Source organism: Ursus maritimus, unplaced genomic scaffold (assembly GCF_017311325.1).
Source record: "Ursus maritimus isolate PB19 unplaced genomic scaffold, ASM1731132v1 scaffold_10, whole genome shotgun sequence".
In the NCBI taxonomy this organism is placed as follows: domain Eukaryota; kingdom Metazoa; phylum Chordata; class Mammalia; order Carnivora; family Ursidae; genus Ursus; species Ursus maritimus.
The window spans coordinates 79152722-79220936 of NW_024423344.1; the positions used below are offsets into that span (position 1 = coordinate 79152722).

Consider the following 68215-nt stretch of genomic DNA (forward strand, 5'->3'; position numbering starts at 1 on the left):
TCCCAAGAAATTTGACCAGAAATGTTCAAAATGAATCATGACGTAAGGAAGAGTAAGGATATCTCCACGTGTCTCGGTGGTGGGGTGGGGACTGCAGAATTTCTCTGTCAATGGGGCTTGAAGCGGTGACCTCCCTGGAGAGGGCTAGAGGATTTATCCTGAGGTTGAGCAAACATACTGATTTACTGATATTTTATGATACCCACACATAAGCAGGACAAAGTTTTCCAAAAATGGCTGTATATTTTAGCAAAGAATGAGAAAATGTCCCTTGTCCACATTAGGAACATTCCCCTATATAACTTCCACAAGCCCCTGTCCTCATCCCTGTCTTCCCACATCTTGATGTCACCATATTATGACCCAAGAAGGTGGAAAAAAGAAAGGCTGGACAGGACCAGTGTCGTCAAGGAGGGAACCAAATCGGATATTTAACACACACTTAGAATTTCAATTTTCAAGGGATTAGAACACGTTCTCTTTAAAGGACAGTTTAATGGGGTGATGATGTTGGGGGACCCCCTGAGACTCAACAGAGCAGGCCAACAAAGAAAGAGGGAGCTTTTGGGAGATGCGGACTTTCCCCGGGAAGGGTCTGATCACTTTATTCTAATCAACACAGAACAGTACCGTGGATGATGACACAGGATTGAATGCCAGCCACGGAGATGGGGACAGGTCAACACCCGAACGAAAGCATCACCAAAAGTCATGCTTCCCGAGCCCATGCTGCAGACAGAGTGGATACTGGAGGGTCAGGTGGACGCAGGCACCTGCAGGCTCATTACTCTTCAAGAAGGTTGCATGTCTGTGATCCAGTCTAGAGACTTCAAGGCAGGGCAGCGGCCGAAAATATTTGGATCTTCAACCAAAACTTTTAGAAATTCTGATACCTTTTAACACAGAAATGGGGGTTCTGTGGTATATTTGACTATGGAGTCAAAAAATAAAAACCCCAACCAACTTTTTGCCCTTTTCCCAAGTAAACCAGAGCCTCTTGAGCGGTCCCTGCTGTGGTAGCTCTTGCGAGATCGGCGTATTTCACTACAGTGATTTCTGTGCAGACATTACGGAGAATATTAGGGGTCGTTATCCTGTGGGAATGTTGTTGAATTACTGGAATCTTGAGTTCGCGGGGAGAGGTTTAAGATTCTGTACTCCGATCCCCTTTCTTCCTGAGCCCCCGGCTCTTACTGAGAAGCTTGCTGTCCTGTGTACTTGGGTCTGAGGGCTCGGAGTGGAGCATCCAGCTGCTGCCTGGGGGGCGCATGTTCAAATACAGTCAAAAATAAAGAGATACTGTGCAAGAAAAAGGGAGCTAGGACACATGACCCTAGAGGGACAACATGGAGGCTGCAGGTTCCGACACCCCGGGGGACCTGCTAAGGGGCCAAGAGCGGTATAAACTGCACCAGCAGAGAATTAAGACCATTCTGCAGGCAGGAATATGCAGGACTTTGCCTCTGCCCCATCACCCTCACCATCCACCTATCTTTGGTGCCCATCTGTGCTAATCTGCACAAAGAAGGTGCATATTTCTGCTGTCTTCAAGAAACCAGTGCTGCGCCCAGTGTTAGCAGAAGCGGCCTGTTGGCAGGGAAGCAGGAGTGGACATGAAACGTGTTGGGGTGTAATGGAATAGCAGCTGCCCCCACAGTGGAGAGAGGCCTTTGCTCTGCTCCTCACTGCACAGAGCCATGCAGCCCTGAACTTTGGACTCGAGCCCGGCCTCTGCTGGGTCTCTAGCCTGGGGGGTGGGGGGATATCGGGTGGGGTGGGCAATGCCGCCCTGCAGGTGGTGGGCTCCAAGGAGGACCAGTCTCCAGGGCTCAGGGTCCACCGGGCCTACCTGGTGCTGGGGGAGCAAACAGGCTGCCTGATTTCCCTCCTGAGCACCACACCAGGATGCGGGAATCGGGTGTAGGCTGGGTTTAGGCATGGAGACCGCTCGCCCTGCAGGTGCACAGGGCCTGCTGCACTGTGTGCACGCACACGCTATCTTCCCCGTGCACCTACACTTGCACACGGGCACATATGCATACTAAACAAACCCAGCCTGCCCTTCTCTTCCACAAGTACACTTGGACACATGTGCACATACACTCATCACCTCTTCTCCACGTGTGCACACACCGGCCTTTCTTCCTCCGTGTGTACAGCCACACATGCATGCAGCTGGCCTCTATCCAAGCGCGCACACACCTCTGCCCTCTCCTCCAAAGATACCACGCCTGCCTGTGCGCACCCCCAACCCCCTCTCCGCATAAGCGCCTGTGCGCGCGAGATCTACCCTCCTTCCGCCTGCATGAACACACACCCAGAAATACACTCATGTGCACATGCACACACCTGGCCTCCTCTCTCCCTTGCATACATCCGTGCACACACACTTGCCCCCCTCTGCACCTCTGCACACACCTGGCCCCTCTCCCGGCAGCACAAGCACACTCCCGGCCCTTCTCCAGGTGCGCGCACACCTCCGGTCCCTCTCCGAGTGCGCGCACACACACCAACACGTACACACCGCCTGCCCTTCTCCAAGTGTGCGCGCACATTGGCACGTTGCACACCTGCGGCTCCTTTCCAGGTATGCGCACACCTCCGGGCCCTCTCCAAGTGCGCGCGCACCACGGCTTCTCGGCACCAGACTTTTTCGTCTCTGTCCCCGCCCGGCGCGCACGCGCACATGCACCCGCACCCGCGCGCGCGCAGCCCATCCCCCTCGGAGCGCGCGGGCCGCACCGGCGGGAGGAGGAGGAGGGAGGCGAAGGCGCGAAAAGGCGCGCAGGCGCGCTGCGGGAGCCGGCCCGCCGCCCACGTCACGTCGCCGCGCCGCGCACGTCACGCCGCCCGACGCCCGCTCGCAGGGTGAGCCCCGCGCGCCGGCGCCTCGCAGGGCAGGGACCCCGGGGCCGAGCGCGCCGCCGGGACCCCGCCCGTGCCCGCGCGCCGGAGCGAGCCAGGTGCGGCGGGCGTCCCGCGGGGCGCGGACGCGCGGGCGCCGCCCCGGTCCCGCCGCGTGCGCGCCGGCTCCGCGGCTCCCGCGCCCTGGGCCCGGGCCCCCGCGTCCTCGCCGCCGTCGGGGGCGCCCGGGGGCCCGGCCCGGCGGGGTCGCGGGCGGGTCGGGCGCCGGGGCCCAGGGCGCGCGGGGCCCTGCGGGCGGGCTCCGCGGAGCAGCGGCGCTCGCGCCGGCGGAGGCCGCGGGCGCCGGGGTCGGCCCGAGCGCGGGGTTCTGGGGGCCCCCGCGGGCGCCGCGCGGGGTGGGGGCGGCGCTGACCTGACTGCCGGTTCCGGCGCGGGAGGCGCGCGCGCGGCGGCGGCGGAGGCCGGGTGACAGGCCCGCCGGGCCGGAAGCCCACCTGTCACGGTGGCCGCGGGTGGCTGCAGGCGGCCGGGTCTTTGTGTGGGCCGGTGGGCTGTACCCGCTGTCGGGGGGGGGGGCGGGCGCCGGTGGGCAGCTGCCCCCAGGCCGGGCCGCGGGTCTGGAGAGGAGGGAGGGCCGCTCCGGGGGAGGGGGGTGCCGGGGCCGCCGGGGTTTTCATTCTTACTCATTTCTTGTCTTTCCGTCTTTCTTACCAGAAAAATCAGTTTTCTTCTCTGGAGGGTGAACCTTATAGCATCGATTTCACGGATCTGGTAACATGGCAAAAGATGTAAGTATATCTGCTCCGTCCGCGGACACGTCCTCGCTCTCCGTCCGTGGCTCGGCCGCGGCGGTGCGCGGGGGGCCCGCGGGTGCCCGCGCCGCCCGTCCTGCAGGCTGGGTCGCCCTCCCGTTCTGGATATTTGGGTTAAGTGAGGCCAAGCGCTGCGGCTGCGGCCGGTCATGCGCGCAGGGACCCCGAGCACCTGCGTGTGGACGGCAGGCCTAAGCACTTGCTTTGGCTACGTTGTCGTGGGGTGGTTTTTTTTTTTTTTTTTTTTTGCCTCAGAAAAATGAAATTTGGTGACTAATGAAATGTGAAAAATCCTACTTTAGCTTTTTCCGTGTTTGTCACGAAACTATAGAATACGTTGAATACTTTTTTAAACTTTGTTCCAGGAAACAGGCCTTTAGGTCTCGCAGCAGTGCGTTCCCCGGGCCGTGTGCTTTGCTGCGCCCTGTGGGGGTCAGTGCAGCCGGCCGCCCAGTAGTTGTTGCGCAGAGCTGGAGACCCGGCCCAGAGCGCGGCATGTGCCGGACCGCAGCCTCGCTGAAGGCATGCGGCGCTCGGTCGCCTCTGGGCACGCACCGCTGTTAGGCTCCCGCCCTGCAGCGCGGGGCTTAGTGTGGCAGAGAGTGAGAATCCGCGCTCGCACCTGCGTGGTGTGGTGTAAGCTGAAGTCGCCTCTGCGCGCTATGTCAGCTTGCGGTTATCACCTCCAGGTGCGTTTGTGGATGGCCATGCCCGGTTCCCTGGTGTTTACCCCCCAGAGCTGCCCGACAGGTGGTGTGAGCGCAGTAGCAAAGGAGGGGTCTCAGGGAGCCTGTGTGCTCCAGCGAGCCACGTTTGTTGACTTTACTGTGTTCGGAGGCTGAATGACTGCGTGTCGGGAGGCCCTCTTGGAGCCCATCGTGGCCTCTGCCATCTCCTGCAATGGGCAGCTCCACAGAAGCAGCCTCCGCAAAGTGCAGGGCAGCCTCGGGCTCCCCCTGGCTGGGTGTCCCTGGAGCTGACGGTGGGTGACCCTCTGGAGGGTAGAGTGGGGTAGTGGAGGCTGATAGGCAGCCTGAGGAGAAGCAGAGGTGAGTGCCTTCATGTCCTGAGAGCTGGGGACGTCGGGTGTGGCTGGAACCAGGTGTCACCAGGGCTGGTGGATGGGCTGGGATGGGCTGTGTGGTCCCCAGGAAGGCGTTCGGCTATTTCTCTAGCTGCCTTGCTGTTTTGAAGTAGGGGTGTGACATCTGAGTCTGGGGTGGTGACTCCGGCAGCCGGTGTTGGAAGCAGCAAGGGTTAATTGAGGCAGTAGCGCTGCAGTTTGAGCTAACGTAAGATCAGAGCACAGGGGGTGGGCTGGGACCCCAGCTTTACAGAGCTCCAGGGTCTCTGTGGAGGGCTGGAGGGGGCTGGAGTTGGGTGCTGGGGGTCACAGTGAAAGAGGACAAATTTAGGGGACAGGTAAGGGTCAGCCAGGCAGATTTTAGCGAAGAGGGTACAGGAAAATGGCATGGCAGGTTTTGGGAACTCTAGACAGCTGAGCGCGTTGACTGAGGGGTGATGGAGTGGTGGGGCATGGGCAGGTTTTAAAGGGTAGGAGCCACCCCTTGAAGGAGAGGGGCGCCAGCTGGAGGGGGCCTAGGGAGGGGCAGCAGGCTCGGGGCCGTGTTGGCCATCCTGACCGGTTATCTGTGGGCCACACTGGCCCTGGCGGGCATCTAGGCACGCAGACCACTGTCGTAGGCTAACCCCCCGAACTGTGTGTCTGGTGGAGGGGCCTGATGTCATCTTCCGGGAAGACCTGTATCTTTTCACTCATCCTCTGGTGGGCGTGTCTCAGTTTAGAATTGACACGAGCCAGGCCCTTGGCTCCTGTGTGCGGTGTGTCTACCTCAGTTCTCAGCATGTGGGGACGAGGGGGAAATGCCCGAGTCGAGGGCGACCTGCCTGTTTTGTTCATGTGTCCATCCTGTCCATCATTTGCTGTTTGACGAGTGCCCGTGCCTGGCAGAGAGAGCAAGGTGTACCATTTGCCTGCTCCCATGAAGCTTGCAGGGGCTGGGGGGGCCTAGAGCAGTGGGGGTGTTGGGGCAGGAGGGGAGCCGGGGCATGGAGGGGCTGCACGGTATGAGGGGGCCCTGGAGCAGGGAGCTGGAGGGGGGGCAGGGGTAATGGGGAGGCTGGGACGTGGAGGGACCAGGGGTTGGGGGGTAGAGGGTGGATGGAGAAATGGGGTTTGCCCCAGGGGCAGGAGGGCATGGGGGGGAACCCGGAGGTATGGGAAGGCAGGGCTGGGGTGGCTGGGGGTGGAGGCCCCCGAGGAAGCAGTGCTGTTTTCACAGGAATGGGGGGACAGGAAGAGTGTGGAGGTGGGTGTGTGGGGCCTGCAAGAGGCTAGACCGAGAGCCCAGCTGCTCTGGCGCTCACTGCACCTCGTGTTTTCTGTTTCTAGAACACAAATAAATATTTCTGTGTTTTTAAAAAGGGTATCTAGACAAAACACTGTAATTCCTTTGCTTGAAAAAACCCTTGCATTTTCTAGCAACGTGTGAAAATAAGCCCGATTCCTTGGTGATTTGTTGCAAGCGTTGCATTTTGCAGGCGTGTGTCTTCACCTGGAGGTGTGCGTGACAGGAGCGAGTGGGCTGCCGTCAGGTGTCCTGGGGGCAGGACCCTGTGCCCTCCTGCTTCTCTGTCTTTACTCCGGCCTGACACAGACGGCCATGTGGCCTGGGGCAGCGTGTCAGGATGGAGGCCTGCGGGTGCCTGTCTCTAGGAAGCTGGCTGGGCAGCGGGGGCTGAGTGGGCCATAGGCCTTCGACATTCTTTTACTGAAAGTATGTTGGTGTAAGCTGGCGATGAAAAATTCAAATGGTAAAAATCCAAATTCCGTATTCATACCTGGCGTGGAGGGGAGAAAGCTCAGGTGGCACAAAGCACAATGTGAAAGTGACCGAGACCCCACCTCCGTCATTCCCAGAAGTGGCCGACCCTGAGCAGCAGTTTTGGGGTTCACTTCCGGAATTTAATATAAGAATATCGGCAGGTACTGGTGTCTGGGGCGGGAGTTCTCTGGCTGTAGAGACAGGCCACACAGTTCCAGCGGTCCCTCCTGCAGTCTGGAACACTTTTGGAAGCCAACACCTGGGGGTCAGTGCAGCCAGCAGAGAACTGCCTCAGGGCCTCCCACCAGCGCCCACATGGGACCCTCTGGCCGCGTGCGGGCTGCCTCTCCATGCTCAGCTGGAAGCTTGGGGCCCTCCTTAGTTGAGCACCGTGGCCAGTGTTTCTACAGTCCTGTGGAGAGCGTCTCAGCTGGGCAAGGCACACGGTGACATTTCAGTTGCCACCCTCGGACCTTGTGGGTACAGCCATGGACCTGTCCCTCTGTCATGGGGTCTCATCACCCTCGGAGGTGAAAAATGGAGATTATGTACTGATTAATGAAGCTAGGGATCTGTGATTTTGGTTTTGTGCCAATCGAGGCTCCCGTGGACATAGATCACAACTGGGGAGGTTTGCCAGGCTGAGAAGACAGTCACATTTTCAGCACTGAGAAGGGCCCCAGAGGTAAACGTCGACCTCAGAGAAAATACAGAAATTGTAATTGCTTAAATGTGCTCATTGTGTTAGAAATTGCCCTTGGGTGAAGTAGGAAGGGGAAGGCATCTGACGTGATAGTGTGCCCACATGCGAGCTGTGTGCATTGCTGTGTGTGTGTGCACGTGTGTGTGTGCGCGCGTGCGCGCGCGGTGCGGCCCCACAGGGCTTTGCGGATTTCGTCAAGGTCACAAGCAGAGCCCACGCCCGAGCCCCTCGTGAGCCCCGGTGGGAAGTCTGTGTTCTTGTCCTCGTCTAGTGCTGTGAAGGTTTGTAAAGAACAGAGAGGTAGCTGGCTGGCTGTAAAATTACAGAGATGCTTTTGCGGGGGGATGTCACTAGGCGGCTGTGGCCCTTCCTGGGGCCTTCCCTGCCCCTGCAGGCTGCAGGCGTGGGAGCCAGAAGGCCGGCCTGCCTGCGGGGAGCCTGGTCCACGGTTGAGGGCAGTGCCGCGGCAGCTCCTGCTGGAGGAGGTGGTCTGTAAGTCCTTGTGCAGCGTGTATGGCCTCTGGCTTGAAAGCGGGTCTGGGACTCCACTTTGTGTTCTGTGAGTTTATGGAAAATTCTCTGAATGGTGTTATCGAGAGCTGGAGACCAAGGAAGAATGCACCCCATCTAAGCTTTGGAGGGCTGATATAATGAGGCCTGCTTTAATACCACTAGGAGACTAATGAGCTTATCTAAAAATACACGTACTGAGTATCATTTTTCAGACCCAGACCTCGATGGCGAAATGAGGGCTGAAGAAATAAACGCGGTAAAGCAGTGGCATGCGGTTTCCTTCGGTCTCGGCCGGAGTGAGTGGTGGGATCCGATGCTAACTTGTGCCGCAGAGACGTCACGTTGGACGTGGAGAGGGGCGTCGGTGGCTCGCACGCAGGTTACCAAGTGAGGAGGGCTGTGGTGGTGGGCTTGCTCTTACCCGGGCTTCTCATGGTTCAGAATTCACGTTTTTCTGTGTGGGATGCACTGGGGAAACTCTGGGATGGGGTCCCAAGCAGAAATCTGCAGCTCAATTGAGAGTGTCAACCCGGAGCATCTCGGTGTCAAACAGTGTTGGACGAATGAATTCCTGGTATAAAACTCGAAAGATAAAAGGCTGTCCTTCTCCTAGAATCAGTTCCGTGCTTTTGGTTTGTCTCGGACCATTGGGCAATGGGCCTGTGGTGTTTCTGCACACCGTGGCTGATGGTGTGACTTCTAGGGGACACTTTCCTCCCAGAGCACAGAGCCACCTTTCTGAAAAGCTCTTCCCTTTAAATGTTTAAAACACCTTATTACTTTTCAGCGTAGAACAGTTAGGAAATTCTCATTCGGAATCCATACCTGGCTTCTCCTGCGTTGAACTTCGCACTGTCTGTGGGCAGGGAGGGGTCACCCAGCAGGTGCTTGCTGAGGGCGTATTGTCTGGGCTGTGGGGTGTCGGCACTGGCCGAACGAGAGGTGGGACCCCCAGACACCTTCCGACTTAGTGTCGTGTGACACGCGAGAGGGCGTGTGTGCTGCCCGTCCCAGACGTGGTCCAGCGTGGGTTTAGCAGCTGTACGTTTATTCGGCACGTTGGGGAGTTGTAGATGGTCGGTTGTTGAAAAATCAAAATGGATACAAACCTCAACACGTCATTTTATTTTATTTTATTTTATTTTATTTTATTTTATTTTATTTTATTTTTTTTAAGATTTTTTATTTATTTATTCGACAGAGATAGAGACAGCCAGCGAGAGAGAGAACACAAGCAGGGGGAGTGGGAGAGGAAGAAGCAGGCTCCCAGCGGAGGAGCCTGATGTGGGACTCGATCCCATAACGCCGGGATCACGCCCTGAGCTGAAGGCAGACGCCTAACTGCTGTGCCACCCAGGCGCCCCCCAACACGTCATTTTAAATTCAAGTATTTATTCACTCCCCAGTCCTTGCTTTAGAGTGAAAGCCCTTTCTTAGCCCACATGTTTGAGAGTCTTGCCTAAGCTGACATGTGATGTCGGTGTGTCGTTTAAAGACATCACACGCAGCCTTCTAGGTTGTCTCAGGTTTTCCAGGGTTTTAATAACAGGTGAAGCAAAGCAGGGAGGCGTTTAGGAATGCACATGGCGAGCATCCCACAGCACTTGACCGAGCTCCCGGGAGTGCAGCCGTGCAGGTTGCCTGAGATTCCCCAGGAAGGGCCGAATGCCCACTGGTTTGACAAATGGCGTCCCACCGTATGGACGCGCCCTAGGTCCCCCGTCTCCAGCGCTGGGGGTTCTCATGCTCTCTGGCCAGCTCTTCTCAACCTTGTGCCGACTGCGATGGCGTCCAGGGGTAAGTCCTCGGGCGTGGAACTGTGTGGACGCAGACGCGCACTGTCTTTGAGAACAATTGTGCCGGTGTGTGGTTTCATCGGGTTGTAGCAGAGAACTCATTGTAACGGCGTTCAGTTTGAAATTCAGTTTAAAAGCCCAGAAAACTTGCTCCCTTTGGTAGGTAAAATTTTAAGTTGTGTTTTGTGTTAGTTATGTCTTGACACAGAAGTTGAATATTTTCCTTTTAAAACGTGTTTCTCTGAATTGATGGCGTGCCCTGTGCTCATTTTCCTAGTCTAGTGTCAGATTCCTGTTGGTTTGCACTCACTCTTTATAAATTGAGGTTGTTAACCCTTTATTCATCATTTCGTAGCAAAATGTTAACATTAGGTTTGCCTTTGTCATTCTGGCAAGCGTTGTAAATGTAAAATGATTTCATTGAAAACCTGTGGTTTATACCTTGAATTCATACCCTGAGTTTTCATGTTAAATACAGGTAGTTTTAGGTAGTTTAAATGTTTGTGTTGGGTTTGATGGGTTAGTAGGTATTTGTTCATCTTCATTTAGCGGGACCCTTAGGACTCCGAGGCCCACGTTCAGGACAGTGGCCAGTGTTCGCGTAACTTCCTGAGTAATGACAGTGCAGCAGAAGCAAAGCCCATCGGGTCTGCTCAGCCTTGTGCAATGTCTTCCTTCCTCCGCTTGGAAGTAATAATGACTTGGACTCTACCTTGAAGGGGTCTTATGTTTCTCATTTTATTTGCTTTTCTGAAAAATGAGGGTTTGAGTGACAGTTTTTTACCCTCCTGTATTGACACAACCTAAGTCCTAGTTTGCAGGGAAGGAGGAGGAAGAGGGAGGTGTTTAGGTGGGAGTTCAACCTGCAAACTTGTCCCGAGGCTGAGTGTGGGGGTCAGTTATGAAGTCGTACGCGGCTTTGATGCAGAGCACTTTGCAGAAGTTGCTCACTCCTGGGGGTCGCCAGCACTTCTGCACTGCTGAAGCCCTTTGCTTTGTTAAATTTAGGTACCTCACGTGTAATGAAACACAGCATAAAAGACGAATGTTTGCTTTAATATGGTCTAAGTAAGTGGCTCACAGTAGGACGGCTTGGGTTATGAGGTGACCTGTCCTTGTTTTAGGGTGCCCTGGTGTGCCCTCCCCCAGCACAAGCACCAGCTTGGGCAGGAGGGAAGTGGCAAAATTAAACAATCTCGTGGGGGTTTTGCAACTGCAGAGAGCTTTGAAACCAGGCCTGTAGACCTGGGTGCTGGAGCACTTCCCAGCAGGACAGGGGCTCCCGGGGCACCTTCCTCCTGTGGACGTAGCTCCTCTTTCCTTAACAAACTGAGCAGTGGCCCCACGGAGCTGCACGGCCACGTCTCACTTTGGGGGCGGGAGGGGTGAGGAGGTGGTCAGTGTGCAGGTCAGTTTGTCTGATGCCCGAGGCCCCGCCGTCTCGTGCGTCCTAGGTCGTCGTTGCAGTGACGTCTGGCTAGACACTGTGCTCATTCTGCATTTTGGAGCAGTCCTTCCCCTGGGCAGGGAGAGGGCCCACTGGGCCCCAGGGAGCTGCCCTGGAGGTTGTGAAGGACTGTGGTCCTCGTGCAAGCTCCTGGCCTTGGCGACTTGGTTTTTGTTGAAAGGGAAGTCAGGGTCTTTCTGAAAGGGAGAAAGTGCTCTGCAGTAACTTTTCCAGAATAGAAGTCAGAGTCGCGTGTTTTTAAATTAGCCAGTAAAATAAAGACACTGCTTGAGCAGAAACATCTCCACCTTTGGCTCTGTTACTCCCAGGAGAGGCCTATAGGCCTGGACCCCACCACCCTCCACTTGAAGCCACGGGACCATGGGCATTTCCTGGAAAGGATTTCTATGTCAGGACAGACGCAGTGATTCCGAGTGGACCCACACTGTGGGCTTGAGTTCAGCTGTCCCTCTTGCTGAGTTTTCTCTGGGGCTTGGTGACTCGTTGGGAGAATGAAGGTGACAACTGTCCTGTCCCTTCCTCTCGGGGCAGTGATGATTAAAGGGCCAGGCGCATCATCACATGTCCCGCCTAGCCTGGCAACCCTTGGGTGGATTCTGAGAGCAAGGCGTACGGCTTTGAAGAACTTAGGAGCTCATCGCAGGCCCGGGCCTTGTAGACATGCTTCGAGGCTGTGAGTGGTTGGTCTAATCAGAGCTCTGGGGGAGGACTCCACTCCTGGTGAGGGAATCGGCTCCTTGTTAGGGCCTGAGCTCGGGAACCGAGTTGGGGTGCAAGGGGCAGCAGGCTCCTGGAGACAGGGTGTAGGGAGGATGCTGCTTCTCTGTCAGGAGTCCAGGGTCCCCAGGCCCATTTTAGCCCCGTTCCTCACCTCAACCCCAGTCTCTCTGCAGACAGCTCTCTGCCCTGCCTCCTCCAGCTTGCCCTGACTGTAGTTTGGACAAGTTGCGTGGAGGTGGGCCCCAGGAACTTGTCCTGGGTGGATGGAGCCTCTGAACCCTGGGGGTCCCCCTTTAGGGGTTGAGGCTGGGGCTTGGCCGTCAGGAGGGTAGGTGTGGGGCAGTTAAATAGCATGGACTTTGGTTAAGGAGAAATGCACTCGGTGTGGCCATCTGGTAGGTTCAGGCTTTGTCATTATAAAGAAGGTGGACTCCTGTCTATGGGGGAATGACTTCCTGATAAATCACATCCTAGTCTGTTGCTCTATGTCCCGCCTTACGAGTCCCCGCCAGGTCCCATGAGCCGTCTCCCTCCACTGCTCAGCAGCTGTGAAAATGCAGGACTCAGCATACAGAGCCACTTCAGCGTACATTGGCCGTAGAAACGCCAGAAAGTGAGACGCGGGCAAATACTTAAACAGTGTTTTGGAGCCCTGTTATATTTTCTTCCAGGCAGTTTTGCATTTCTACGTGCTCTAGAATAAATCTGATATTTTTCTGGCAAAAAGGCAAAGGTTGAAGTGCAGAGCACAGTCAGATATGGAAGAAAAGCAGATGCTGTGGTTCAGGCTGCGTCTGTCTAGGAAGGGCGGTAACTCTGGGGCACGAGGGAAACCGATCCAAGGAGAAACACAGAACCTTGTGCTTGGTGTGAGTAGGAGGCTGCTGCTGCCTGTGCTTGTTGAAGTGGGCTGGGGGATAGTAGTGTAATGATTCTGCGTTTGGTGGACATTTAGGTCCAGCCTGGTAGGTGGAGTCAGGCAGAGGCAGATGGAGACGCTGATTTATACCGAATGTCTGGTGGCGGTCGCGGGAGCCAAGGGCTGCGGGCATTTCTGCGCCGGGAGAGACTGCACGTCGTGGAGTGTGAGGAGAGGAGAGTGCTGGAGAGGTTGGCCTAGGCTCTGCGTCGTTTTGCTGACCATTGGTGGGGGAGGGGATGGCAGGAACAACTGTACCTGTTTGTAGCTGCTGGTGTCGTGGCCCCTGGCAGAGAACCCAGGTTCTCACCTAAATTTCAGAAACCCTGGTGGCAGTACCGCCCGCTCCCCTGACCCTGTGCCTCACCTCCTCCCCCTTTCTCCTCAACTCGTTGGGATTTGCGAATTTGACTCCTACCTCCCAGGTCTCCCCTCACCGATGGACTTGAGGCTCTCTCCCGAGGATGTGGATTTCTTATGGTTGCTGGCTGGAGTGCGCTCGTGGCGTGAGCCTGTGCGTTTCCTTTCCAGACTTGCCCTTCTGCTCTTCAGCCACCACTGCCCTGCCTGTGGCTCAGAGCCAGCTCTCCATGACCTTCCGTCCTGCTCTGTCTGGTCTGTGGACATGGGCCTCTGCTCCATTGGCTCTTGCCGCTACCTTGGTCTGTTTCCTGTGGTTGCCCCTCCGATCCACAGCCTCTAGCCTGCATCCTGACCCGTCCCCCATCATCACTAGATTTTGTTATCCTTGGGACCCTATATCCTTTGTTTTATCCAGGCTATGCTTTATCCAGTTACAAAGCACAGCGTTTTAGTAAGAATTCAAAGGATATCAGAAAGCTAACAGTTATTGAAAATCATAGTCCAGGGTGATTCTATTATTAATGTGCTGGTGATGATTTTGGGGATAACTCCCCAGCTGTGAGTGTTTAACATACAGCGCTATCGTACAGCTTTACATAAACGGACTTCCACGTTCTCTTCCTGCTGTTTAACTCCACAGCTTGTAGGTACATTGGTAACTATAAACATAAATACCTGAAAAGTCACTTTTATGGAACATTTGAGTTCTGTGCAAGTGCAGAGAGAACATGGTGCTGACACCCTGCACCCCGTCACCGTCCTGAGCAGCCCTGCTCGCGGCTGTTTGTCCACACTTCTCCGTCTGCCGGGTGATCGTAGAGCTGGTTACAAACACGTTGTCCTCCCATTAAATATTCTAGCGTGTATCTCCTGAAATGCCCAAAATAACGAACGAGAGTTTGTTAGTATCATCTGAGAGCTGGTGTCTGGGAATTTGATCGGTTTGCGTCAGGGTAGAGCTGGTGTTTTGTTTGGTTGTGTCCTCGTGTATTTGGTCCTGCTGATGGGCATTTAGGTTGTTTCCGGGAGCTTCCTTCCCTGTAAGCGGAATTGGGACACGCACCCTTGCTCGCGGGCTCTTGCAGTGGCCGGTGGCCCAGAGTGCCCTCCCTGCCTTGGGAGTGCGCCGGTCCCGCAGGGCGGGCGGGTTGGGGAGAGGCAGGAGCGCTCGCTCACTGTGTGCTGTTTAGGGCACGGGCTCAGTCCGAAGCCCGCCGCTGAAAGTAGCGCTCCTGCCATATTGTTTCCACTTTGTTCTTTTGTCCACTTGGAACCTGTTTTTTGCGTGATGAAACTGAACTCTGCCTTAGACTTTTTCGCATAATGCGCCACATCCGATTGCTTTGTGAGGTCACTGTGGTGCCGTTTCTGTGCAAGGACAGAATAGGCGGCAGGCGGGGAAGGCAGGAAAGTGCCCAGTGCGGGCTTCGGTGCGTCCTCAGGTGCCCTGTCAGTGTTGTCACGGCTTGCGGTGACATTGTTACCCTGTGGTTTCCTGGGGTCCAGAGTTCGGCTGCAGCTGTGCTGGCTCCCAGTCCAGCACCCGGAGGCAGCCTGACAGCTCCGGGTCCCTGTGGGCAGTACCATGCCTGAGCTCACTCACCTGGTCCACGGGACGCGTTCACTTCTGGGCTGTTGGTTGGGAGGCGGCCCTCAGTTTCTGGCCTTGTGGGTCCTCTGCAGGGTAGCTAATGTGGCCAGAGTGAGGCAGCAGCCAGGGAGGGGAGGGAGGGGATGGAGCGAGGTACACACACACACACACACACACACACACACACACACACGGAGCGAGAGACGCGTCAGCAGGACAGGCCTCCTGAAACCTAACCTGGCCTTGGCAGATCTTGTCACTAGGTCAGGCCACACTCAAGGGGAGGGGGTTGGGCAGGGCCACGAAGTTCTGGGGTGGGAGGACCCCTCCCGCATTGGACACATGCGGGGTGCCCCCAGGCTGTCTGCTGGACCTGGCCGGTCCTCAAGGGGTGTCTGCGGCTGGGAGGATGGTGGTGCGGGAGGCTCTGGTCCTGTGTGCTCTGAAGTCAAGGGAGGGTCTGCATGGGACCCACAGGGTGAAGTGAGGGGCGGGTCCCACTGCGGGTCCCCAGGCCGTCCAGATAGCTCTGGATGCAGCTGCTTCCTTAGATCGTCGCCCCTAGAGCTTGTGGCGTTCAGGAGAGTCCGGCGTACTGCGGTGTGATGCGCAGTGTGGACGTTTCCGCTCAGTGCCGTGCCGTGTATCCCTCAGGGAAGCTCAGGATCTCCTCTGTGGCGCTGCGTGCTTCTGTAGTGGGGTCGGCCCTGGGTACTTGGTGTCTTTGTTGCCTCTGTGAGAGGACTGGGTGGATCTTCTCATTCTTGCCGTCACCCTGTCGGCCTCATGCAGGTGCCCCCAGCAGCACCCATGCCCTCTGTGCTCCCTCAGGCACACGCGTGCTTCTGATGCTGTGGTTGGGTGCCGGCCGCCACTGTGTGCCGCGTGTGCGGACTTGGAAGGGGCCTTCTGGAAGGAGCAGAGTCGGGAGCGTCGCTGAGGGCGAGGTCCGCAGAGGAGGGAGGGTCCTCTCCCCAGGTCCTCGTGGACTCTTTCGAGGCGCCCGGATGACGGCACCTGCTGGTGTTCTGTGTGGGTATCAGTAAGGACGTGGGTGTGTAGGTTTCTCTTTCTGTGCTGGCTTTCCCAGGTTTCCCCATCCTCATGACGCGGTTGAAACCTCGACTCCTCATGCTCTCATTGGCCTGTCTTGGTGGTTTCGTCCTCCTGTCTTGGAATTATGTCTGCATTCCACTGGCAAACTGCTGGGCCCACTGCCTCCTCTGGGAAGTACAGTTCTGTTGGAGCGGTCTTGCTGTTTGTGTCAGACCTCCCGTGGCCTTCGGTGCCGCTCAGCACTTCCAGCCTCCCCGGGCTGGTGCCCTGCCTCACAGGGCCTCTGTCCAGTGGGGGGCCAGGGGCAGCAGGAAGTCACTGGTACGGGAGTAGAAAGTGCTCAGAGAGGCAGCCCGAAGCATGGGGCCTGCCCGTCCATGGAGGAGGGCAGCGAGGCTGCACCCCGCAGCCGGTCACCGGCTTCATCTCTGACGTGCCCCGTGGTCCCTCAGCTCCAGGGCTCTGTCTGCTGAGGGGTCTGCACTTCATCCTGCGGGCCCCCAGAGGAAGTCTTGTCTTGGCGGGGTTGTTTTAGAGAAGGGGTGGAGGGGACTCAGGGTGGGTGGCAGGCGGAGGCAGGGCCTGGCCACGGCCCTCGTGGCCTGTGGAGGCTGGAGGGCCCTGGGATGAAGCCTGGAGCTTGGTGACTCCCAGCTGGTTCTGCTGAATTCCCTAAAGCATCCCAATGCCATTTCAGTCGGGGCTCCACAGCTCAGCTTGCCGTGCGCGCTGAGCTCTGGGCTGTGAGCAGGGTCCTTGGAGCTACCGCGAGAGCAGAGCACCCAGCTGTGTTTCCATTAAGTACAAATGCGACAGGAGGAATCATGTTTGTGAGAAACACTAGGGGAGTTGTGGCAAACGGTGCTTCTGCTTCTGGTTTACGTGTTAACACAAATTTAGCGTTTTGGTGTTTACTGGAGGGTAGGTTTGCACCTTAAGTGTAAAGATTTTGCAGAAAAATACATCCTATGCACTTACCTTAAAATTAGCTGAAGTTTCAGGAATAGCTTTTACAGTACAAAACACAGCCTGTGTTCTGATGTTTGTCGCGTCCGCGCGGGTCTCGTCTCTGGGCAGAAGATGGGAGGGATGTAGGCCGTGTGGCCGCGGTATTTTCCTGGGTCCGTGTCTGTGGTTGTGTAACTGAGGCTCTGTCATATTTACTAACTAAACCTGTAACAACGGGTTCGTGTTGGAACATCTCTGGGAGGCTGTCACGGACGCGTTAGCACTTCCTTCTGTGGAAGGCGAGGGGCGGGGGCTTCGCTCGCGGCTCCGGGGCTGGAGCTGAGCACCTGGGCATGGCGCGGGTGTCCAGGTGTGCCGTCCCCCGGCAGGAGTCGCAGGAAGGCCCGTGTTCCTCCTCACAGACAGAAGGCAAGCGTGAGATCACGGAGCAGTCATGAAGGAACTCCGCGAGGGGAACCTTTTCCGAGCCCCACTGCACATATTGAACACAGACGTCAGTGTTGACTTTGTCGAGTATGGTCTGAGCCCGCGTTACCCACGTCCTCGGAGAGGGAGTCTCGCTACGTGTCTGCTGTGCACCCCTAGTAGACCTCGTCCACCAGCACCATCGGTAGCGGGCAGCGCTTTGGGGTGCTGCTGACGACCACTCACAGGGACCACGTTGCACTGGCCTTCCCGTGTGGAGCCCTGGCGGTCCTGTGCTCGGAACCCCATAGTCGCGGGCAGATGGAGACGCCACGTCCCCCAGGTGCAGATTTTAAAGGTTTGCACCTCATGCTGTGATTGTGAGGCCGTGAGGGAGGTGGGCTTGCACTGCTCTCCTCGTCCTGCAGGTGGGGACTTGCCTGGGGTCCCCCCGCAGGAGAGCCCAGGGTGGGCGTCTGGGAAGGGAGCAGAGCGCAGCGCAGGGTGGGCGGCCGCTCCACGGGGGCACGGCAGCACCGCCGCGAGGGAGGAGTGCCAGGTGTCAGCCCCTAAGCCGGGGGCGGGGCGGGGTGTGTCTTACAGCTGACGCAGGGATCAGATCCACAGTAGTGAGCTCTTTTCTGGGGAGGTGATAGTAATTTCCTGTTGTACTAGGTCCACGGTCAGCCACAGAGGTCTTTATCAGATGTTCTGTGTCTTTTTCGACTCACACCCCGTGAAGGGGGAGGTGTTTCAGAAAAGCACCATTAGAGGAAGGCTGAGACTGGGACCCAGGGGTGGAGGGGGGGGGTCTGGGTGAGATGCTGGTGACCTTTCCATTCGTTCCTGAATTAGTCTGTGTGGTTCAGAGAGACCTGCTTCTCTCCTGAAGTCCACTCCGTCCTCAGCTTCTGCCGTGTGACGCCTGGTGCCCCCGTGGTCCGCTGTACCAGCTGCTGCGCGGGAGGGGAGCAGCCCTGGGGGGCTGTGCCCCCGCAGACGAGGTAGACACACAGCCTGGAGCCGGTGAGTGTGTCCCCTGAGTTGGTCATCAAGCCCAGAAGTGATTTCTGTCATCTTCACAGACAGCAGAATCAGGGGGACGAGCTGGGCGGGGCCTGGATTCTGGCTTCATTTGGGAACGGGGTTGTGTGGAGGGTGTGTGGGCAGTCGGCTGGGTGAGCCAGCACCAGGGCCGGTTTAGGTCGTCCCTGCGTGGACGCTGGTTGACCTCGAGAGTCTGTCCGGCCGTGGTGTCACCGGCTGCCAGCTTTTGCTGGCTGGGCCGTCGGGGGCGATCCAGCCTGGCCGGGCGCCACAGGGCCCGCTTGCTGCTAGACTGCCGCTCCGTACAGATGGACTTGTGAAGTGCTGCTGTCTGTCTTTGTCTGAGGTCAGGAAACCTAGATATGTTAATTTGGTTATGGCTTTTGTCTTTGATAATTGGCAGTTAGTCATGTTACACCAGGAAATTTGGGCCAAATCTGCGTGCAACTGTTAGAGTCTGCTTCAAAAATACATTCAGTGACTTCCCTGTTGAATAAAAGAAGCACTTTCTCTTATGTTCTAGAGAAAAATCATTGACCACTGTCCTCTGTTGCTGTGAAACCCCAGAGCTCAGTGGTTAAAGTAACAGTAAACGTTTCTTCTCCCGCACGGTTTCTGGGGCTCAGAATTTGGGACTGGCTGGGTCGCGGTGGATACGCTGCCCGATCTGCAGCAGCCAGCAGGCGTGCGCCCAGAGCGTTTGCACGGTGGCTGCCCCACGTGCCTCTCACCTCCCACCGTCCCGCCGTCTCTGCTGCCACCACAGCCCCAGGACAGGGCTGCCGGGCGGCGTGGACCCTCCCAGAGCCTGACTTCCCTCCCCAGCTGGAGCACGTGGGGCCTTTGGGCTCCCACATCTGCACCGTGACAAGGTCACTGTCCTCCAGGCTTGGTCTGTAGGCGTTCAGCTTTGTGTTCTCCACATCACCTGTGAGCAGGAGCATTGAAAGTAGTATTGTTTCCTGATTTCCTTAGTGAGAAGCAAGCTTGCGCCTCTTGTGATTCTGACACGTTGTGTCACAAAACAGATCATTTCTGTGCCTGGAAGACTTGCCTTGGGGTAACTGGTCGCTATCTCGAGTGCGGACAGCACAGGCGTCCACAGGAGCCAGTGGCCAGCTGCTCGACTTCTTCCTAGGTCAGATTTACTGGCTTGGGAATAAGGCAGGTGTGTATTTACTGACCTGGCAGCTTCTCTGGGAAGATGGTCCCGTCGGAGGCGGCAGTTCCAGAAGCGGCCCCTGGGTCCGTAGCATCCAGGCGGTGTCGCCGCTGGGGGACTGCCAGCGTCTGCTGGTGTGGCCCGTGTGCTGCCGCCCTAGCGGGAACGGCAACCCCGTCGGACAGAGTCTTCCCAGCCCGGTGTCTGGACTCGTGCTGCTGGGACAGCCACTTTGTGCTGGACCACCGCGCATCACTGGGCTCTCACGGGACCAGACTGGGGGCCAGGCCTGCCTGCCGCACACATGGTGGGAGGGCTTTGCTGACCGCGGCTGCCCATTGTAGAAGTCCAGCCCCCCTCTTGCAGGAGCTCTTGTGGAGTGCAAGAGACAGAAACGTGTCTTACCGAACAGGGGTATGCGGATTCACGTTAGGGTTTTCCTGGTGTCGGTGAGCAGACATGATGCTTGCGGATGGACCTGTCTCTCGTCCAGCACTTGGGTGGCTCCCTTCATCCTTTTCGCTTGGCCAGCGTCTTCCTTTATGTTCCTGTCCCTGTTCTCCAGTGACATCTCAGCTCTGGCTCATGACATCGAGATGGTAGGGAGGGACCGGCCTCTTTGTTGGTTCCCAGACTTTGCCGGAAAGGACTGTGCTGGTCTGTTCCTGACCCAGGCTGCTCACTGAGTGGCTCCTGCAGGCAGTGTTTGGCGGGGAAAGATGAAGCCCTCTGCTCCAGGGAGGATGGGCTGCTTTGACTGATCGCGTGAGTCGGACGGGGTGTCTTCCAGGTCCACCAAGCCCGGTTTTGTTCCCAGTTTGGGTTGTGAGGTGTTGGTTGCCAGGGTTGTGCCCCTGCTGTGCTGACCGTGACCGCCATCTCTGTGGGAAGGGGATGGCAGCATTCTTGGCATTCCCGTGAGCGGCCAGGAGCGCCGTGACCAGTGACTGCCGCGTCTGAGTAGCGCATCCAGTGGCAGCAGGTCGGGGCAGATGCCGGGTCCCACCGGTCCCACCGAGGCAGACCCAGGCAGGCAGTGACAGGCCCTGCTCTCGTTGGGTCTTTGTGGCTTGCCGGCTCCGGCATCCACTCGTGCATCTGCTCTGGTGTGGGTGGATAGTGGACAAGGAGGTCAGGGCCACTGTCCGTGGGATTGAGGAGCCCTTGGCCATGGGAGGGAGGAGCTGGCAACACCAGTGATGTGCAGGGAGCCTGGGGCCGTCGACAGGTGCTGCTGTCAGTGTGCGGCCTGCGGGTCTCCTGCCACGGCCAGCCCCTTGCTCTGTGGCATTTGGTGTCCTGTGGCTCTGGGCACTTGGAGCCTGTTTGCTGGGACCAGCCTGGTGCAGGCTCCCTGGCCGGAGTGAGTCGCTCTGCTCCCCCAGCACGTGGAAGGTCCTCTTCACCCACCTCCTGGCCAGTGATCTTCTAGCCCAGCCAGGCCTCAGCCTATGATTGTCCTCGTGGGCGTGTGCTTGGCTCCCTCAGTTTCTGTGGGAAGGTGGGGTTTTGGAGAGTCCGGGGAATGTGGCCCATGGGGTGTTGCCCGGCTCTGAGGCCGTGCAGGTGGCCCCTCACTGTGCAGGCCTGACTTCCATCTCCGGCGGATTCAGCGGCTCGGATGTACGCTCTGAACTCTTGCGTGGATTGTGCATTTGGGTGTGTTTGGTTCGTTCACTGTGCACAAAGGGAGACAGCGAGCCCATGCCTGGAATGTGGTAGGGCCCGAGGTGGGCGGTCTCCCGTGCCAGGCTCAGGCGAGCTGTGCGTGTGTGCACTCCGGGCTTGTCGCTGCCCCAGGCGCGTTTGGGAGGTGTCCCTCTGGAGGTTGCAGACCTCAGGCTCCTCCCAGGATCGAGGCTCCGGCCTCCGCCGTGCCCCTGGGGACTGCATTGCTCAGGTGGGCAGTGGGGCTTCCTGGAGAAGCAGGACGGCGCCAGAAGCTGTGCTCGGATCCCTCCACGGCTGGCCCGTGCTCACGCATCCCATGAAGAAAGTCCCGGCACACAGACACGTGAGCTTCTGTGGGTGTGTGTGAGGTGACTGTGGACACAGGCGTGAGTCCCCGAACACCTGGGCCATGGAGTCTCCTGGACGTTCTCGGGGTTGCTCGCGCTAGGCCAGGAATTCCACTGCCCTGGTCGTTGGTGGTCAGAGGCCCCGGGCAGGAGGGAGGGGCTTGTCTGCTGGGATCGACTGACCTGTGTTATGGTCTGTGTGCATGTGTGTGTATTTATGCACATGCGTGTACATGTGTGGGTGCAGATGCCTGTGTCTGTGGATGCGTGTGCACATACATGTATGTGTGAGTGAATGAGTGTGTGTAAGCATGTGCCTGCAGCAGGGCCGGCGCCCAGAGGCTTGGTTTTCCAGGACCTGTGCTGGCCCCGTGTGGCCTGCAGACGCCCTCTGCTGGTGCCTGGGGACGAGGCGCGCTCTGGACACTGCCAGCACAGGGTGCCCACGACGCACTCCTTCTGGCGGAAAGTCCAGGCCAACGAAAGCAGAATGCAAGGCAGCAGTCATTCCTAGTGCTGGACATGACGGCTTGTGGCGTCCCGGGGGCCCTGCCGGCCCTTTCTGTGCATGTGCACACGTGTGTTGTGATGTTGCTTCCCTGGTGCCCCCTGCGTGCCTGTGCTGTCGGTGGGCACTGCTGTGCAGGCGCCCTGCTCATGACGCGGGGGTGCCGAGGACGTCAGGCACACCCTGTGGTTCCCATGTGCTGCCTGGCCCCAGGCCCACACTCCTCCTGCTACGCCCGGGGCTCTGACCAAGGCCTCTTCTCAGGCCCCGTTACTAGGCTGCTCTCAAGCTGGTCAGATGAGTTTTCACACCCACCCAAGGTGTGCCCCTGCTAATCTCAGGCTCGCCGGTTAGTGCATATGCTGACTTCGTCCACAAAAGCTGTGTTTCGTTACTATGTCAGGGGCTAAGCTTCGAAGGCAGAAATCTTCAAATCATCTTTTCTCTGCTGAGTGTGCAGCCAGAGAGCTCAGTGGCAGGAGGCCCTGCGCTCCCTGCATGGGGTCCTGCCCTTGTTTGCGTAATAGTGACCATTGTGTCTTTTTAGTGCTGTATTTTACACGTCCTTCAGACGGGCTGGCTATTTATTGTCCTTGTTGCTTTCTGCAGGCCGGTCTAATTGAAGCCAACGGGGAACTCAAGGTCTTCATAGACCAGAACCTTAGTCCTGGAAAAGGTAAGGCGCCTCTTTCTGAAATACAATACTGTTGGTAAGAGTGTTCGGTTTGGTGTGTTTGTGAATTTCTCTGGTGTGAGAGTCTGGTCAGCAGTGGGGACCCTGCTGCAGGAGTGCTCCGGCCTGGGGCCCCTAACAGAAGGGGTGGCACACTGTTCGGAGCTCAGCCGGACACGCCACCTGCAGGCACACAGCAGCGGAGTTCATCTTGGTTCGTAAGTCACGTACGGTTTGCGGAAGTTCGGGAATGTGAAGAAGTGTGGAGAACCCAGGTCGTGTGCTCAAGGCCGCTGTGAGCCCTCGGCGGTGGGGGGGGCGGTGGTGTCTGCTCTGGACACAGGCGCCGACTAGAACAGACTCGAATCCGAGGCTTGTGGTGCACACCTCGTGTGCAGACCCGTCCTCCTGGTCAGGAAGCCATGAGTGTGTTCAGGGGTGGGCGTGGATTGCCGGAGCCCCTCCTCCCCCCGAGGCCCCACGGTTCCCCTCGCAGAGTGACCGTGAGGAATGTCTGCCAGCATGTTTGAGCCCTCTGCTTGTTTCCTTGGGTAGACTTGCCGTGGAAGTGCCAGATCAGAGGAGACGATGGGCGACTGCCAGCTGCCCGTAGCACTGTGACCCTCTGGCGCTCATAGTGGCAGGGTCGCTTCTGCCACCTCTGCTCTGTCTGCATCAGCCAGACAGACGCCCGAACACGGGACCTCGTGGCTCCTGAAGCGGGTGCTGTGTCCCAGCCCCTTCCCGTCCGTCTGTTGCTGGCTGGTGGGATAGGAGCCCAGCCATCTCCTGCCCCGTGGGGCCCTTCCCTGTGTGGCTCAACAGGCCGGCGTGGCTTGGGGTGGCGGGCTCACGCCCCATCCCTCTGTTGCTTTGGGACGTCACCTTCAGTTACCCACGGAGGCTCTCGTGCCCTGCAGGGCCCCCTGCCTACATCCCATCCAGGCTCCGCCGGTCTTCCTTGTCCCACTGGCCGCTCTCCCCCAGGATGGGCTGTGGGCCCGCACGGGCTCTCCTGGTTTCTCTGTTTTTGGAAGGTCGTAGGCAGCATCCTGCTTTTCTGAGGATCCCTTGCTCTTTCGCTTTCTGTACAAGGATGGAGAGCGTGCTGAGGGGTTCGGCGTGTGCAGGTGGTTTATTTCTCTCGATGGCTTTCACCGTTCACAAACTGCTCGAGTGAGACGCTGTAGTGTAACTAACGAGACCCTTAGAATCTCAGGAGTTGTAGGCATGACGTGTTTTGTTAAACTGATGAAGCAGAAATAATCGTGAAGAAAATCTACAAACTTTGCTCCCTTGGAAATGATGGAAATCTTTCGTTCTGGTGTTTATCTTGAATACCTCTATTGTTTGGATACTCTGAGAGCCTCTCTTATTATCACGTGCTGCTTGTCTCCTTTTCCTTCTTATGAACAGCTTGAGTCCTATGGAGTTTGGTGGTGAGTCAGGGGGTTGGACTGGAGGGACCAGAAAACAGCTTCCTGAATTCAGTAGAATATTCTGGTGTTAGCTGCCTGCACTGTTCAAAGTGTTTCATGTCCTTGTTGGGTGTGGTTTGGCTGCTCTGCAGCCCCCTTCTCTTGCCTGGGCTGCTCCCCCAATGGGTTCCATGCTCCCACTCATGGCTGGATGCAGAAGAGCTGCCCCTTGAGGCTCTCCTGGCTTCTGCCTCTGCTTCTGCGCCTCTGCTGGGACCAGCGCGGCCTCCCAGGTGCTTGGACTCCTTGCCTTCTTCTGGGGCTCCTGCCCCTGCACTCGGGGATGTTCTGGGTACGAGAAGGCCCATGACCACATTTCTGCACCCTGCTCGCCAGCTCTGGCCCTGCCCGTGCAGGCTGAGTGCCGCCAGACTTCTCTGCACTTCAGAGAAGTTGTTTCTAATCAACAGAGACGTTTGTTGTTGGACAGGCAGCCCGGGGCTGTTCTGGCTGTGGACGGAGCAGGACCAGGCTGTTTGACGGCATAGGCTCTGACCCATCCCGTCTGCCCGTCGAGACCGTTTCCATCTCTTTGCTTCGGGCTCAGGAGTTTGAAGGATAATTTTGGGCAGTGTGGTGCTGACTCGAGCTCTTCACTTCGGGTTATTCACTGGTGTTTCATGAGGTTGAGGAGCTCGTGGGGGTCAGACTGTGTTGTCTGATTCAGCGGTCACTGTAGTCACTTCCCGAAGAGGTCTGGTAAAGGCTCAGCCAGGGTCGTGGTGAGTGAGGCCCAGAACCTGTGGCACAAGCTTGTCCAGGAGTCCAGGGATGTGGCCGGCAATGTGTGCCGGAGAGCCCTCTCTCTGGAGTGACCGTGAGGGTCAGGAGCTGGCGCTCACTGTGGGGGTTCAACAGTGGGGCAGAGGGCGGTCACAAGGAGGGCTGCGGCCCAGGCCCGGTGCAGGCTGGGCATTGAGGGGCAGGGGCTGGTCTCACTTTTTGCCCCCACCCCTGCACCACCTGCGTGCTGCACCTGCAGGGCCAGCTTGCCGCCAGTCCCAGTTCCACCCACCGAGAATTTGGGAATGGGCCAGCATCTGCATTGTGCTGGGCCTGGGCGCTCACGGGGACCCTGCTGCCCTCGGCTGGTGTCAGTGAGCCCCTCCTGAGATGAGGCCTCCCCCTTGTCTGCTCCTGCCCAAGCTCTGGCTATGATGCCCCATCACGTGAGGCTCCCGTGCACTCCCAGGCGGGCCTTGCTGCTCTTGCCCTGTTCCTCGGGTCCTGACCGCGACTCTGCTCTGCCTGCCTCTTCCTGCTGCTGATGGGCACGTTTCCAGATCCCAGTGTCTACAGGCTTCTCCAGAGGCAGAGCCTGTGGGGGGCATGTTGCAAGTGAGAGAGAGGCTCGTGTCGTGGAACTGGCCCATGTGACAAAGGGGTTGGCAGGTTTGAAATGTGCAGGGCAAGCTGGCAGGCTAGACGCAGGCAGCACTCCTTCCTCCTTGAGGAAACCCGGGTTCTGCTCTGCAAGCCTTTGTCTGGTTAGGTGGTTCCGGAGGGTGGTCTCCTTTACCTGACGTCTGTTCACTGGCTCCAGAGTGGCGTCCAGCTGGCCTGTGATTGGATAGCTGGGGATGGACACCTTGGCAAGTGGGCATATCAAGCCAGTCATCACAGCTGTCTGTACCCACCGGCCCTGAAGACAGAGCCCCCGACAGTCAGAGGCGGGAAAGTGTTACGTGTGCAGTCCTAGCTGTGATGGCGTTGGGTCGCTTCCAGTGTTTTGCCAATGGCTGTAATGGGTGTGAACCTTTGCACGTATGTTTGTTCCTGTGTTTTGGGCAGATGCTCAGGAGTGGGAACTGGATCACGTGGCACGTGTGCGTGGCTGCACCAAACACGTGAGCGCCCAGGCCCTGCACACCCGCAGCAGCGTCTCCCCTTGCCATGTTTTGGGTTCTGGTGGCCCCAGTGGATCTGAGCCCCTCCTGGGCCTGCCTTGCTAGTAGGGGTCTGTCCACATGCTTCTCTGGCCCAGTTTCTCTCTGCTGTTCCTACCTGGTTTTCCTCTTCCAGCCATCTGGCTGCTGCCTTGGGGCTCAGGCCGCCCTCCCCCGCCATGTGTGCACCCCCCCCATGCACCTGCTGCCTGCCTGCCCTTCGTGCACAGGCAGCCTGGGGCCACAGCTCGCGTGCGGCCTTCTTCCTCTCATCGGGTTATCTGTCTGCACTTTGTCCTCTCGCACCTTTTCAAAGAAGTTTTTCTTTATTAGACAAACAACACATGGTCTCTGAAGAAACCCCGAGTGTACCTCAGAGTAAAGTCAAAGTGTGTGTTCGCCGTTCTGTAAACACTTTCCTGACACGGTGTTTGGGCGTGTCATGTCTGTGGACCTGCTCGTCCTGTTCCTGCAGTCGTGCGAGCCAACACTTGGCTGTCGCTGGGCCATTCCTGGAGTTTCTAGTGCTGCCTTTTGTCGCCTGGCACCTTTCTGCTGGAGAGCTGTGATGCCTGTTGATTGTTGACAGAGACCTGTCTTCTCCCTGAAGAGCTCCAAGCCGGCATGTGCTCCGTGCGGGGGGTGACGTGCGGCGCTTTCCTTCTGTTTCAGGGTTGCTTCTCCCCGTAGAAGGGTTCTGAGGCAGGAGAGATGAAATTTGGGGCGTGCCGTGTGGCCAGAAACCTGGCATCACTGTGTCATTCTTGAGATGTGGTGACTGCGCCCTCCCACACGCACCTGTACGCACGGTGGGTCAGTTCAGGCTGGTGTTTGTGCGGCGGTTGGGAGGGGGGCCTGCTGCAGGAGGACATGGCAGGGCTCACTCAGCCCCTCAGAGGCTGCCCTCCCGGGGAACGTGGAGCAGAGGCATCGGCTTGTTCTCTCCTCCCAGCCCCGGGAACCCAGAGGATGCCTAGAGCGCGGAGGGATGTCCCAGCCTCCGAACCCTGCTGCTGGGCTTGCGATGATGACCGGCCACAGTGCCCAGAAGAGTGCACGCTGCGCAGACGGGGGGTGAGGGCGTCGTCAACGCGCCTCAGTCAGAGTGGGCATGCTGAGAGGGGGTGCACCTCCGCTCGGACCGGGGGAGCCCGTGCAGAGCCCGTTTCCCCTTTCAGGGTGCTTGGCTGGCGAACAGCAAGCACGTGGGGTGACGTGGCCGCCACAGTAGCCCCAGGAGCGAGCCTCTGCTGGAGCCGGAGAGCTGAGAAGGGCCACGTTGCTGCTTCTCCTGTGCCTGCTGAGTGGGGCAGCTTCTGCTGTTGCCTGGGCAGAGCCACGCGCACCGCGGCACAGTCCAGCGGCTCTCGGCCGTATCAGCACACAGTGTCTGTAGCGTGGTGGGCAAAGTATTCTCTCTTAGGGGTTAGGTTCTCAGAACTTAAAAGTGGCTAAAATTGTTGTCAAGAAAACATTAAACCTTATGATTTCATAATTTAAGATATCTTAAAACCTATGGATATTAATGGATTGTGTTGACTAATTACGACATTCTTACGTAATATTTTTAGAACCCTTTTTCTGTTAGTGGTTATAGCGATTCAGACCACATATATCCCTAACGCATTTTCTTGGGAGGTAAGGAATCCTCCATTTCATGATGTTTTATTTGAAAATATCGTGTTATATAGTTCCCTTAATAAAAGGCTGTAAGTACCTTTTACAGTTACAATAATACTGTTTCTAGTGAGTAGATTTCTGGGCTGTTATAATTTCGCCGTCTTGTAACGGAAGTGTTAGTTCCTGAGCCTGTAAGCACGTGTGTGTGTGTGACGGTCTTTCTCAGAAGGGGTATGTTGAACATTCTCATTTCTGTGGCCAGATTAAACCAGAAATGAAATTGCATCCTTGGGGCGCTTGGGTGGCGCAGCGGTTAAGCGTCTGCCTTCGGCTCAGGGCGTGATCCCGGCGTTCTGGGATCGAGCCCCACATCAGGCTCTTCCGCTGTGAGCCTGCTTCTTCCTCTCCCACTCCCCCTGCTTGTGTTCCCTCTCTCACTGGCTGTCTCTATCTCTGTCAAATAAATAAATAAAATCTTTAAAAAAAAAAAAAAATCACATCCTTGAGATTGACAAAAAGGGACATGTCTTCCTGAGTCAGCAGTTGGCGGGAACCTGGGAGAGGGACACTGGCTGCCGGGGCGTGCACCCGCGTGTGCGTGTGCATATGTGTGTGTGCGTCTGCCGGGGTGTGCGTCCATGTGTGCGTGTGCATATGTGTGTGTGTGTGTGTCTGCCGGGGCGTGCGCCCATGTGTGCGTGTGCATATGTGTGTGTGTGTCTGCCGGGGTGTGCACCCATGTGTGCGTGTGCATATGTGTGTGTGTGTCTGCCGGGGCGTGCGCCCATGTGTGCGTGTGCATATGTGTGTGTGTGTCTGCCGGGGCGTGCGCCCATGTGTGCGTGTGCATATGTGTGTGTGTGTCTGCCGGGGCGGGGGCCCAGGTGTGCGTGCACGTGCATGTGTGCATGTCTGCCGGGACGCGCACTCGTGTGTGTTTGCGTCTGTGCGTGTCTGCTGGAGCGTGAGGTGTGTGTGTGTCTGCCGGGGTGTGCGCCCATGTGTGCGTGTGCATATGTGTGTGTGTGTCTGCCGGGGCGTGCGTCCGCGTGTGCGTGTGCATATGTGTGTGTGTGTCTGCTGGGGTGTGCGCCCATGTGTGCGTGTGCATATGTGTGTGTGTGTCTGCCGGGGCGTGCGCCCATGTGTGCGTGCACGTGCATGTGTGCATGTCTGCCGGGACGCGCACTCGTGTGTGTTTGCGTCTGTGCGTGTCTGCTGGAGCGTGTTCCCATGCATGTGTGCACGTGTACGTGCATGAGTGTGTGTGTGCTCCTGCCCACGCATGTGTGTGTGGGTGCACGTGTTTGAGTACGCATGCGTCTGCTAGGTTGTGTGCTCATGATATGTGCACTTATGTGGACACGTGTGCGTGTGCGTCTGCCAGGGTGTGCGCCCATGCGTGCGTGTGTTTGCGTGCGTGTGTGCGTGTTCAGCCCATGACACAGATGGTCACCTCGACTCTGATGGAAGCTGACTGGACTCCCTGGACTCAGGGAGACTCAGCAGAAGGAGGCCCGCCCGACCTTAGTGCCGTGTTTCAGTAGGAGCGTCTGTGCATTCGCACAGTCAGCCTGTTATCAGGGAATCGCGGTACAGCATTAAAGGAACCAGCCAGGTCCTTCTGTGGAAAGTCCCAGCAACAGTGTAAGCATAGCTGCAGACTACCCTTTTCTAGATTTCAGAGGCCCACACAGGTCATACTTGTATTTTCTCGGAGTCGTGGATGAGCATGGAAAAGTATGAAACACGGGGCGCATCCGTCAAGCCCTGGTGGCTGTGGGCAGGGATGGGGTGGGTCTGTGGACGGCAGGGGTAGCTCTGCTCCTCGCATCTCCAGCAGATAGGGTAAACGGTCGTGGTTAATTCTAGGTTGTCCTGGAGCAAGATTGCCTGCAAAGTGATTCTTTGTATTGAAGAGTTTCTCACCCAGTAAAACAAGGCAGAGACCCTGGTGAGAAGGACAGGTGGTGTTGTCCAGGAAAGGGTCCCTGGACCCGATCCACTTCTGCCTCAGCCCTGCCCTTGCCCAAACTGTCCCTCTCCTCATTCCCCCAGCTGGGGGGGGGGGCTTGGGAATTCCAGATTGGGGCTCTAAGCTCGTTACTTATAGAAAGACGTTCCTGGGGTTCTGGGTGGTTTCTGTTCTCCTAATCTGCAGCTTAGCCCCAGAGACGAGCGCCCTGTCCTGTCGGCCCCTGTCTTTCGATGTCATTTATTTGACGTGCAAAATAAGCTTTCAGACACAGTGTCATAAGAACTGTAAGAACCGCCTGGAGTGCTGATGTTGACAGGGCGTCATTTGCAAAACAAAAAAAAATTTGTTTTTTAGTGAATCAGTTCAGTATTCCTAGAAACCTAATTACTAATCTATACATGAATCTGAAAAGTGGTATGTTTTAAATCTCTGTGAGAAATAGAATAACTTTATTTTTTGTCTTTTAAAACATCTTTTACGTATCTAAAAACGTTGTTAGAAATTTGCTTTTGCTAAGATACAGATCTCTATGTTTAGAGGAAAATAAAAACTCAAAGCAGATACATGTAGAAAATAAATATCTGTTGGTGTTGGTTGGTAAGAATACTAATATTTAGCCAGTTGGTTTGGTCGATTTGTGCTGTTAAGTTATTCAGTGCTTGTGTGCAGCAGTAAGGTTCACGGTTCTTCAGTTCTCAAGTCTCTTGCTTACAGTGCACGGGCTGTAAAGGGGTCGGAAATGAGCCTTTAGGCCAGGCTAGAGGAGGACAGTGTTGGACTGCTTATTGGGGAGGCCATCACGAGGCAGAGTCTGTGAAGCGAGGAAGATGCCATCTGTGTCCACTGAGCTCGAGTCCCGCCCCCCACCAACCTGGCAGGGTCCTGTGCTCGCCCAGGTGGCCGCAGGAGGCTGGTGTGCTCCAGGAGCCACGGGATGCGAGGCGTGGTGACCCGAGCAGGATTTCCCCACTCCCTGCGCGGCAGTGACTGGGAGACCGCGGGTGGGTCTGCTTCTTCCCCAGGGTGCTGAGGCCCTTCTCAGTAAGGCGTGGATGGGGCACACGCTGCTCGCCCTCCCGGGTCTCCGGGCACCACCATCACTCTACACTCTCCCTTTATTTTCTCTCTGCCTTTTGAGGGTTAGGGCAACGGCTTTGTTTCTATATTTTGAGTTTTTATCATTTGTACTTCATTTGATTTTATTTAATGTGTAAAATAAAATTGTTTTACCATTTTTATTTGTTGTTATATGCCTAGCACCAAGGACAGAGCCAGGCACATAGAACTCTTAGCAAACACTGAAGGAATGAGCACCTCTGTTCCACGTGTATCCTTCCCCTTTGTGTTGTGATAAGATCATCTGCGTGTGTTCAAAGAGGGGGCAGCTTCCTCACCAGGCATTTCTCCTCCTGGAAACAGAGATGTGATTCTACTTCTCAAGGAAGAAGAGTGTTAAATGTTTTTTTTTCCTGGAGAGAGTGTGAGCGTGCGTGGGGGTGGGGTTGGGGAGAGGCAGAGAGAGAGAGAGAGGATCTCAAGCCGACTCCACGCTGAGTGCAGAGCCTGCCGTGGGGCTCAGTCCCACCACCCTGAGATCTCAGCTGAAACCAAGAGTCAGATGCTTAGCCTGCTGAGCCGCAAGAGTGTTGGATTTCTAGTTTTGCAAACAGAGAAATGCTGGAGCATTCAGAAGACTCTAATTGTCACAGAATTGTAGGATTTCAAGAGCTGCTCTCCCCAGACCCTGTAGGTGGGCAGGCAGCCTCACAGGGGTTCGGGGCAGGTCGGTGGTGCACCTGGGGCGCCTGAGCCCCCACCCACCCGGACACGGAAGCACCCAGGAGGGGCTGACGGGTGGGAGAGCAGGCGGTTGTTCCACGTGGACGCCTTGAGATGAGAGTTGAACTTAGAAGTATTTGCAGCTGACCCACAAACCTAAGGTGGGTAAAGTAAGAGTCTCTAGTTAGAAGCATCGTCCTCCTGAAGCTGTCCCATTTAGCCTTAATCCAGAACGGAACTAACCTGTTACCTCCTTACGTTGCAGGCGTGGTGTCCTTGGTAGCTGTCCACCCCTCCACAGTGAACACGCTGGGGAAGCAGCTCTTGCCAAAAACATTCGGACAGTCCAATGTCAACATTGCACAGCAAGTGGTAAGGGGCCCTGGGCAGGTGGGCTTGCCGATTCTGGACGGTGGCCCGTAGCTCTGGTGCGGAGGTTGGGGTGTGAGGTCTGCCTTCTGCAGTGCCCTCTCGAATGCTTGCGGTGCTGGGACGAGTGTGCACTCCCTTGGCTCAGACCTGCCTGCAGGCTCAGGCCCGGCACCTTCCCCTCCTGCTACGTGTGTCCGCTGACCCTGAGTCTGCCCCAGAGCGTGGACTTGTGTGGGGGTGCAGCACCTGGCCTTGACCCTCCTCAGCGTGGGTGTTACTTGCCTGGGAAATGAGGGTGGTGCCCTTGCAAGGCACACAGTGGGCTTAGGGCTGTATAGGCCGTCAGGGTGCTGGGACAGGTGTGTCTGTGCTGTGGCCCACCCACTCGGAGGGGTCAGAGGTGGTGTGCTCCTGGGACCGTGCTGAGTGCCCCTGCTTCCTCATCACCTGTGGGGTTCAGTGGGCCCTTCCTGATGGAACTCTTGTCAGACTGAAACCGCCCCTACTCCTGGGCCATGCGTAGCATCGAGAGAAGGATGTTGGCTGCCCAGCTGTTCTTGTTCAGACCTGAGCTCCCACTTGTGGGTGAGCACCCTGGGCAACTGTGCATGTGCCCCGTCACCTTGTCCCCGTCAGGGGATGTGACTGCTTTTTCTAGCAGAGGGGCTGTGAATTTTTTCAAAGCAATGCTATGTCGAAGTCCTACACTGTATTTGGCTCATCACAGCTTTTTAGTAAATGTCTTTTTGATACAAGTTAAATATTCCATTTTATGTTTTATTCTGTAAGTCTTATTATTTTTAGCTACTATGTATCACAGCAGATTTAGCTTGGGAATACCTCCTTAATTATAGGAGTAGTTCTGTTTTTATGGTTATAAATAGTAGGGAGGAAAATTAACACGAAGATTTGTGTCAGTACCTTAAACTTTATCAGCCTGAAAGTTATGGCCCTGGTCTGACTCTGGTTGTTTCTGGGCAGCTAGTGATGGTAACTCACCCTTCGCAAACCTCGGCACTGTGACCTATAGCTTACATGTCGCGGGTGTCTCTCGACTTGTCCGCCAGAGGGTTGAGGACAGGAGGACTGGTGCATTGTGACCTGAGAGCCTTGTCTTTGTGGGATGTGAGCGTGGCTTGGGCTCTTGAGGGGCTCGAGCCCCGGTCCTGAGCCTGAGTCGGTTCCCATGGGCACGGTTTCCAGGAGGGCAGTTAAGACGGGGGAGGAGCAGAGAGAAAACAGCTCCCTGTCATCCAGTGAGCAGTTATTGAGCACCTGCTGTGTGCCTGGCCCTCTGACTTTCATTCTTGTTGTGGACCAGTTGTGCCAAGAGGTCCAGTTAAGGGAGAGGACAGGAGCGAGGGTGCTGGCCGTGGGGGCCCAGACCACATGTCAGGCAGCCCTCTGGTGACTCTCCTGCCCGTCGGCGTGGGTGCTAGCGTCCTAAACCCACTTTCCTGAGAACGGCACCAATCCAGTCCATGTAAAACATGTTCAGTAAATGCCGTGACTCCCAGGCCTCCGTGTGTCCCAGACAGTCAGCCCTGAGCCTTGGCTAAAGTGCGTTGTCCGCGTGAGCTGGGCCCCAAGAACGCACGTGCTCATTCAACAGAAACAAGGTTCCGGAGGCACGTCTCCTCTCTGGGGATTTGTTTTCTTTTCAGTCCTTTCTTTTTTTCGGAAAGCTTGCTATTTGATTTCATGGCTTTGAATGAGGGTGATCCACAGTTTGGAAAACTCTGTGATGAAACTTTGATCATTGGAAATGTGAATTTAAAGAATGAAATTGCGAGTGTTTTTTCTTTCTATGGTTTGTGGGTCATTAGCCCTGACAGGTAACCTGACCTAGAACAAAGTGCCCGGTCAGCTGTCCCCCGACCACAGCAGGCAGCACACTCATCCTGCTAAGAAGGGGCCCGCCCAGTGGGCACGGTCAGTCCCTGAGGCTGCCCCCCACCCCCGCCGCGAAGGGCTGCCCCAGCACCTGGCGCCCGACGGTGACTCGTCCCACAGCGTCGTCATGTCAGGCCACTTGGCTGTGCAGAACCTGGGAAGTCATGTTTCTGAACCGTCTCCTGGATTAGCTTTTTGGTGTGGGTGGAGTCACGTACAAGATCCTGAAAACTGGGATTTGACTTGACTGCACAGCCGTGTCTGTGTGACCCCCATGTAAACGTTTGCATATTAATCAGTGGGGCCAAATCCGAAGTCCTTGTCGAAGACAAACCGGGCTTTCCCTTCCTTCGGTGAAGAGATGGTGTGGGTTGCTCGGACTTAGCCACATGCGGGGTGGGTCGCACTGCCGTCCCCGGAGCTGCCCTCACCCGGGGGTGTGTGTCGTTTCTCGCAGTGCTGATGGCCCCCCTGCCCCCACCAACGCTGCACTGTTCGGGGTGTCGGGTCCCCCGCGAAGCCGCCTTTGGGATGAGGCTCCCACATGCGGATGGGCTGGTGTGTGATCCCTTTGTTGTGAGAGTTTTTCTGATGGTGTTTTGGCCTTACTTTAGCACCCCTGGAAGAGAGGATTTCATCCTCCTCCAAGTCACTAGAAGGAAGGGAAAGTAAACTAGGGCAAGAGGAACAGCGGGAATGTGCCCTGAGGCTCGCTTCGCAGGCTGCTCAGCTAACCAGGACCCCCCAGGCGACCTCCCCAGGGCTCGCTGTTCCGTCGGGCCAGGCTTGCCGGGGCGGGCCGTTCCCTGCTGCTTTTGTTGAACTGGGGAAGACACCTGAAGTCGGTGAGGGAAACGGCCCGTTCAGAACAGAAGTGCCGGTCGGTGGCGTCTCTAGCTCAGCAGTGTCAGCCCCTGGTGCTCACGCGACCGTGTTCTCTGATCTTCGTAGCTAATGGAACTCGGCAGTGCCTGCACAGGATGGGAAATGGTAAAATGGCAGGGTCGTATGCGGGAGATTGCTGATTGTGTTCTGAATTGTCTCTTTTGACTGTAGGTAATTGGTACGCCTCAGAGACCTGCAGCGCCCAACACTATCGTGGTAGGAAGCCCACACACCCCTAACACTCACTTTGTCTCACAGAACCAGCCTTCAGACCCCTCACCTTGGTCTGCCGGGTGAGCACATTGCCTAGAATTGTAACCCCAGCTCTCTGTGCCACGTGGGCCGGCCGTCGCGCCCGGAGTAGACGTAGTCCAGGTGCACTTTTCCTCGTAAAGGAGAAGTCGGTCTGCGGGGGAGCTGCCCTCTGCAGCTCGGGGGTGGCGGCACCGTGAAGGGTGGGGAGTTTGTGGTGGAAGAAGAGGAGGAAACTGGCTTCTCAGCGCTGCGGTGACTTTGGCGCTTTTTCCGTTGTCTGCACCGGAAAGTAGCGTGTAGGGACCAGTGTGCACCTGTGACGGGCCCCAGCAGCTTCACCCGCGGCAGCTCTGTAACTGCTGTTCCACGGGTGACACCCGCGGGACGGTCCTGCCACACTGTCACCTTGACCCTGTCTTCCCGTAAAGCAGCCTAGTAAGAAAACGATTTTACTCAGAGGTCAGCTCTGTGACTTTCCTTAAAAACAAAAACAAAGCTTTTCGGAATTATGTCTGTATTGCAATGTTCTAAAGCAAAAATCACGATGCCCCACATCATCCAGTGAGAAACTCGGAGCCCCCCTTTCCTTGACGTGGTGACTTAAACAGTTGAGACGTTGGGTTTCCCCGAGATCTGAAGCGCACCGCGGTCTTCGGTGTCGGGTGCCCGTCGCCATGTGCCTGTCATGGTCTCCACACCGCCTTGGCTCGTAGCCTACTCAAATTTTCCCAGAAGTTCTTAAATTTGCAGTAAAACTTGCATAATTCCTGTGTCCGAGGACATGTTTTTAAGAAGCAGTATTGGCGTGTCAGGATGCAGTAGATACGCACCGGCTCCTCCCCTTGCGGGTGTCTGCCCCGTGTTTCCTGGGAGCTGATGCAGATGTGAGGCCTGGCCACTTAAGTTTGTTTCCTGGCCCTGAAAGAAAGCAAGGGAGCCTTGGCCCCATGGCTGCGCCCAGTGCGCTGTGCAGACAAGCCGGGTCCCTGGAGCTGTGCCCGGGGTCTCGGCTCATGCCCATCTTGCTAGCCTTGTGGGTGAACGTGTGTCTCCCCTGGGGCTGGCGCGGAGGGTGCTGAGGGCGCTGCTGTTTCTTTGTATTTTTGAAGGAAGCGCCACAGGAAAGGGGAGAAGAACGGGAAGGGCCTGAGGCACTTCTCCATGAAGGTCTGCGAGAAGGTGCAGAGGAAGGGCACCACGTCCTACAACGAGGTGGCCGACGAGCTGGTCGCAGAGTTCAGTGCTGCCGACAACCACATCCTACCAAACGAGTCCGTGAGTATGTGCCGTGTGGCAGGGACATGCACCAGCGTCGTACGGCTCACTCTGGGTTTCTCTGAAACAACTGCAGACACACATAGTTGAGAGAACAACACAAAAGAATTTTCCGGACCTGTTCGTGGCTGACAGCTTACCCTCCCCCTATGCTGTCATGTAGGGCTCTGGCTCCTGTCAGGCCAGCTCCCTAGAGAAACCCCTTCTGTCTTGGGGCCCAGAGGGGATGTGCTGGACTGAAGTTGCTGCTGCTGGCGGGTTCACGGGGCATGAGGCAGGTTGGCGATGCGTTTCCCTGAGTGTGCCGGGTCTGGCGTGTGAGTCTTCACCTGTGAGCTGTTCTGGATGGTTTGGAAAACTCACGCTCCGTCCCCCCCAGGCTTACGACCAGAAGAACATAAGACGGAGAGTCTATGATGCCTTAAATGTGCTGATGGCCATGAACATCATCTCTAAGGAGAAGAAGGAGATCAAGTGGATTGGTCTGCCCACCAACTCGGCTCAGGAATGTCAGAATTTAGAGGTACGCAGCTCACCTGTTTCCCATCGTGCCCCTGTAGGTTCGCCCTGGAGCAGGTGTTTGGAGCGGGCGTTTCTGTTGTGTGTCCGGGCGTGCCTGCTTAGGGTCTGGTCCTGTGTGTGCCTGGCCTGGACGGGGGGTCAGCTGCTTCCCCTTGCCCCATGCTTGCCCACCAGACGGTGGTGTGCCACCCGTCCAACCTGCCTTCGCTCTGTGGGCCCCGGTGAGGAGGCGTCTGGCCCAGCCGTGGGCAGCAAACCCCAGCGTAGGGAAGTTTGAGATTGAAGAAACCCCCATGTGTCCCGCATGCCGGTCGGCTCTAGGCCACTGTTAAGATTTGGGCAAACGGGTTCGGCGAGCACGTCTCTAGGGGGCGCAGCTAGATGCTTCGTGACGCTGCCGTCCTTGTTTTGAAGGTGGAGAGGCAGAGGAGACTTGAAAGGATCAAGCAGAAACAGTCTCAGCTTCAGGAGCTCATTCTGCAGGTAAGGCGCTGCTCTGTCTGCCGGTCTGGTCCCTCCCGTCGCGGTGTCCCTGTGCCCCTTGATCTGCCGCCTGGACGTGCCCGAAGGCCCAGAGTAGGGGGCTGGCACCGCGTCCTGCGCCTGTGCCGCCTTATGTGCGGTCGGAGGGCAGACCCGCACGGCTTTTCCCAGGGTGTCGTCCTAACCGTTGTGCGCTAACACTCATCTCTTACTGCACCTCGCCGACGAGCTCTGTCCTAGAGTCAGGGATAGGAGGAAACGTGGGTAAGGAGGGTTCAGTCCTGTCTGCGGCCTTGGCGCATATCCGCCGTGGAGAATCTGTACTTGGAGAGTTTGCAGATTCACAAGTGCCCCGAGCTGTGCAGGCGTCGTCAACGTGAACTCTTGCAGACATGGGCCTTATTCCCAGGGAGAGTGCGTGCATGAGTAAGCGAACATGCCGCGTGTGCTGTCACAGAGTCTGCATGGCGGGAGGGACGGCCCTGGGAAGGTAGCGCGTGAAGCTTCCCCGGGAGAGGTGTGAAGTACGTTCTGAGTACCAGACCCCAGGCTGGGGGTGTGAGATGGCAGCTGTGGGTCAGAGGTCAGCATGCGTGGGTCGTGGGCATGTGTCGCCATCACTTGCACCGCAGAGATGTCCTCACATATGACCCCCATCCCTGTAGGGTCCTGGAGATGCCCATTTGGGGTCGGAGGTAAAATTCCAGATGCGTACCGGGAGCTTCCTGGAGAGGGTGGCTGGTCCCTGGACGGAGGCCGTGTGGTGGGGCCTGGGGTGTGGGGGTCAGCTGCCGTGGAAGTGCTGGTTGGCCAAGGAAGGGAGCATGGCTCAGCAGAGATTTATTGAGGTGCCCGTGGACACCAAGGGTGGCGAGGCCACAGGCTCTGTGGTCATGTTGGAGGGAGCATGGGGGAGCCCTGGGACCCGGGGGGGATGTGTAGCGGGGTCTGAGGACAGGCCTAGTGGCTGATGTTGGGAGATCTTTGAACATAGGGAAAGGCCAGGAGGGGTCGGCGAGGGGCTTGGGGGACCTGCTGGCCCAGCACCCACAGACCACGGTGGAGGGCGTACATCTTGCCCCTCTGGGTGTGCTCAGGACAGGGGCACCGTGGTCACTCCGCCCGAGCAGAGGCATCCAGTGCAGGGACTGCTTCAGTGGGCGGGCAGCAGCCTCAGGGTCAGGGACGCAGGAGAGGGGCAGGCACACGTCTTCCGGGCAGCGGTCCTTCCTTCCAGTCAGTTCCCTGCGGCATCTGCAGCACACGAAGCTACTTGAAAAAATCCAGTCACTGCCTCTCCTGCTAAGCCGTGAGCCCCAAGTCCCCTTGTGGGGCACTGTGGCACAGGGCAAGCTGGGGCAGGAGGGGTGCTTGCAGCTTTAACCGCAGGGGTTACAGCCTAGGCACCCAAGAGAGCCCCGTACCAGCGGTCTGCTGCTCTTTGCCGCTCTGGGTGCTCAGCCGAATGTCCGCCTTCTTGGGACACGGAAGGGGCAGGAGGAATGTAACTTCCAGCACTGATAGCATTTCTTGTAACCCTCCTGGGAGAGGCTTCTTTCCTAGTGGTGTGAGTGCCTGCCTCCATTCCCCTCGGGGTGTTAGCTTCTCAGGGTGCGCTCTCTCTGCTGGGCCCACACGAGGCCCTGCATCCCTGAGCAAATTGCTCTGACCTCTCAAGGGGCCTGACCCTTGCTGCTGCCCTGTGGGGATGGGCGGGGTCATCTGGGACATCCATGGACAAGGCCTCAGACTGGTGGCAGCTGGTGTGAGCAGCGTGCTGGTGGCTTATTTTTTTTTAGCAAATTGCCTTCAAGAATCTGGTGCAGAGGAACCGCCAGGCGGAGCAGCAGGCCAGCCGGCCGCCCCCTCCCAACTCTGTCATCCACCTGCCCTTCATCATCGTCAACACCAGCAAGAAGACTGTGATTGACTGCAGCATTTCCAATGACAAGTAGGTCCAGCGACTGGTGGGCCCTCCGCCCTGAGGTCCCAGCCGAGCCTCAGGTCAGTGGAGAATGCCACTGTCTCCGCTAGCGGCACGTCCGCTTACTTCTTCATAGAAGCATCTAATTTGTAATCATTAAGTAGTCGTTTAGCACAATGAAGTTATAGACTTATTTCTTGCATCCCTGGTTTTGTGTTTATCTTGTAAAAGGAAAACATAAAATCCATCAGGGTTGTTAGTAGTATAGCCGTTGAAACCTTGTACAAACAGCGGCCAGCGTTCACTGTTGGCCGGGGGCGCAGGTGGGGTGCCCACGCTCGGGGGCCGCCCGGGCCACGGAGCTCTGTGTTCACGGTTTCTGAGTGGATGGGTTTTGGAGGATGCCAGATGGAAAGCGGGTCCGAGGGAGGTTGGGCTGAGTGGGGCATCTCCATGCAGGGCCCCGCACCGTGATGACCACGGCAAGTGACTCCTCTTCTGACGGCGAGTCTGTCCCCCAGGTTCGAGTATCTGTTCAACTTCGACAACACGTTTGAGATCCACGATGACATCGAGGTGCTGAAGCGCATGGGCATGGCCTGCGGGCTGGAGTCGGGGAGCTGCTCCGCCGAAGACCTGAAGATGGCGAGGAGTTTGGTGCCGAAAGCGCTGGAACCCTACGTGACAGGTCCGTCACGTCCGGTTCCCTTGGGGGCCGTGGAGCCAGACCCCAGCTCTGGAAGCGTGGCCCGCCTTTGCTGAGGCTGGATCTGCACTCGGCATCGCGAGTGGAGACAGCCGGATGGGAGGGGCCGGGGGCCGCAGGGATGGGGGGACGTGGGAATGGGGGGGCCAGGAGTGGCGGGCAGGATGCCTGCCGGGACTGTGGTGCGTGGAGGCCACGTTGGCATTTTGGGGATTTGCCAGTGTAGTTTATGTGGTGAAGGTGTTAAGTTAGGGTTTCACCTTCTGGGTTCAAGTCGGGAGAGACTGGAATTCTCGGAAGCCGTGGACGGCTCCCCCGAGGTGGGCGTTTGTCCTCTGTGGCCGGGTAACCCAGAAAAGGCTCCAAGGGATGTTGTGCTCTGCGCCTCCTTCTTACGTGGGGGTGAGGAGGTGTTTGCCTGGGGAGCTGTGCTGTGGTTCTCCTGCTGCCCTTCCCTGCTGGGGACTCCTTTGCTGAGTGGCAGGGTCGTGGCCACAGAGGGCAGGTGCTTTGTGGTGAGAAAGCTGTTGGGCCTGCCCCACTTGGTGATGTGTGTCCCCCCGCCAAAGCCGCTGGGCTGGACCAGACTGCAGGGCTCCCACTGCCCCCCCAGACTGCAGCAGCTGCGCACTATAGAAGCCCCTGATGCTGGCCGCGCTCCTGGTGCGTGCCGTCTCCTTGGACAGGGGGTTGGGGTCCTCCTCGGCCCCACTTACCACTTTCTTACAGTGTGTGTTTCACGGCACAGCTGTGTGGTCATCAGTGATCACGTAAAGTAAGGACTGGGCGCCTCCTGGGGAGGATGGCCGGTATCCCGGCACAGAAACCACTGGAGGGTCAGCTCTCTGGCCTGTACCCGCCTTGTGGCAGCGTGAGCCTGTCTTGTGACCTTTGCTTTGTTTTCTTCTCTTTGCAGAGATGGCTCAGGGATCAGTTGGAGGGGTGTTCGTGACATCATCAGTTTCGACCTCAAATGGCACAAGGCTTTCTGCCAGGTGACTGCGGCTCTGGGCCCAGCGGGTGGGCGGAGCCCCTGGCTCTCCTGCAGACAGCCCTTCCTCCTCCACGGCTCCGACCTGGCTCCTTGTGTGGATGGAGGGACCCCACGTGTTGGCCGCAGTGTCGGCGTCGGCCACTGGCCAGGGCTCCTCTCGAGCTGTGCGCCCTGAAGGCCCCCTCTGGCTCATACCCTGGGTGGACAGGAGCCTTTTTCTTATGGTTTCTTCCCCCTAAAACTTCAAAGTGACTCATGACTTTTGTTTTAAAAAGTAGCCTGCAGTGAAGTGGGGCCCAAACTGCCTGAGGCCCTGCAGACAGCCTGGGGGATGGGGTATTTCTCCATCTGTGTTTCCTATTTCCATTTAACACACTTCAGTTCACACTGTACGTAAAATTTTGTTCTCTGCTTTATTTATTTATTTATTTATTTTTAAAGATTTTATTTATTTGAGCAAGAGAGAGAGCGAGCATGAGGTGGGGAGCGGCAGAGGCAGAGGGAGAAGCAGGCTCCCCGCTGAACAGGGAGCCCGATGTGGGACTCGATCTCAGGACCCTGGGATCATGCCCTGAGCTACCCAGGCGCCCCTTTTTTTCACTTTACTATTTATCGTGTGTCTTGTTTCTGTGTTACTGATGGAGTTTTATCACTCAAATCAACGTGTATTAGTCTTTGACCTAGCCATCCCACAAAGCAGAATTGTATCGTCCCTGGGTATTTATCTTAGTTTTTTTAAGGTTAGTATAAGGTAATTTCTGCATTAAGTATTGACAAAACAATGGTTTTATTAACTTTCATGTCTGTCATGTTTTATTTTATACATATTATCTTATATCAATCCTAAATATTATTAGATGTTTAATTTCTTGAAATATGAGATAGATTGGCAGTTTGTAGATTCAACAAAATGGATCGATCTGCTAAAGGGTGATGCGGTGCTCTGCGGCCGTCTTGCGCGCCACGGTTCTGTGACGTGGGTGAGGCTCCGGCCTGTGCCGTGAGATGGACTGGCCGTGGGGTCGTCACTGAAGTCCTTTGTGGGGTGTCTGGCCCGGGTCAGGTTTCGGCGGAGATCAGCTCAGTTTGTTTGTTTGTTTGTTTGTTTATTTATTTATTTATTTAATGATTTTTTATTATGTTAGTCACCATACAGTACAACCCCGGTTTCCGATGTAAGGCTCGATGATTCATTAGTTGCGTATAACACCCAGTGCACCATGCAATACGTGCCCTCCTTACTACCCATCACCCGTCTATCCCATTCCCCCTCTCCTCCCCTCTGAGGCCCTCAGTTTCAGCTCAGTTTTTGACTGTGACCCTCCCTGTGTGTGTGTGCGGCGGTCGGTCTGTGGGATGCTGAGCACTGGTTATTCCAAGAGGCAGGATTTGGGTATTGATTCAAGTTTCGAAGACTCACCTCAGGTTTATAACAAGGCCGGTAGAGCCACTACCATTTCAGAACAAAAACCTCTGTAGAAATTGGCATTATTTTATGAAGGCACAGTAATTTCTTGGGCAGTTAGGTGGTTCCCGTTTATAAGAAAAGATGCAATTTGAAGCAGCTTTATGGCTAAATTTTTTACCCTTTCTGACTTTTTTGCTAGGCTGGATTTCACAGGTGTGGAGTTCCTTTGTCAAAGAGCATAACATTTAATAGTTTTTATCGTACGTTGTTACTAAATACTAGTATGAAGCATTAACGTGTGTGTATGGGTGTATGTTACAGAAGACTGTTCCTCGGCGCATCGGCTCTGGCCTGTGGTGGGTGTGGGGCACTCTGCACTTCGGGCTCCCCTGTGCGCTGCCAGATGAGAGCTGTGCTCGTTGGTCACCCATGCCCCAAACCCCCTGTTTTTCGAGTGTACAATAGCCACATCTCCTGTGTAGCTCTGCCCCTGTGTCCTGTCACACTGAGGCAGGCGGCTGGAGGCAGAGAGGATGCTGAGCGTGGGGCTTCTCTGCGGGTGATCTCAAACCCCCGGTGCTTGCGGGAAGTGTCCGGCTGGAATCTGGAGGGTCTCCGTGGAGCTTAAATCCTACACTGGCCTCCCTTTAGTATCTCGTGTTCCTTAGAATACGTTTTCTTGCTGCTCAGACACTAAGAAGTCACAATGACTTTTGATGACAGCTCTCTGAGCAGATTCCGTGTCGGGTAGACGTGTGCCGCTTGTCACCTCCGTGGGCTGTCACCTGCCGGTGCCCCAAGACGGTGTCAATGCTCAGTGTCTGACCCACTCTGCCAGGTGCTGGGAGGTGCCTGAACCCAGAAGTCTTTCCTCAGGATCCTGGCTTTTAGAATCTCTTTTCTAGGCCAGTGCCTTGCCTGGGGTGCTGTTGACATTTGGGCCAGATGACTGTCGTGCGTGCTGCCCTGTGCCTCGTGAGCTGTTTAGCGGCACCCTGGCGCTCAGATGCCAGGAGGCCCCCCAGTCGTGACAGCGGAGATGGTTAGATGTCCCCTGTTGAGACTCCCAGGGGCTCAGTGGCGGCGTAGACGGGTTCCAGACACCTGTCTGAGGACAGAGTGTAGGGCCAGGCAGCCCTGCAGCTCCAACCCCCCACGCCCCTGAGCTCCGCCCTGCCAGCCCCACTGCCTTTCAGCAAGTGCTGTTTCATGAGCTGGTCGACAGCTGTGGGTCCTTGGAGTTGTTTCTGGAAGTTGAGATTGCAGAGAGAGCATCAGCGTGAGACTCCCCTGTCATAGCTCAGCTTCCTGGGCCCTGCATTGGTGCCCCAGGAGCTGAGGGTGGGGCCTGGGGTGTCGTCGACGTGTGCATGCATGCAGCATCACGCAGCCACACGCACAGACCCAGCACACGCCACAGACCCAACACGTGCACACATGTACACACACCACACAGACCCAATACATGGACACACACGCACGTATACCCAACCACACATACGTGTGCACACAACACAGACCAATACGTGCACACACATGCACAACCACACATACATGTGCGTGCGTGTACACAGCCACACACACGTGCCACACGTGCACAGATGTGTACCACACCCAACATGTGCATGCACACAAGCACCACAGACCCAACACGCGCACACTCGTAACGTGCATACACATACACATGCACAACCACACATGTGCACACAACCACACACACATGCACACACAACCACACATGTGCATGCGTGTGAGCACACAACCACACACGTGCGTACATGTGCACCACACCCAACATGTGCACACACATGTACACGACATAGACCCAACACGTGCATACATGTGCACACCCAACCACACACATGTGCATACGTGTGCACACACAACCACGTACACATATGCATACACATGCACACACTCAGCCACACGCCACAGGCCCAACATGTACATACACGTGCAACCCAACCACGCACACACACGTGCGTACATGTGCACACAAGCGCCACAGACCCGACACGTGCACACGTGTACATGTGTATATGCATGCACACCACCACGCACACACACGTGCACGACGTGCACAGTCACAGTACACGTGCACACAGGCACACTTACACAGCATGTGCACACACATGCACACCACCTCGCTTAGCACCTCCCAGGCACTGCCATCCGGGGAGCCTTGCTTTGGAGGGACCCCTCTCCTTTCCTGGGGCCCCTTTTCCCTAAGCGCCCCCCCCGGAGATCAAGGGGGTCACAAGCACACAGCCTGGAAGGAGCCGCGGTTTTCCAGCTCTTGAGCACATTGGGGTTTTGTGTGTGACGTAATCACCAACACCACCGCTGCCGGTGCTGCTTAGCTTCGGTCCTGTGTTGTGGAGAGTGGGCTTAGGTGGAGTGTTGGGTTCGGTTGGTACAGACGTGGGGGCTCCCCGCCCTGCCTCACTGCCTCGTCTTGCCTCATCCTGACAGTGACCTGACCAATGGTGCGGACGGCATGCTGGCCACGAGCTCCAGCGGGTCCCAGTACAGCGGCTCCCGGGTGGAGACCCCCGTGTCTTACGTCGGGGAGGACGAGGAGGAGGACGACGACTTCAATGAGAACGAGGAGGAGGACTGACGCCCGCCCGCGGCCCGCCCTCGTGGTCTGCGTCGGGAGCGCTGGTTTCGGGAGAGACTGCTTCTGCCGTGGGCGTTTGTTTCTTTTTGGCCTCCTCCACGGGAGCCGGCGGTGAGCCGTCGACTGGCCGTGCGGCTCCGATGAGCAGGCGAGGGCTGTGTCCCGCGGGGTCTTGGGGTGAGCTGTGGTGCGCTTCCACGCCAGCGGCGACGCAGGGCCTCTCTTCACTGTCTAGGATTTTGTTTTCATTGTCTGTTTCTCATTCAGAGTTCACTTTGCTCCCTCCTTGCTGCCTGCACGGAAGCGGCGACACTCCATCCACGTCGCAGAGTGAGACGTCGTGTTGCCGCGGCCGGTGCGCCCGAGCGCCGTGTGTCCTCAGCGTGTTGGGAACGGCGCAGCTGCTGGGGGCGTGCGGCCCCCTCCCAATGCCGTCCGCGTCTGGGGGCCCAGCGAGTGGTGGGCTCTGCTCTTCACCGTTCGGCGCCATCGACTGTATCGTGACTTTATTTTCCCTTAAATTATATTGACTGTGTGATTCCATCAAGTTTATATATTTTTTTTCTCTATGTTGCAGCAAATTGCGAAGTTTCTTTGTTTTTGTTTTGTTTGGCTAAAGTTTCCTGCCGTGCTGGTGCAGCCGCGACGGCGGTGGAAGGCTCGGGCGTGTGCTCGTGGACAGTCCGCCTGATTTCCACAGGCGGGCGTGAACTCTTGTGTCGTTGTTTACAGGCCTGCACATCTGTCATCTAAGGACACAGACTGAAACAAGCACCGTCTCTGTTTCGTGAGCATCTTCCTGTATCTATGATGAAGTTGACATTAAATAGAGAGAATGTTCTAACAGTTTTTTAACTCAAAATTTGTCAATCATTTTTAATAGTTCTTTTTTTATAAAAAGAAAAAGGAATTTCAGGACAGGCAGTGGCCCCTTTTAAAATTTATTCACAAAGAACCATTAACCGCACAGTCGCCGTCAGCTGCCTGTTCTCAACAATAGTCTTTTTATTGAAACACAAATAAACTTTTCTGTAATATTTTATGGAATATAAAGAGACTTTAATTGTTTGACTTGTTTAACTTGGCACTGTTAGTTTTTATTAATAAAACGCGCATGGGCATTTTAAACAAGCTCTGTGTTCCTCTAATTCAGGGTTCTTGTCCACAAGTTACTTCTCTTCTGTGTCAGTCTTGCTTCTCACCAAGCGAGGGGTGGTTGCCAGGCCAGAGGGGGGCCCGGTGGACACGCCGAAGTGCATCTGTCCTCCCGTGCCTGCGACGCGGACATCGGCCCCCGTCTTTCTCCTGAGTCCTCGGAGTTGAGACAGATTCTGGGGGTTTGACCTTCAGGAGTAAGGTCGTAAGGTAAGAAAGGATAGCGAAGTGTCGTACGAATGTGCGGAAGACCAGAGGCCTCAGAGGGGCGTCCGAGGTGCCATGGAGGAAGTGGCAGCTGGTGTTTTCTTGCCAGTCGTGACTTCCTTCCACTGTCTCAAGGGCAGCAGGACCCGGGGGGGGGGGGAGGTGAATGTGCGGCCAGCGAGTTCTGGCGCTCACTGGCTGCTGCGTGCCCCGTTGAGGTGACGCGTGCGGGGCAGCCGGCTCTCGGGAGCACGGGCCAGCAGCTCACAGACTCCACCTGTCCTCGGGTGTCTGACAGGTTTCCTACCCTCAGCTGTGTGGGGCCGTGTCGCTCTGTGGCCGGTGACGTTATGCCTGGTGCTTGCGTCGGATTAGGTAACCAGGTCACGTGTCGTGGCTGGTCTCGGGGGGTGCTCCAAGAGAGCAGTTTCGTTTGATGAGAATGCTGTCATTCTGGGATTTTGCACAGGGACTGGCGTGAGCCACCTGCACGTCCCTGGGTGTTGGAGGGCGTTCTTGAGTCTGTGGCTTCCTCTGGGGTTAGATCCCACCGTATGTGTGACGCCCTCACGCCTCACCTGCTCTCCTCCTGCAGCTCTGTGTGTTCTCGGGGGCGACCCTGCTCCAGCCTCGTCTGAATTTCCCTGACAGGGGATTGAAACTTTAAGAAGAAGATTTTTAAAGAGAAGGTGATTTTTTTGTTATATTTTCCCCTTATCAGAAAAGACATGGTTGTTTTACATAGAATAAGAGTGATTTTAATGTTTTATTTTAGGAATAAAATAAAACAGTTTAGGAATTCCGTTCTTTAAGAGCAAACCTTCAGAATGTCCGTTCTCGTAAGGCATGTTTCTCTGAGAGCGTGCGCACAGGTACCCGGATTTCATCGACTTTAGAAAAATTAAGGGTTAGGGAGGAGCATGAGGTCTGCCTGGAACGATATTTAGGGTCATGCTGGTCGGGTAGCTGCTGCCTCAGGGTTACCATGTCAGCCCAGCGTTTTTGTCATAGCTACAAATTCGGGGTCAACAGAAAGGGTTTCGCGAGAGGCCATTGACTCTACACTGAGTGCTCGGTGCACAGGTGTCTGCCTGCCGTTCCCTGGCTGGCTGCACAGCGTGGGGAGGCCTGGTGGGGAGCAGTGGGCAGCTGGGTCGCGGTCCACACGGGCCCGCGGGCAGGCCGGCTTCCCCTCTCTACTGCTGAATGTTGAGCTTGAACTCCACTTTCCCTTCGTAGGGGTCGTGCGGGTTGTCGAACGTCACATGCTCCGCCAGGATCTTGCACACGACGAGGACTTCTGTGTTTCTGGGGATGTTGAGAAGCTTCGCGGCAACCAGAGGGTTGCTGTAGTGGGGCTGGAACACGTGTGGGAAGATGGGAGGACGAGAGCGTTAGAAACCACGTGGCAGCTGTCCCGTCAGGCAGCAAGCCTGCCTGCTCGGTCTGCGTGCGGCCTGCGGCAGCTGTGCACAGCTTGCGCTCTCTGCCACGTGTGGGATTCGCTCTCTCCGTTTAGGAACGAGGAGAGCCATTCTGGGTAGGGAGACAACACCAGTGACAAGTTCAAGTTCAAATTGTATTTGATGAAAATTAGTATAAAAATAAAACAGGAAAAATCGAGAGATTTGGAGGACATGCTTTATAATGGGTATATGGTTGTCTGAAAGGATTTGGGAAACTGGGAAAGCGCTAGGTTTGGTATTTGTGTTTCGCACGTGAGCTGTGTTTTCAGGTAGGGAAACACCCAGAGGGCTACACGGTCACCTTTGTTTCATTTGCGTATGTAAAATGTTGATGGCTTTCCTTTTGCCAGTGATTGCTAGATTTGGGAAGATTCTGCGGCTGTCGTCCGCGACCCGAGAAGCAAACCTACCTGCGCCTTCTTCCCGTAGTAAGGGAAGTAGTGGAGGCTGAAGGTGCCGTTGGGTGGGTAGTACTGCACCTGCAGGGGCCGGGCGTCCTTGTGCGGGTCCTGGGGCAGAGAGGGCACTGCCTGAGTGCGGCACGCACTTCTGTGCGTGTCTGCGTGTATCAGCACATGCGCACTGCCCGGCGGGCAGCTGGAGCTCGTCCAAACGCAGGTGGAGGACACTCGTGTCTGTTAAAAGCTCCAGGCAGCCCACGCGTGTGGACACACACCGAGACAGAGCCTTGCCCCGCAGCGAGGCGGGCTGTGGGGGGTGGGGCGCTGCCGCTAACAGCAGGGAGCCTTGGGTCGAGGCCCCCACCGGGAAAACAAGCGTTAGAAAGTATTTCATGACGACACATTTGTTTTTTTGGTGTTGTGCTCAAAGACTGGTTTTGAGAAAAACGGGAGTAAATTAGTGCCAACTCTGAGCAGGTTTTTCCAGATTGCTACCAAACGCTTGGAAGTCGTTGGTGACGCGCTGTCCCAGGTGCTGCTTGAAGCAAGTCAGTAACAGAGATACACCGTTATTCTGGCTGGGTTTCTGTGCCCTGCAGTAACGCTGCTCTGAGTGATGGTTCGTGTGACCGTGGGTCTGGATGGTCGGGCCGGCTGCTGCGGGGCACCTAGGGGAACGCGGCTGTGGTGGGGCCGCGCACTCACCAGAAAGGCGCAGTCCACTCTGGGTGCTGTGCTGTTGCTGGGGAGGAAGTTCACGATCTGGAAGGAAAGGGCATCCTTGTGGCTCTTCCACCGCGTGCGCGCGTGAGCGGCTTGTCCAAGCTGGGGCTCCTGCCGGCACCTCCTTCAGCCACAACCCTGCCCCAGGGTGGTCTTGGCTGCCGGCACGTGGCAGAGGTGGACGGAGGGGCCTGAGCCATGGCTGCCCCTCTCCGGTGCTCCGCAGTGCCCTGGGGTGCCCGCCTGTGCTGCTCCCACGTCACACTGTCTTGGCCTCCTGGGTCCCAAGCCTGTGTCCGCCTGCTCGTGCCTGGTGCCCTCCCCACACACCTGCCCTGGTGTGCATGGCTTCCCCCGCCAGGCAGCACTGAGACCCAGCGGGGACCCAGGAGTGTGGGCCATTCACAAATGCGTGGCTTCCCTGGGTCTCTCTGGAAGGAAGCTGAGGGGCTGCATGCGTGTTGGCCGGCCCGGAGCAGAGACCCCCAGCCCTCCTGCCTTCCTTGGCTTCCCGTGGCGTGTCCCCCCCCCTGCACTCCAAGGCTGGGTGAACCATGCCCTCCTGTGGTGTGCTTGCCCTGGCCTGTTCAGCTTCCCGTGTGCCCGGCAGAGGGTCCCTGGCCCAGATTGAGAACCTCTGCTCGGGATGGGTCCCAGCTGTCCTTGAGTCACCTGTACGCAGCCGGGCTGCTGTGAAGCTGTGGTGTGCACACGGCCACCCTGAGCAGCCCCGACTCTGCCTCTCAGAGTCCAGATGCTGCAGAGCGTGACGTCAGGGCTGTGTCTGAGCACGTTCGGGTTGTATTTGGGGGAAGGTCAGCTCCTGAGCCAACGCGACAGGTGCATGCTGAGTGAAGGTGCAGAGTAGGAGGGGCCGTGGCCCTGCCAGCCTGGGCCCCTGTGCAGGAACGCACAGGGTCACGCAAGGGCCGGGCACCCTGGCCCCTCCAGGCCACGGCTCTCTCCACCTCACGTGGGTCTGGGGTCTGCAGCCCCTCTGCACTCACCCTGTTCATCTTAATGATAAAGCACGGCTTTCCTTCCGCAAAGCCGAAGTTGGGGTCCATCAGGCCTGAGCAGTTTTGCAGCATGTCTGCTGTGAACTTGCAGGAGAACTTGGTGTGGTTTGGGGCCTGGAAGCTTTCCTGGAAGAAGTACTTCTCGGAGGTGCAGTTGATGCTGTCCTCCTGGGATGCTGGCGAGTAGCCTGCCAGGACAGACGTGCCTGTGGGCGCCGACCTCCAACCACAGCCACCTGGGGCTGGTGGGGGGGTGGCAAAGCCCACACCCCTCCGTGAAATTGTCTTAGGGAAAAATGGGCGGGAAGCGCATTACGTCACCTGCCAGGAAGTTGTGGAGTGTGTGCACGAGGTCCACCCAGGTCCTGTTGTCAGAGACGTTGTAGGAAATGTCCAGGCCTTTCTCCCCATAGACATCCGGCCTCAAGGTCACCCCTGGAGAGAGAGCACGACACATCTTAGTCCGTTCCCCCTAAAGTATTGGTCACACCCCAGCCACTTGCTGTGGAGATGGTGGGTCACATGAAGAGCTGGCCCAGCCCGGCGGCCAAGAGTGGGATGCTGCAGTCCTGGCTGGGCCTGGGTCCTCGAGGGCCCCTGGGTGAGGAGGCTGCGGCCAGGTTCCTCTGCAGAAGCAGCTCAGGAGGGACCCGCCCTCCTGGGAGCCGCACCGTCAGTGCCAGGCCTGCCTGGCCGCGTGGCCGGGACTGTGTTGCTAGATGAAGCTGTTTGAATGCACATTTGAAACTCTTCAGTGGTTTCGGTCGGTCCGAAAGCAACGTGGACAACGTGTTAATTGTACAACAGGAAAAGATGCCCCATGCGTGGAGTCGGAACAGTTGTGTGCCTAGTGGGCACCGTCACTTCTGTTCACGCAAAGACACACAAACCCGTGTGTGTCATAAATTAGGTAAGTGGGATCCTAGCACTCAGGTCCTATGTGATCTTCCATTTTCCAGTGCCATCACGGTCACGCCGACTCACCTCCCGTCCACAAATACCGTCGTGCTTTGCCGTGTGAATGTTCCACAGTTTACGAAGACAGTCCCGCTGGGTGTGACCTCTCACGTGTATGTAAGCTAGTCTTCTCTTGTTCCGTGGATGCTGTGGAGTAACGTCTGTACGAGGTTTAAAATCAAGACCTCGAGAGGATCTGACCAAGAAGAGGAAGTGGGTACCCCTGACGAGGGCCCACTCCGTGCGTGCGCCACAGCCGCTTCCCGTGGTCTCACGGCTCGCTCATCCACGTCAGTGGCAGCTGTCGCCCTCTCCTGCCTTCCCTGGCCCTTCCACCCACTGGGTTTTGGACCACAGATGTCTTCTCACACATATCCTGAGTCCAAGCCTGATTAAAAGAATGGTGTTGTCCACAATTATATTACGGTTGCGCCCTGAGGTTGGTAACGTCCTGTGCTCTGCTCTGAAACTGTGCTGAAAACCCCCATGGCGGACTGTTGGTTGGCTCTAAAAATGACACCCAATAAAGCACTTTGGCGTCGTGATCACTGATCAAGGGATTCACCGAAGACCCCAGCGGAAGAGCTGGACCTGCCCGAGGGAAACACGACCCCCCCAGCTCTGGTGTCTGAGCCCGCCGTCTCTTGGAGACTTGCGTTTCCTGTCCTCTCCCGGGGAAGTGCGGGAGCCGCCGACGGGCATTTCCGGGGTTATTGCTTCCTGAGAACGTGTGAAGGACGTGTGGCTGACGAACGTTCTGAGTCACTGTGCTGGACACTGTGTCTTCTCCCTTGACCCCTCTGTCCCTCCCTTCACCCCAGCTCCCTCCTGCACTTCCTTATTTGGTTTGTGCACACAGCGGGGGTGAGTGGCCCCCAGGGCCGAGGAGGTGCGGCCTGTCGCAGGCGTGGAGTCCTGTTGTCTCCAGGGACCCTCTCTCCCCTCGGTGCTGACTCGGGGGCAGAGGGTGTTCAGCCTTTGATCCGAGCCTCCGCCCTCGAACAGGACGGTAGACAAGCTGCTCAGAGAACACCGCGTTCTGAAGAACTTGTGGTTACGGACGTGAGCCTCCCACAGAGAAGCCTCAGTGCCAAGGGACGTCCAGTAGGAAGCAGAAGCCCCCTCCTTCCCGCAGACGCTCCGCTGCTCATCTCCCCGGTGACGCGTGCACCCTCCCAGACGTGTCCTCTGCGTATCCGCGTGTAAGGTAGGTGAGGGGAAGATGGTCTCTATACCAAGTCTGTTTTAACAATTAAAACTAACCCTACATCACACTATCATCTGGGGCCACCATCCTCAAAAGAAGCTGAGGGGCTGTCCCCACCCGGGTGTGCCCCTTCAGAACCCTGGGGCCACCAGCGGGAGCGGCCCCGATGCGTGGGGTCCTGGCGTCCAGGCGTGAGACACCGGCCACGTTACCTGGTGACTTTAGCTGGTCCTGGTAGTCGGGCGTGTAGGGGTCGAGCGTGCACATCAGCGTGTAAATGCACAGGGCGAAGATTCCGGTCATCACCACGTAGAAACCCACGTAGTAGAGGCTGATCCACACTGTGGGGAGAGGCGGGGGGAGGCGGCCGGCCTGTGGGACCAGCGTTGGGCAACCCTCGCTTCTCAAGTTCCAGAGTGTTCTCATCACCCAAGAGAGGCTCTGTACCCCTTAACTTAAAAGTCCTTAAAAATCCTAATTTATAGGAACATAGCTTAAAAAATGCTCTTCTCAAATCTAAGGCTGAAACTTCGGGGCTGCCCCTCAGATGTGCCCACTTTGTAGGCGTCTGCTGTCAATGGGGATTAGAGGCTTTTGGGGTCATCTGGTGAGGGAGGTGCAGCCTAGCCAGAAGCCCTGGCAGGATCTGGGTCCTGGGGCCTGGACTGCTGGTGGCTGGTCTGTGTGTGTCCTCCGAGCAGCCCATCCCTGCCTCCCCGCCCCCCCACCCCCAGGCACGTACCCCAGCGGGACAACGTCCGGCCCAGCATCTGCCCCGTGTCCGGGTTCCAGCAGTAGCGTTGGAATTCCTCCATCCGCTGGCTGCACGACTTCTTCTCCTGCAGTGCTGCCATCCTGCGCAATGGTGCTGCCCACACCCAGCCCGAGAGGAGAGAGCTGCTTCTGGGTTTTATAGTCCCCTCCTCTGGAGGGCAAAGGCACTGTGGGGACCGGCTCCAGGCGTCGTTGATCACACCTTGCTATCCAAACACAGTGGCTATCAGACGCCCCTCCTCGCGGGATGCCCTTGGCCACGTCCTTGTCTGTCCTGATACCGACCAAGGAGAAGGACTTTGCCGCAGGGGCAGTTCCTCAGGAGTGCAGGGTGAGTGAGGACCCTGGCTCTGTGCCCGAGATGGACCTGGTCTGAGCTGATGGGGGTGGCGACCCAGGGGGCTCCCGCCACTGTCATTCCTGCGGTTATCACTTGCTGGGCAACACATCTGGCAGTGACGACGAGGCCACGTGTGAAAGGGGCCAGAGGCTCTGTTGTAGACGAGAGGGTTCAGAGGGTTCCCACCTTCACCTCCCATCACTCCTGATGCTTAGGTGATGAGGGTGCAGTCCTCTGAGATCTGTTGTTGGGGTGGGGCTGGGCCCTTTGGGACTGCTTTGCGTCTATGAGGAATTCACAAATCATACAGCCTAGAGGTACTTTCTAAAATTGAAAGCACGCCAGTGCCTGGCATCTTCTTGAAATGCAGTTCTGACCCAGTGGAGACCCACTGGGCCCAGGGGCTCCTGGTGAGCTGTGCCGCTGGCTTTAGGGCCGCAGCAGTGTCCAGGCGTGGCACGCTTGGCCTGGCAGCACATCCGCGTCTGCTGGGTCTCCTTGGATACTTCCGACACCTGTCTCACCGCCAAGCTTCTGAGAGAGCTGACCTGCCAGATGGCCTGAGTGCCCAGACAGCTGCAAGCCCCCAGACCATCCTGGTGCGTGACGAGATCCAAGAGACCTCGGCAGCTCACGTAGCTGGGCCCGCGACGTCTGCTCGCCAGGGCGCCTAGCTCTGCAGTTAGGTGAATGGAACGTGCCACAGCCTTTTCACAAAGATCTGAGTCAAAGCCTGATGAAAATACGGGTGTTGTAGACAGAGACCTAGAACTTAATTTTTTGTCACATCCGGGTTTTCCCTCTGAAGGACCGTGTAGCCAAATTCGAAGATTTCTTTGGGAAGAAGGAAAAGGGACAATGCTCTTGTAATTGTTCTGCCTTATTTTCTTTAGGATGATTTAGAGTTTTTAACAAAACAGGCACCTGGAGATTCAGAGGGAATAGTCCATTTTAGTTTGGACTTGTAAGTCTTTAATGAGCCAATTCTGTGTGTTTTCTGTAACAGTTTTCATTCACAACTTTGGAATTTTGGGTCGGTAAGACACAGAGTGGCATGAGGCTGCGGTCTAATTGCCCACAGTCTGTGGGCCTTGGACCCCAGTTGCTGGGGCCTGAAGATACAGTGCAGCGAATGTTGCCCGCAGAATGAATGCCACCCTTGTCTGGAAAGTCTAGATGCCCTCGAAATGAATACGATGTGAATTCTTTCTGAAAGTCATTGAATGAAATCTTCCACATTTCGTGGAAGCACGTGAAAGTATGTGTGCTGAACTGCACACACGTTATCAAAATGACCTCCCTGTGGGGAGGAGAGGCCGGGAGAGGGCGGCCTCCTGCGCAGCGTGCTCTGAGGACGGAGGACAGATGCCCCGTAAGGAGCAGGCTCCAGGCAATGTGGGGAGCCCGGGCTTCTCCCCAGCCTGGCAGTAATGAGGTGGGGCCCACCCCCTCCTGCTGCTGGAGTAGAGTCAGAGAAGCCAGCTAAACCGGAAGGGTTATATAATAGGAAAATGTCCAGGTTTCAGCTGATTATCATGCATCAGACCAAGAGCCAGGAAGATTTCAAAATGAATTAAGACAAGAGACACTGATATCAAGGTGGCAGGTTGTTGAAATCAGAGATTTTAAGGCAGTTATGATCAAAATACTTGAGTGAGCAATTATAAACATGCTTGAAACAAAAGGAAGAAAAAAAAGGCTCAACAAAGAGAAAGTTTAAGGAAAGAAATAGAAGATACAGAGAAGACCCGATGGAAATTTTAGATTCAAAAAACATGATGAAAATGAGAAGCTCAGCAAATGGATTCAACGGCATAAGGGAGGGGACAGGGGAAGGAGTCAGTGACATGGAAAAAAAAGCAGTAGACCTGATCTAAACAGTAGGAAGTAGATTCAGAAAAAACTGTGCAGTGCCTCAGGGGTCTGGACGACTGTAAGGAAGACATGACATCCGTGTTGTCAGAATTCTGCGAGGAGAGAAGAAAGGGCAGGGCTGGAAACTCCCCAAACTTGGCAAATGACATAAACCTGCAAGTTCAAGAAGTTGATTGAAACCCAAACAATATAACTCTTCCAAAATCCAAGATGCATCATCATTAAACTTTTGAAAATTGAAAACATACACCCCAAATCGAGAGAGCGTCCAGAGAAATACCATTTGAGTTACAGAAGATGATTCATCAGGAGCCAGAATCAGAAGGAGCTGCAGAATGTATTTAAATGCTGAAAGAAGAGACCAGTCACCAGATCCCGAATCCAGCACAAATATCCTTCAGGAACAAAGGGGGTCCCAACATTCTCAGACGAAGGACAAGGAAAGAAGGTAATTTGTCACCAGTAGATTTATCCTAAAAGGATGTCTAAAGGAAGTGCTCAAAACAGAAAGACAATGTTAAAAGAAGGAACATTGGAGGATCAGGAAGGAAGAAATAATACGGTAAGCAAAATATGGGTAAAGGCTATAAGCTTCCTTTTCTTCTTGAATTTTCTAAACGATGTTTGATGGTTGAAGGAAAAACCATAGCATTGCCTGATATTCTAAATGTAAGTAAGTGAAATAATGTAATTATATTATAAACAAGGAAGGATAAAAGGAGGTATATTTCTGCACTTTACTTGAACTGATAAAATGATAGCAATTGAGCCCCACGTAGGGAGGGCTCAGTGCTCGGTGGGGCGTCTGCCTGATGATTCTCTCCCTCTGTCCCTCCCCCCACTCATGCGCATGTGCTGTCTCAAATAAATAAATCTTTATTTTTTATTATTTTTTAAGATTTTATTTATTTTTTTGACAGAGAGACAGCCAGCAAGAGGGGGAACACAAGCAGGGGGAGTGGGAGAGGCAGAAGCAGACTCCCCGCTGATGTGGGGCTCAATCCCAGAACCCCGGGATCACGCCCTGAGCCGAAGGCAGATGCTTAACGACTGAGCCACCCAGGCGCCCCTGAATAAATCTTTAAAAAGATGATAGCAATAGAATGTGATAGGTCATGTATATATGATACCAACAGCAACCAATAAAAATCTGCGTAAAGAGATACACTCAAAAATACTATAGATAAATCAAAATTGAATTCTAAAAAATGTTCAAGTGACCCATGGGAAAAGTGGAAAAAGAAAACAAATGAAAGACAAAAATGGCAGACTTGAGCAACAATAACATTAAATGTAAATGCTATAAATACACCAATCACAAAACGGACACTAGATTTAAAAACATGAGCCAGCTCTAAGCCATCTACAAGAGCCTCGTCTCCAATAGGGTGATTAGGCAGGTGAATAGGAAGGAATGGAAAGAGATGCGTCATGCAAATCCTAATCAAATGAAGCATGTATGGTTAAATTAATATCATAGAGACTTCAAGCAGAGAAATTACAAGAGACAGAGATTGTGTCATGATAAAGGGTCCATCCACCAAGGAGATGAAGCAGCCCTCAGTGTGTGCACCGAACAGCAGAGCTGCAAAGTGCGTGGAGCAGACGAGTAAAAGTGAAAGTAGAGACAAATGCACGAGCTTGGTGATGGGCGCCGACGCTTCTCTCTCAGCAGCTGGTAGAAGAGCTGACTAGAACACCAGCGTGGGTATAGAAGCATCAACAGTACTGTCCACCAGCAGGATGCCGTCGACATTTGTTGAGCACCCCACCCGAGCACAGCAGAGTACGATTTCTTTTTAAGTGACCTTGGAACATATACCAGGGTGGACCATATCCTGGGCCATAAAATGAAGCCCAACAAATTCAAGGGAGTCGAAATCATGCAGAGTGTGGTCTCCAACCACGACGCAATCCAACTAGAAACTAAGAACAGACAACAGGAGGATCTCCAAACGTGTGAAAACTAAACAACACACTTCAAATAATTCGTAAGTCAAAAGGGAGTCTTGAGGGTAATTAGAAAAGAACTACGGAGGACGATGAAAAACAGAAAACATCACAGTTCATGGGATGTAGCCAGAGCCAGTTCGAAGGAGAGTTTGCAGTTCTAAGTGCATTCCAAGAGAAAGTCTCAAGTTAATAATCTAAGTTCCCACTTGGAAAACTTAGAAAAAGTGGGGGGGGGGTAGCAAGTAGAAGGAAAAAAGATAACAGAAATCAATGAAATTAAAAACAAAAGCAAAAGGGAAAATCCATGAAAGAGCTGGTTCTTTGAAAAGTCAATAAAATTGACACACCTATAGCAAGAGAAAAGACACAATCAAATTAAAAATGAAATATCACTACAGACCCTCCAGACATAAAAAAGGGAAATGCCACACACAGTTTTATACACATAAACTCGACAACTTCGATGAAATTGGCTTCTTCCTCAAAAAACACAACTTGTCCAGTTTGAAATAGATAGTTTGAATAGCCTTATAAATATTAAGGAAATTGAATTTGTAATTTAAAATCTTCCCAAAAAAACCCTCCAGGCCCTGATGGTTTCACCGGAGAATTCTACCAAACATGTCATGAAGAGCACGAATTGTGCCCTGTGTCCTTCGGGAAATAGAAGGGAACTTCCCCGACTGATTTATGAGGCCAGGACACCTTTCACCAAACCAGACAAAGACAGCACAAAAGCAGCAACAAAACCTACAGATCAAATCCCTCACAAATATAGCCACAAAAATCCTTAACCAACGATTGGCAAATTGAGTCCAAGAATGTATAAAAAGCATTAAATGGGCAGCCGGGTGGTGGAGTCAGCCGGGCGTCTGGCCGGGTGGTGGAGTCAGCCGGGCGTCTGGCCGGGTGGTGGAGTCAGCTGGGCGTCTGGGACTTGGTTTTGGCCCCGGTCCTGATCTCATGGTCCTGGGGTTGAGCCCCGCGTCAGTTCTGCACTCATCGGGGAGTCTGCTTGACAGTCTCTCTCCCTCTCCCCATCGTGCTCTCTCTCTCTCAAATAAACGAATAAATTAAAAAAAATAAAAAGCATTAAACACCATGACCGAGAGGGATATGTTCTAGAGACGCAGAGCTGGCTGAATATTCAAAAATCAATCCGTGTAAATACCCGACTTAAACAGGCTAAAGAAGAAAAATTATGGGATCATATCAGCTGATGAAGAAAAAGCACTTGATAAAATTCAAAATCCATTTATGATAAAAGTTCTCAGCAGGCTAGGAATAGACAGAAACTTGATTAAAAGCGTTGGCAGAATCGCTACAAGCCAGCATCCCATCCAGCGCCAAAGGATGGGTGTGTCTACCCCACGCCTGAGAACGAGGCATGGATTTCTGCTCTCACCTCTCTGAGTCAACCTCGCGCTGGACTTCCCAGCTAGCGGAAAAAGCTAGGAAAGAAAAGGCATACAGACCAGAAAGGAAGAAACGAAACCCCCCGTTTTCAGATGACAGGGTTCTACGTGTGTACAATGCCCAAGACTGCAGAACATCTGGAACGAGTGAGTCCGGCAGAGGACGCAAGGTTAAGGCCCCCAAGTCAACGCTCTCATTCACTAGCAACGAACACATGCATACCAGCACCACTGGCAATCGCTCAGAACAAAAAGGACTATTTAGGTGTTACTGAGACAGAACATCGTCTGCTGAAGGCTGCGTGTGGGTGAGGACAGCAGTGGGGGTCCCAGGAGAGGAAGACCGGTTGTGTTCACAGGCTGCAAGACTCAGCGTCCTGAAGATGCCGGTTCTCCCCAGGCTGGCGCACAGGTCCAGCAAGATGTTTCTGTGTAGATATGACAAGACTTCCGTAACATTTATACAGGAAGGCAAAGGAAGTGGAATATTTTCTTCCACACTCTGAATAGTTTTGAAAACTGTGTTTTGAAAATTATTTTTGAAAAAGAGCAGTAAAGTTGACGACGCCATCCACTCGGTGCTGAGGCCCGTCATCTGTTGCAGGTGTTACATACAGTAATGGAGACAGTGGTGTTGGTGGAGGGACCGGACCAGCACCGACCACGGCGACGTGCCCACCGCGTCCCCAGGCAGCTCAGGACAGACGCACAGTCGCGGCCCGCCGCTGAAGCAGTCTTTGTTTCGGCAAGATCTCTGCGTGACTGTGGTGGCGGGCGCGGCTGGGGAGCACGGGCTGAGGGCACACCGACGAAGCGCCGTAGAGGCTGCAGCGAACCCCAGCCGCTGTCCTGTGACCCCGGACAGGTAGGCAGGAAGGGCGTAAGGAGGGGACGGCGGCGGCTCGTGCAAGTTCTCCCTCGGGCTGCCCTGCCTTCTGCTCGCACCCGCTTGCAGAACCTCCCTGCCTCCCAGCACGGGGTGGGCTGGTCCTCCCCCCGTTTCTGGCTCCCACGTTCTTGTTTCTGTAACCTCTCACTTCCTCCTCTCTTTAAACTATAGCCAAGCTCCTTCACTTCCTTCTCTTCCCCACACATTTACTGAGTACCTGCTGTCTACTAGACAGGACCATATGTGTGTGAATCTGACATTTCTGTTGGTCCTGGCATCCCCAGGTGTGTCCCCCAGGTGTGTCCCCCCAGATGTGCACCCCAGGTGTGTGTCCCCCAGGTGGGTCCCCCAGGTATGCCTCCCAGGTGGGTCCCCCAGGTGTGTCCCCACCTAGGTCCCCTAGGTGTGTCTCCCAGGTCCCTGGCCTCCTCACTCCCTCTCAGTCCTGTTTCTGTCTATTTGGGGCCTCTGCCCTGGGTGTAGCTGGGGGTCTCCTGCTTTAGTCTCAACCTCACCTGAAGCTTCTCTAGGGCATTTCTGCTTTGCTGGCACAGCCCAGGAGAGGGGAGGGAGCTGATGTGGAGCTGATCCCTTGGCAGGTGCCGGGGTTACCTTAGGTCCCCAGTGCGGGCAGGTGACCTGAGGGCAGGCTACCGTCAGTGTCAGGCCAGGTCCCCACATACTAACCAGTCCCCTGCCAGTGGTTTCACCCTCAGACACCCCAGGATACTGCTCACTGTGGGTTTTTTTTCTCTCTGAATTCCTGTTATCAACTGTTTTTCCTCCCACTTACTATTTAAGACAAAATGAAATATTGTGGGAAAGCCCCCGGCCACCTTTATGGGGTCGGGGTTTCTCCCTGGCCCCTCTCCCTTCCGTCTGGCCTCCAACTCCTGCAAGGGAACAAGCAGGTGGCCTGTGTGCGGGGGCTGGGGGCCCGACAGGGGGCAGCGTCCTTGAGATGCTTTGGGGTCTGGAGTTTGTCCTTCCTGCCGGGCCCTGAGGAAGAAGTGGCGGGGAGGAGGGGCCGTCTAATCCTCCTGGAAGCAGCTTAGGGGATTGTCTTTTTCTGGCACCTGCTCTGTGCCCCGGGCTGGGATTTGGCCAGAGCTGTGTCAGCTGGATTCCCTGGGCTCCCGGTGCGGCCCCAGTCACCCTCACACCTGCTGGGACGCCTGCTGTCTGGGGAGGGCAGGGGGCACGGGTCTGGGGTGGCGGGTCAGGCCTCTCGTGACTGACGCGGCAGGAGGCCAGTGCCGGGATGGATTTCGGTTCCCTGGAGACGGTGGTGGCCAACTCGGCCTTCATCGCCGCCCGGGGCAGCTTCGACGGGAGCAGTGGCCCATCTTCTCGGGACAGGAAGTACCTGGCCAAGCTCAAGTTGCCCCCGCTGTCCAAGTGCGAGGGCCTCCGGGAGAGCCTGGACCTGGCGTTCCCGAGTGTGTGCTCAGAGCAGCCCATCGGCAAGCGGCTGTTCCAGCAGTTCCTGGGGGCTGACGAGAGGCACGTGCCGGCTCTGGAGCTCTGGAAGGACATCGAGGACTACGACACGGCGGAGGATGACCTCCGGCCACAGAAGGCCCGGGCCATCCTGGCCGAGTACCTGGACCCCCAGGCCAAGCTCTTCTGCAGCTTCCTGGACGAGGGGACAGTGGCGAAGGCCCGGGAGGGGCCCGTGGCGAGCGGGGACGGGCTCTTCCAGCCCCTGCTGCAAGCCACCCTGGCGCACCTGAGCCAGGCGCCCTTCCGGGAGTACCTGGACAGTCTGTACTTCCTGCGGTTCCTGCAGTGGAAGTGGCTGGAGGCCCGGCCTACGGGGGAGGACTGGTTCCTGGACTTCAGGGTCCTGGGGAAAGGTGGCTTCGGGGAGGTGTCTGCCTGCCAGATGAAGGCCACCGGCAAGCTGTACGCATGCAAAAAGCTCAACAAGAAGAGACTCAAGAAAAGGAAGGGGTACCAGGTGGGCAGCGGGCCACTCACGGTGCGGGGAGGACCGTTGGGGGCCAGGTCCAGCCCCGCACGGCGCCCGTCATGGGCTTGCTCCTCGTCCTGAGCCGACGGTCCGGCCCGAGGGGCATCGAGGGGGCAGTCTGCAGCTCTGCCGCCCCTGCCGGGCTCTGCGCGCACGCGGGGTTTGCCGTGACCCCTCCTCGGAGGCGGCCTCTGTGTTTGTTGCTGTGGGCTGGACCGCACGACCCGCCAGCCACTAGCTTTTTTTTTTTTAGAGACGTATTTTATTTTTTAATTTTTAAACATTTCAGAGAGAGCGCTCTTGAGTGGGGGAGGGGCAGAGGGGGGAGCAGGTTTAGACGCGGGGCTCCATCCCAGGACCCCGGGGCCATGACCTGAGCTGAAGCAGACACTTCACTGACTGAGCCGCCCAGGTGCCCCTGAAGATTTATTGGAGAGAGAGAGAGAGCGTGCGCGTGAGCGGGGGAGGGGGCAGAGCAAGGGAGAGCCTGAAGCGGTCTCCACGCTGAGCACAGAGCCCGACGCGGGGCTCAATCCCACGACCCTGAGATCATGAGCTGACTGGGTCGCTCAACCGACTGAGCCCCCAGGAGCTCCTCCCACCAGCCTCCTTTGTGTTGTCACACCCACCGTGGACTAAGGGGGCGGGTTGGGGGAGCTGCTGATTCTTTACTGCGGCTTTCTGGACCTCTCCAGGTGCTGGCTTGTGCCGTGATGGAGGGCACACTGGGGGTCTAGCCAGGCCTGGCAGCATCCGCCATGTTTTCCCTGGGCCGGGGTGAGCTGAGGCCTGGAGCACTACTGGTGGGGTCTGCTCTCCCCAGCCGGGGTCAGACTCCCATTAGGCAAGACAGCAAAAGCTGCTATATCATAGGGGCTCCCCCCTCCCACGTGGCTCCGTCCTTTCCTGCCACACACGCAAATGCCGCTTTTGGGGTAAACAGCAGCGTCAAACGTGCCCACCCCAGGGTTTCTCGATAGTGCTGTCGCCTTGGGGCTGTGGGGGCAAGCAGGCGTCCCTTGCAGCGGTCCACGTGTCGTCTTGACCCACAGTGTCTTCTGCCCTAGTTCAGGGTCCTCGCTGAACTTCAGACTCAGGAAGACCTGGCATCTGCCCCACGGCATGGGTGCAGAAGGGCCTTCCGCAGCGCCAGGAGTCCCTCCTTCGCAAAGGAGTTGTACCGTCCTTACCCAAACACAGCTTTAAACACGGGTTAAATGGACATCAGGAGGTGTTAAAGACAGAAAATGGACAGATGCGGGCAGGTCCCTGGCTGTCCGCTGTCCAGGGGCCTGGCAGGAGGACCTGGTCTGGGGTTGCAGTGGGTGAGCTGGTCAGGTGTTAGGAGGGACCGGAAGGAGGGTCGGCTCCGAACAGGGATGTGCGGGATCCTCCCGCGGTCTCGTTACGGCTGGCGGCCTGACTCCTGCCCCCTTGCTGGAGGCCCCAGGAAGCCTGGAGTCCTCTGCACACGCACACCGTTGCACGACTGGTTTGGTCTCTGGGATGGAAGTTATTTGCAGCTGCTCTAGGCAAGCTGCTTCAAGTACCTTTGCAACTCTGTTTCTGTTTTCTGGTGTGTGGGACTTGGTCTTTTCGGTGGCATCGCTGTCCTGCTTAAACCTGGGTACTCACGTGACATCTTGCTTTTCAGGGTGCTATGGTAGAGAAGAAGATTCTAGCGAAGGTACACAGCAGGTTCATAGTCTCTCTGGCCTACGCCTTTGAAACCAAAACTGACCTCTGTCTGGTGATGACCGTCATGAATGGAGGCGACATAAGGTACACGGGGGCTGGGGCTGGGGGGTCGAGCCGTCAAGCTTGGAGACGGTCTCCGGGGCCCAGGGGCTGCCCATGTGTGCAGAGAACATGGTGACACCAAGGAGAAGCCCTGGGCCCCCATCCACACACTCCTCTGTCCCCGGGATCCTGACACTCGAGCTGGTGTGTCCCTAGTCCTACTGAAATGCAGGGCCACGGGGAGGGGAGGTGGCCCGTGGCTCTCTAGGTGCTGGTGGACCTCGAGTCCCTGCAGACCTGGGGTTTGTGTGGCCGTGCGGGGGTGGAGGTGGCAGGAGCCCGAGGTGCCAGGGGCCAGTGCCAGGTGGGTGGGCAGATGAATGAAGGGTGGTGGGGGCCCAGTTGGGGACATTGCATTACAACCTGCTCTCGGGGGTGACGGCAGAGCTGGAAACGCAACGTCGCCAACTTTGTGAACTGTGGCTTTGCTGTCAGTGGATCTGGTGCCTGGATTTGCTGGAGGTCTGAGGGCCCTGCCTGGGGCTCCTGGGGGAGGTCAGATCACTGGCTCTCCATGGGGAAACCTAGGCGATCGGACCACTCTTGCCTCCATGTGCTGGTCTGTAAGACGGGGATAAAGAATAATACCGGTGTTCTCGGGGCGTTGTGGGGGATACGTTAATACGTGTACGACAGCTGAACGAGTGTCACACATCACACAGACGGGGCTGCTGCTGTTGGTGTTACGTGTAAGCCTTCTGCCTCCATTCTCCCCGCTGGATTGATCTCCACTGAATCTCTGTCAGGTGTTTCTGGGCCCATTTTCCAGGTAGGAATTCTGAGGCCTTGACTAAGGAACCCATGAGAGGCCACGTGGAAGAGGAGAGAAGAGACTAGGAAGTGCACACAATGTGACTTAAAGAGAGCAGAGATGGTCATGACACTCTTGAACTGCACCGTCCTACACGACCATACACTGCAGTACGCTGAGCAGACACTGTCCCGTCCCACAGCATACCACACCCTTGTCCTGTACGACACCAACTACACCCCGCTGTCCTGTCCCACACGGTAATACACCCCACTGTCCTGTACCGCACCATACTACACCCGCTGTCCTGTACCGCACTGTACTACACCTGCTGTCCTGTACCGCACCGTACTACACCCGCTGTCCTGTACCGCACCGTACTACACCCGCTGTCCTGTACCGCACCATACTACACCCGCTGTCCTGTACCGCACGGTACTACACCCGCTGTCCTGTACCACACCGTACTACACCCGCTGGCCTGTCCCACACCGTACTACACCCGCTGGCCTGTCCCACACCGTACTACACCCGCTGGCCTGTCCCACACCGTACTACACCCGCTGGCCTGTCCCACACCGTACTACACCCGCTGTCCTGTACCGCACGGTACTACACCCGCTGTCCTGTACCGCACCGTACTACACCCCACTGTCCTGTACCACACGGTACTACACCCGCTGTCCTGTACCGCACCATACTACACCCGCTGTCCTGTACCACACCATACTACACCCCACTGTCCTGTACCACAGCATACCACACCCTTGTCCTATACGACACCAACTACACCCCACTGTCCTGTCCCACACGGTAATACACCCCACTGTCCTGTACCACAGCATACTAAACCCCGCTGTCCTGTACTGCACCGTACTACACCCGCTGTCCTGTACCACACCGTACTACACCCCACTGTCCTGTACCACAGCATACCCCCCCCTTGTCCTGTACGACACCAACTACCCCCCGCTGTCCTGTCCCACACGGTAATACACCCCACTGTCCTGTACCACAGCATACCACACCCTTGTCCTGTACGACACCAACTACACCCCGCTGTCCTGTCCCACACGGTAATACACCCCACTGTCCTGTACCACAGCATACCACACCCTTGTCCTGTACGACACCAACTACACCCCGCTGTCCTGTACCACACCATACTACACCCCACTGTCCTGTACCACAGCATACCACACCCTTGTCCTGTACTACACCAACTACACCCCGCTGTCCTGTCCCACACGGTACTACACCCCACTGTCCTGTACCACAGCATACTAAACCCCACTGTCCTGTACTGCACCGTACTACACCCGCTGTCCTGTACCACACCGTACTACACCCGCTGTCCTGTACCGCACCGTACTACACCCGCTGTCCTGTACCGCACCGTACTACACCCCACTGTCCTGTACCACAGCATACTAAACCCCACTGTCCTGTACTGCACCGTACTACACCCGCTGTCCTGTACTGCACCGTACTACACCCGCTGTCCTGTACCACACCGTACTACACCCGCTGTCCTGTACCGCACCGTACTACACCCGCTGTCCTGTACCGCACCATACTACAGCATGCTATACTATACCACCGCGTACTACACTGCGCTATACTCTATTACACTGGTATAGCACACTATGTCACACTGTACTACATGACACTATGCTGTTCCATACTATCTTACACTCTACTACACTGTACTAAATACATCACACTACACTATAGTATAATATGAACATAACACAAAAGCCATTTATCTTGTCATCATGGCTGAATTGAGGTTTTCTCTCTCGTTTCTTGGCCTGCCTCTTGTTGGTTGCTCTGCTGTAAATAGTCTGTTTCCTTTTATTCATTAGGTTTTGCTTTTCTGTAGAATGTAATAGTGGAAAAGATGAGAAACCGCAGCCCTAGGGGAGGAGGGAAGCTGGAAGGAAACCCGCAGCAGACCCACCCAGGAGTCTGTGTGCTCGCCTTGGTGAGACAGCCCATATGCTTACACAGACCGTGTATTGACTGCTTACGGTTGAGGTGACTTGGCTGCTTGCCTGGGCTTCTTCACCGCCCTCCGCCCTTCCTCCTTTGGCTAGCGACGGCGAGATGGCTTCTGGGTCCATTTAGGCTGTGCAGGCGAGTGTGGGGGAGGTGGGGAGAGCGTGCGCTCTTCCCTCTTGCTCCTCTCCTGATGGTTGTGGTGGAGGGTCTGTGAGGGCATGGGCACCAGCTGGCACCGTTGCAGGCTCTTGAGGCTGATGCTGGGGCCCCACGATGATGGGACATTCCACTGACGCAGCACGGGGTTCTGAGGCTCTCACTGTCTCCTGAGATTTTACTTCCCATGGACACGGTGGGCACCGTGCTCTCCGTTCCAGAGAAGCATGGGCCTCTGTGTGGTCTGACCCCAGGTACCACATCTACAACATGAACGAGGAGAACCCTGGCTTCCAGGAGCCCCGCGCGGTCTTCTACACAGCCCAGATCATCAGTGGCCTGGAGCACCTGCATCAGAGGGCCATTGTCTACCGAGACCTCAAGCCTGAGAACGTACTTCTAGATGATGACGGTGTGGTGGCCTCCCCTCTCAGGTTCCCCTTGCCCCGTCTTCCCCCCCTCCCCATTTCTCCTCCTCCCAGCCTCCCCTTCCAACCTCCCCTGGCCAGGCTCTCCTCTGTAGCCCGAGGGAACATCAGTAAGAAGATAGGCTGGTTACTCTTTCTGTCTTTTATGGGACTCTCAGCAGAAGGTAACAGAGATCTAGGTTTCCTTTATGTCCCTTAGACACCCTCCCTTTGTGTCACTAAGTCATGCAAATGGGGGTATTCTTGAAACAGTTTTGGGTGGATTAAGCCCCAATCAAAGCTGCAGGTGCTGCTGGGGTCCCTCCATCTCTGCAGTCTGGCTGTGGGAGCAGAGGCCTCAGGGCCCTGATGGGGGTGTGTGTGGCGCATACGTGCTCGTGGGCCCATGCGTGCCCTTGTGTGCGTGTGTGCGTGTGTACAGAGCCTGCCCTTGGCTCCTGCAGGCTCAGGGAGCACCAGGTGCCTTTGTTCTGTGGGGCCGCGTGTGACCTCAGCCCATGTTTGCTTTCAGGCAATATCCGAATTTCTGACCTTGGGCTGGCTGTGGAGCTGAAGGACGGGCAGACCAAGACCAAGGGCTATGCAGGGACCCCAGGTTAGCACCTGCGATCAAGAGTGGGGGCAGCTTCTTTGCAGAGGTGGGGAGTGAGGCCGTAGGGGTCTGTATCCCTGATAGCAAATAGTAGAACCACTGGCTGTGGCCCATGGGTGTGCCTGGCAGCTGGCACCTGCTGCAGGGGTGATCCCTCCCCCCTGTTGGTTCTGGCGCGCTGCACCCTGCGATGGGAGCTCCTGGACATTAGGAGAGTGTGTTTGTCCGGAGTGCTCAGCCCTGCTGCTCGGAGCCCCGAGGGTCTGCAGCGGATCACCAGCTGTGCCGTCAATGGTATAACACCCCCCACAAGGCGGGCAGACTGAGAGCCACAAGGGTACCCAGCCCCCACTGCTGTGTGGCCAGGGCCTTCGCCGTCCAAGGGAGTGTAGGGTGGGGTGTGAGGCAGGTGGGGTTGGCCCTGCAGGGGAGGGGGCTGCCCGTGTCCAGTAAGTGTGTGTGCGTGCACACGTGTGTCAGTGTTTGCATGTGTGCACGTGCACAACGCATTCTGCTGACCCCCCACCTCCACTCAGCCCAGGTGGGGAGGGAAGCAGAGCCCACAGACAACAGAGGGGCCCCTCCAGAGTCCGGCAGGCGCAGCAGTCAGCCCAGACTGCAGGGGGAGCTCAGTGCCACGGTGCCACCTCTGGTCTGCGGGCACCTGGGGGTCAGTCTCCCTGCCCCTGTGTTCCGAAAGGTCCAGGGATTCTCAGCAAATCCTTTCCTGGATTGATTTGACTTTGAGTAGAAACTGCTGCCCCTGGGATTTGGGGGCACTTGGACCTTGTTTTGTGTCCCCGGACCCTCCTGTCCTGTGCTCTGGGCTCCTTTTGGGTTTGTCCCTGATGCCACGGCGGCTCTGTCCTCTTCTGTGGCTTCATTTCGGGGAGGTCCTTCCTATCTTGAGTTTTCCAGATCCTTGGCCAGAATCTGTGAAGTTCCAGCTCTGAGTGCGACCACGTGAGTGGAAACACTACTGTTTTAGGGTGATCAGATCATTAGGAGAAAACCCCAGAGAAACAGGCTGCGTTTCAAGCGGTCCGACTGCGGGTGTGAGGGCCCTGCCGGCCGCCAGAGGGCCCCCCAGGCTGCGCTGTGGCCGCTGCCTTTCTCTGAGCAGGGGACGCATATTCAAGGATTTGGGGTCAGGTGCAAGGCGTGACCTCCAAAGAGGCACGGCAGATAGGGAGGTTAGGGTGTCAGTTGGGGTGCAGCGTCCTGTGTCCCTCTCCCTGGCCTCTCTGCACCCTGCCTGCTGGAGCCCCTGGAGCCAAGCCTCTGGACGCAGTCAGCGAGCCGTGACCGGGGCCAGAGGAGCTGTGAGTGCGCCCTCTGAACCCACAGGCCTTCCAGCCCGGAGACAGGCCTGGGTCACCGTGAGGAGGAATTAATAACGAGACTGAGGAGTGCTCACTCACTGGCTCACTCACTCACCTGCTCGTCCAGGTGACAGGTGTTTACCGGTGCTCACTATGTCCCAGGTGCCATGTAGGTCCTCCGGGATACAAACGCGGTGTCACGCGGTGTGAGTTGGGGAGCAGACGAGGGGTGCCACGGGGTGTTTGCTGCAGAAATCGATCCCCTCCCTGCGGCCTGCGTGCCTTTGTCCCAGCCCCTGT

General features: G+C 56.2%; 3 protein-coding genes and 2 long non-coding RNA genes across 7 annotated transcripts in view; 3 read left to right on the forward strand and 2 right to left on the reverse strand.

Annotated features, from left to right (window-relative positions):
* Positions 1–480: 480 nt before the first annotated feature.
* Positions 481–2775, reverse strand: LOC121100284. Its single transcript, XR_005832045.1, has 2 exons — positions 2419–2775; positions 481–1257 (listed from the first exon to the last, which is right to left on the reverse strand). It is a non-coding gene; the product is annotated as an uncharacterized LOC121100284 (long non-coding RNA).
* A 74-nt stretch (positions 2776–2849) lies between these two features.
* TFDP1 (transcription factor Dp-1) lies at positions 2850–45643 on the forward strand. 2 transcript variants are annotated; one of them, XM_040624947.1, is made up of 12 exons: positions 2850–2868; positions 3580–3653; positions 22371–22437; positions 31441–31547; positions 34497–34618; positions 35690–35855; positions 36235–36378; positions 36792–36860; positions 38660–38811; positions 39306–39472; positions 40407–40485; positions 44365–45643. In XM_040624947.1, exons 2-12 carry the CDS (start codon positions 3642–3644, stop codon positions 44510–44512), a joined length of 1233 nt encoding a protein of 410 aa, XP_040480881.1. In that variant the 5' UTR covers positions 2850–2868; positions 3580–3641; the 3' UTR covers positions 44513–45643. The 2 variants fall into 2 exon arrangements, with proteins under 2 accessions (XP_040480881.1, XP_040480874.1); XM_040624940.1 differs by having other exon boundaries at positions 2860–2963.
* Positions 45644–45883: 240 nt separating this feature from the next.
* Positions 45884–47495, forward strand: LOC121101424. Of its 2 annotated transcripts, XR_005833399.1 has the most exons (4): positions 45884–46249; positions 46470–46563; positions 46650–46746; positions 47114–47495. It is a non-coding gene; the product is annotated as an uncharacterized LOC121101424 (long non-coding RNA). The 2 variants fall into 2 exon arrangements; XR_005833398.1 differs by having other exon boundaries at positions 45884–46563.
* ATP4B (ATPase H+/K+ transporting subunit beta) lies at positions 46767–52501 on the reverse strand. Its single transcript, XM_040624951.1, has 7 exons — positions 52390–52501; positions 51860–51988; positions 49805–49918; positions 49472–49671; positions 48447–48503; positions 47751–47849; positions 46767–47232 (listed from the first exon to the last, which is right to left on the reverse strand). The coding sequence occupies exons 1-7, from the start codon at positions 52499–52501 to the stop codon at positions 47071–47073; spliced, it is 873 nt and encodes a 290-aa protein (XP_040480885.1). The 3' UTR covers positions 46767–47070.
* Positions 52502–60154: 7653 nt separating this feature from the next.
* Positions 60155–68215, forward strand: part of GRK1 (G protein-coupled receptor kinase 1) — a 19186-nt gene continuing 11125 nt past the window's right edge. The window contains exons 1-4 of the mRNA XM_008684928.2: positions 60155–60853; positions 62520–62647; positions 65828–65985; positions 66513–66596. Coding sequence (XP_008683150.1) covers positions 60155–60853; positions 62520–62647; positions 65828–65985; positions 66513–66596 — 1069 coding nt within the window. The remainder of the gene's footprint in view (positions 60854–62519; positions 62648–65827; positions 65986–66512; positions 66597–68215) is intronic.

Bases quoted from the DNA above. Each gene is read 5' to 3' on its own strand.
- TFDP1 (XM_040624947.1), top strand. The intron at 34,619-35,689 runs GTGAGCACATTG...GTATTTTTGAAG, and splicing joins CCCTCACCTTGGTCTGCCGG to GAAGCGCCACAGGAAAGGGG. The intron at 39,473-40,406 runs GTCCGTCACGTC...TTCTCTTTGCAG, and splicing joins GCTGGAACCCTACGTGACAG to AGATGGCTCAGGGATCAGTT.
- ATP4B (XM_040624951.1), bottom strand. From the start codon at position 52,501: ATGGCAGCACTGCAGGAGAAGAAGTCGTGCAGCCAGCGGATGGAGGAA. The intron at 49,919-51,859 runs GTAACGTGGCCG...CTCTCTCTCCAG, and splicing joins GGACCAGCTAAAGTCACCAG to GGGTGACCTTGAGGCCGGAT. The intron at 47,233-47,750 runs GTAGGTTTGCTT...CACGTGTTCCAG, and splicing joins ACTACGGGAAGAAGGCGCAG to CCCCACTACAGCAACCCTCT.